Genomic DNA, 72,089 nt, shown 5'->3' with positions numbered 1-72,089 from the left:
AAGCGGAGGCCCTGGGATCTGGGATTTATTTATCTTCTATAATTGAAACTTTGTAGCCTTGAGCAGAGCCAAGCATACTGCTTGCTCCGTGGCTGCTTCCATTTTTGTTGGGATTTATTTATCTTGTATAATTGAAACTTTGTAGCCTTGAGTGGAGGCCTAGGCCTGCCAGGGTGTGCGGAAAACTTGGCTTCCTCCATTGCTGAGGGCAACTCAAGCCTCCTGCTCTCTCCAGCTCTATGGCTGCCACCATTTTTGTTGGGATTCATTTATCTTCTATAATTGAAACTTTGTAGCCTTGAGTAGAGGCCTAGGCCAGCCAGGGTGTGTGTAAAGCATAGCTTCCTGCCTTGCCAGGGAAACCCAAGCCTCCCTCCTGCTTGCTCAGTGGCCACAGCCATCTTGGTTGGGTTAATTTGCATACTCGCTCCTGATTGGCTGGTGGGCATGGCTTGTGGTATAGCAGAGTGATGGTTAATTTGCATATTACTCTTTCATTAGATAAGATGTAATTTTTTATTGGTACTTGACATCCAACCCTAGCAGGCTTTCAGTATTATGAAATCTGGAAAGCGACATATTATAAACCTCAGATTTTCTTGAAACTAGAGTTATGAATTCAAATTAGATTCCACCAATGAGAGGCACTTGTTCAAGTTCCTGAAAATGACTTAAAGCACAGATCATCTTCCTGCTGTAATCCTATAAGCTAGAATGGTCACAGAGATATAAGTATTGGGGACTTTCTCCAAAGTCTAAATAGAATCTTGAGGCAGTTGAGGCAGTTGAGTGATCCCAATCACTAGCCATCAACTTCACAAGTGGAAATAGCTGAAGAGGCAGAAACTGTGTCTTCTCCTCTGGGTTAAAACTAAGGTATTAGTACATAGTTGAAATTACTAATCCATTGGCAGTCACTATACTTTTATTCTTCCAGATACTCTAATAATTATCAAGCATGTAATGTCTTGCGTAAAACTTTTTTTTTTAAATAAAGTCTCCTGAGTCCTGGACCATTATCCTGAATGATAACACAAATAGGAAAAATCAAAATTCTCCCAAATAGGCCTTTGAAAGACTGTATAGAAATGTAGAATCTTCCATTATCTTCGTCTCAGTACTATACTACCCTCCTTACATTATGTGCTTAAATAATACTTTTTTTTTTCTGCAAATATTGAGAGGGAAATGAGAGAGGGAAAATATTCTGAGCATGAACTCTGCACATATATCAGTGAAGAAGACTTTGAAACCTCAGTGGAAAATGTAGATTGTGGGAAGTGAAGACTTTAAATTTAAAGTAGAGAGCACTTCCATTCTGCAGAGATAAATAATTTAATTAATCACTTAACCTCTTATTTTTTGTTTTTAAAAATTATGAAATTGGACAGCACATGGTTATTTTGTTTACCCTGAATCCAATTTTATGAATAATTATTGTTCCTTGATTTGACAACTTTTAAAGCCCATGTGGATAAGGTATGCCAAAAGCCCTGATTTCAATGCCTTGGTAAAGCATACTTAATTCGGCCTGAGCATTCAAGAAGCTTCATTATCTTGGCCACCAGTATGGTTCAAATATCCTTCTAATCAGAGTCCTTCCTTGGATTATAATCTATGATATATTTTCCCTGGTATTAAAAGCTGAAAAGCTTACTAAAGTTTGGAGTTCCCAGGGCTGCCCTATACCCATGTGGAGAGATGAATGTCTGTGAATTAAACCATGCCAAGATGAACAATGCCAAGAGTAGGATAAAAGGAGGCTTTCTAAAAATATTGTTTGAATCCTTGGATACAGATGTTCTAGGAGGGCATTTACTACTATGCTGTATCCTTTACAATAGCACAGATATGTTTTTAGCTTAAGTTTAAACTAGCACTTGTAATATTGAAACTCAGTGGATCCTAATATAGATCCAATCATTGGGTGAAAACTCTGAAACCATTTTAAATAAATAGTTTAGGGTATAAACTCAGTGCTCTGCTTGTTAATATATGTGTGTTTGAGTTTTTGCAAAGTTATATAAATGTTTCTCTAGGAAAATTTATTTTTATTTAACTAGGAATTTAATCTGTTTTCCCATAGAAAATATACTTAGACTTGGAAAGTTTGTTTTGCTAATAGGGAAATTATGAGCAGATTCCAAAGAACCACACAGAATGTGTATAGCATGTTTATTTGTAGTGAGAGGAGCTTGTGAGCAAAAAGTGGAACTTCAGGTAGACGGGACGTGATATGTGGCAAAACTTTTGACAGAAGCTGGTCTGTTAAAAATGGCAGTTTAGGGAGAGAGGAATTCATCATAAAGCTGTTAATAGTAGATGGCACCAGATGTTAGACCTTGGTCCTTGAGTTTGGCTAGGAAAAAATTCAGAGCCAAGATTTAAATGCAAGTGAAAGTTTATTTAGAAAGTCACAGAGGTAAAGAAGCCATAAAAGAAGTGAGCCAGCTGGGCTGCATGGACTCAGGAAACAATAGGCAAAAGAAGGGCCCTTGGAGCTTAGGAAAAAGGAAGGCAAAGAGACCAGCCCTGGGGGAAGAAATGATGGCAAAGTGCTGTGTGCTCCAGAAAGAGCATGCCTGGGGGAAAAAAGGGGTGGGGAAAGCACAGGTGTGATCTAGAGAGAGTGAGCACTCACTGGCTCTTTTGTCTTGAAGGTCTCAGGTGAGGCTCTCAATAGAATATTTACCAGCTTTCCAGGTGTGTTCTTTTAGAGTCATGGTCTATACTGATTGTTCGGTGTCAGGGTAGGGGGTCATTAGTTATTATAGCTGATCCTAATGTCACCAATAGCATCACTTTGTCCAGTTTTGTTGCTTTTCATGACCTGGAGCTGAAATGCAACAGAGGCCTAGATGTTATCTCTCATTTGACCAAAACTCTGTCTCTGTGGTCAACAGACCCAAGGCTTTGTTCTTAAGATTATTTGATGCAGGTCAGAACTGTGCAAGGTCTTATATAAGAGTCATATAAGACTGTCCTCTGCCCGCCCCGCCTTGGTCCTCCCTTAATGGGGTCTACTGCATGGCTGGCGGCATGCCAGAGGAAGAAAGGCCAGAGGAGCATCTGAACCGCATGTCCAAGGATATTAAAGGTCAGGAGGTTAAACCACATGACTAGTGATATGCTAAGAGAGAAAGGTCACCCCTAGGAGGGAGGTCCCACCCTGCAATTGTCTGTTGCTAAGCACCCAAGGTTCTTTGCCATGGGTGACCTTCTGTATCTGGTCTATCATCCTACTCTGTGCATGTCTAATTGTCTACCATATCACAGCCATTCAAAGTGAGTAATGTAGATAGTAACAAGAGTAAAACCTCATCCTATATAACAAAGAGGTAATATGCTAATTAGACCAAACAGCAGACCGACTGTCCAGACGACCTTCCAAACGAAGCCGGGGCTGCGAGAGCTGAGCCCCTTGCAGGAATTTTGTGCATCAGGCCTATAGGTATAAAATAAAAATAAGACAAGTGAAACTTTCAATACTAGAAATAAGTTTGAAAGTCATTTTTAATCCTTTCTGAAACAAAGTAGCTTTTAACTTAAATGGAGCAGCTTATAACTTAAATAAATAAATAATGAATTTTATTAAATTATATATATATTATATATCTCATGATGTGTGTGTGTGTATGTGTGCATACTTATGTGTTTATTTACTTTTTCCATGATATTCTAAGTTTTTCCACCTCTGTTTTCAAGTAAAATTTTTTAAATAGGCCTATTTCTTAACTAAATAAATTTGAAGAATGACTTGAACTTTAATCTTTCTGGTTCAATTATACATTACTGGAAACAGGCTAAATAACTGTTCTCATTTATTTTTAAAAATCCATTAATTGGTACAGTAAAAAGCATGTTATATTGACTCAGCATGTTTCTGTATTCAGAATGTTAACTTTTGCTAAAGTTTGGATAACTCTCTTTTGAATCTATTTAATTATCCTAGATTACTTTTCTCTTAGGAGTTACAGAACAACAGAAAAAGAAGTAAAACACTTTTTTCTTTTATTCCTACTGAGTTCTATTTAATCTTTTTTTTTCTTTTTTCTTAGCTAACTTTTTAATAGTGAAACTCAAGTCTAAAATTAGTATGAAATATTGCACTCTATGTTTTCTTAAATAATATCAATTACACTTTCACCTTCTCTATGAAACCTTCTCTGATCATCTCAGTTGAAAGTAATTCTCTCTTGCCTGGAGGTTTTCTAGTTTATTTTGCTAAATATGTTGTTTGAAACTTATAATTAAACATACTTTTATAAAATTGATTTTTAGAGAAAGAGAAAGAGAAATATCTTATTCCACATATTTATGCATTAATTGGTTGCTTCCTGTAAGTGCCCTGACTGGAGATCAAACCCACAACCTTGGCATATTGGGACTATGTTCTAACCAACTAAACTACCCAACTAGAGCCTAATTAAATGTCCTTTTAAAATGACTCTTATATATACTGGTAGTGTCTGCTCTTAGGAATTAGATATAAATCTTTCTTGGTTTCTTTTTTCCCCTATATTACCCAACTAGAGGCCCGGTGCATGAAAATTCATGCACTGGAGGGGGAGTCCCTCAGCCCGACCTGCCCCCTCTCACAGTCTGGGAGCCCTCAGGAGCAGGAGGTGACCTGCCAATTAGGGGAAGACGACACCCCATCACACCTCTGCTGCTGCCACTGCTGGCAGCGCAAGCATCAGCTGGCCCTTGTTACCTGCACCTAGGACTGGCCCTGGGTGGCTAGGCAGCTGACATCTAAGGCTTGCCTGTGCCTTGGGCCAGCCCTGGGAGGCTGGGGGGCTGAGGAGACTGGGGGACTCTGGAGGCAGGCGTGCAGAGCAGCCAGGCCTGCCTGGGGGTGGGTCCGGCCTTGCCACACACCTGCTGCCCCAGCAGGGCTGAGGGGACTGAGTGCCGCCATCTTGTGGCTGTGGGCGCCACAATCTTTGAGGGTGTAGCAGTTAATTAGCATAGTCCCTCCTTATTGGCTGTGGGCACTGCCATCCTTGAGGGTAGGTCAGTCAATTAGCAGATTCCCTCCTTATTGGCTGTGGATGCCACCATCTTTGAGAGTGGTGGAGTCAATTAGCATAGTCCCTCCTTATTGGCTGTGGGCACCACCATTTTTGTGACAGTGTGAGAATCAATTAGCATATTCCCTCTTTATTAGATAGGATTATTTCTATTCAACATGAGCTCATAAATACTCATTGATAATGGACCACAATTCACCACATCTAACAATATAAGAAATGAAAATGCATATATTCCTAAAGAAGAAGTAAATAAATACTATGTAGATCTCACCTTCACACTATTCTAAATGCATGCTATCTATGGCCAAATTGGCTAACAGAAATCCATTTTCCTTCTCCAGATTTTCTGCAAGTGGACCATACACTCTACATTTCAGGATCTTCAAGGACACTCTTCCTTTTCTAGGATATAGTAAAGAAGATAAATTTGTAAGAGAAAGGTAAATATTATTCATAATGCTATGTCTTAAACTGAAAAGTACTGGGAATGATTTTTCATAGAGACTAATGTTTAAATTTTAACAGCTTTAAATGATAGTTTTATTCTGTTTTAGTGGCATTATTAACTAAAGGATTTCTTCTGTCTGATTTGAGAGAAGGGGCAATATGCAGAATATATTTCCTTTAGAAAAAAATGCTATATGTGTTTCCAACAATTAGCTTGCATCAAAAATTTTTATGCACAAGGGTTTGGTGAGTTTGGGACTGGCTATACTAAATTCTTCCCAGAGTTTTATAATTCAGGATATGGGGAACTGGGCAAAGGGATGGATTAATCTTAAAGTAGATTGTTTTAAAAATAGTAATACCAGCATAAAAACTATATAATGTTTCAGAAGAGAGAAACAACTAATAAGGAAATTCTCCATTTTGACATTCAAGCCTTGGCATAATTCTTTTACAGAGCACAAGTCTTTTATGGAGTATGGGGTACATTTTAGTCGAATATTCTGGAGGGGAAAACATGACAAGTTAATTTGAATATATACATAAAATAATAAAAGCATAATATGCTAATTAGACTGGACAGCTGAATGACCCTCCAGATGTCATTCCGAATGTCATTCCAGACAAAGCCATAGTTGTAGGGGCTGAGGCAGAGGCAAGTTAGGGGTGATCAGGCAGGCAGATAGGGGAAATAAGGCAGGCAGAAGGGTTAGGGGTGATCAGGCAGGCAGATAGAATGGTTAGGGGTGATCAGGCAGGCAGGCAGGTGAGCAGTTAGGAGCCAGCGGTCCTGGATTGCGAGAGGGATGTCTGACTGGATTGGGCCTAAACTGGCAGTCAGACATCCCTCAAGGGGTCCTGGATTGGAGAGGGTGCAGGCAGGGTTGAGGGACCGCCCCCCCTGCACAAACTTTGTGCACCGGGCCTCTAGTGTGTGTATATATATATATATATATATATATATATATATATATATGTGTGTGTGTGTGTGTGTATACATGTATATATATATATACTAGTAGCCCGGTGCACGAAATTCATGCACATTGAAAGGGAATTAATTAGATGAAATATTTTAATATTGCTATTTGCCCTTTCTCTATAATAAAAGTGTGAGAGATAAAAGGAAATGAGTACAATGTATATGAAAATAATACATAAATTTATTAATAAGTAAACAATAACAAACTGATATAACAATAACAAACTCGTAATATAAAAACAACATTGATGCAAATAATTATTGATAAAGTGATTAAACTTATTCTAATATCTTCCTGTATACCACATTAAGAGTAAAAACACTTTCAGAGTGCTTGACTAATTTCCCTTGAGATAAAGTATTTACAGCTTTAACTTTAACGTAACATGCTCTTTGAACTCAAGAGAAAGCAACAGCCGTAACTGGTTTGGCTCAGTGGATAGAGCATCGCCCTGTGGACTGAAAGATTCCAGATTCGATTTTGGTCAAGGGCATGTACCTTGGTTGCGGGCACATCCCCCTTAGGAGGTGTGCAGGAGGCAGCTGATCGATATTTCTCTCTCATCGATGTTCCTAACTATCTATCCCTCTCCCTTCTTCTCTGTTAAAAAAATCAATAAAATATTTTTTAAAAATGCTTTTAAAAAAAGCGAGAGAGAAAGCAACATATAACTGACCATGTCCAAAAATGGGTTCAGGTAGGAATATCCCTACTCTGTCTAGAGTTTGTCCTTGTGATTTATTAATAGTCATCACAAATGCTGGCATAACAGGAAAATATCTTCGAATTAATTTAAATGGGTGGCCAGTGTCAGATGGGGACAAATCAATTCTTGGAATCAGAACAATCTCTCCCTCTGCAGATCCTGTTAATATTTCAGCTTTGATAATGTTAGGTTGCAATCTTTTGATAATAAATCTGGTACCATTACAAAGACCCCATTTACTGTTAAGATTTCTCAATAGCATGATGATTGCACCCACTTTCAATTTTAATTTATGACACGGCATTCCAGGAGTAATACTATTAAGAAATTCAATAGGAAAATTTTCCTTTTCAGCATCATCTGTTGAGTCAATGGAATCACCACTCAAATAGGCGTGAAAATCTCCATCAAGTATATCCAAAATTTCTTCATTTAATTTTTGAACGTGCTCATTTTTTGAACAAAGAATTGCATGTTTAGATATATTTTTAATATTATCTATAGATATACTATTTCCAAAGATGGCTTAAATAATAGATCCATTAAAAATCATTTCATGGGGAATTTCAATAATATCCATTCCTAAATGAAAATTGCTATCAAGTTTGCCATCTCCAAGTTTTACTAACCATTCACTATAAGCAGAATCCTCTGATCTCATATTTGTTTTAAGAGACAACTGTCTGAAACATCCCCAAACACTACAGTACTTTAAAACTTATTTGTACTATGGCCAATCGTATAGCATGGCAACACAAAAATCCCCTCTGAAAAGAACTTTCCCACCAAATGCAACATTCAAATTAGTGCCAGCGAGAGCTTTATATGTATGGCACGTGTGCGAGTCAAAGTTTATTTTTATATTTCCAGTGCGTCATATGTACCAGTTGGTCGGACGGATGGACAAATGTCGGTCACTTAGCCTTTTATCTATACAGATTATAAGTCATGATTTTAACTTTTTAAAAAATTATCCTTTAATATCTCCAAAGCACAATGAGTAAGAATCTGAAGGTTTATGTGGCTTCTATTTGGTTTCTAGGACAAAGTTCTTTCCTTTACCCACCACTCACTTCTCTCCTTTTACTCTTGAATGTTAATTCCAACATAATTTTTGTAACACCTCTTGAAAAGGATCCCACCAAGTTTTTGATAGTCCACATGATAAAACTTACAGAAAAATACAGCATGAGACTTTCATTCTCTCACTAAGTTCTTCATATAACTGTAATTCCTCAGCCTCTAAAGAATGAAAAAGGAGAATAAAAGTGCCTTCTCTCATTCCAAGGCCTTTCTCAGTCAGGCAACCACAAAAAGAAAGAATGAGCCTACAATTCATGCCATGTAATCTCTATCAGGCATAATTCAAATCAAATCCCATCATGCAAAGTCTGGGATAATTAAAATGTATAAGAGAACAGTGGTGACCTGGGGGAGAACTTATGAAACCTTGTCTCCTGCTTTTGCTGACTATTCTTTTCATTATGCTAGACTCCAGGTCCCCAATAGGTGCTAACCGACGCCACCTGGATCCGTGATCGGGGACCTGGGCAGCCTGCTGCAGGCATTAACCCACGCTGCCTGCCCTGGTCCATGATCCCTGATAGGGGCTTTGAGTCAGCTGCCACTGGCGATGGCTGACTTGAAGCCCTTATCCCAGACCTGGTCAGGCAGCTGCGGGCGCTAACCCACACCGCCTGCCCTGGTCCGAGATCGGTGATGGACCTGGGCAGGCAGCTGCCCTGGTCCGTGATCCCTGATCGTGGACCTGGGCAGGCGGCTGCAGGCCTTAACCCTGCCCTGGTCGGAGATCGGTGATGGCGGACCTGGCCAGCCGGCTGCGAGCATTAACCCACGCTGCCTGCCCTGGTCCATGATCGGTGATGGACCTGGGCAGGCAGCTGCCCTGGTCCGTGATCCCTGATCGTGGACCTGGGCAGGCCGCTGCAGGCCTTAACCCACACCACCTGCCCTGGTCCGCGATTGGTGATGGCGGACCGGGGCAGCCGGCTGCGGGCTTCAACCCACGCCGCCTGCCCTGGTCTGCGATCGGTCATGGTGGACCTGTGCAGGCGGCTGCCCCGTCCGCGATCGGTCATGGCGGACCGGGGCAGCCAGCTGCGGGCTTCAACCCACGCCGCTTGCCCGGGTCTGCGATTGGTGATGGCGGACCTGTGCAGGCGGCTGCCCCGGTCTGCGATCGGTCATGGCGGACCTGTGCAGGCGGCTGCCCCGGTCTGCGATTGGTGATGGCAGACCTGGTCAGCCGGCTGCCAGCGCTAACCGCCTGCCCCAGTCCACCATCATGGCTTGGATCTCACTGGCATGGGTGCTCCCCTCTCCCCCCGCCATCTTTGCTGGTTTAACGTATATTTGCTTCTGATTGGCTGGTGGGCGTGGCTGGTGGGCGTGGCTTATGGGTGTAGCGGAGGTGCGGTCAATTTGCATATTACTGTTTTATTAGATAAGATATATATATATATATATATATATATATATATATATATATAAATTGAAAACATGCTTCACTGATAATCCAAAAATTTGGACTTTAAGAAGGAAAGAAGTACAGAGACAGAAACTATCTTTTGGAATTATTAATGCTTTCTAGAAAGAGCTTGATCACTTTATAATGTTTCCCTCAGGTCTGATTCCATGCAATTCCTTTGACTTTTTAAAGACTCCTCCTGAAATGTCAGTCACAGTCATTTCCTCTTTATCATCTATTTTTAACATTCACTCTTATTTAAACATGTCAGTTTCTCTTCTCAAAACCCAAAGTCTTTGGAGGAGTTCATAGTCCATGACAATATAAAATGGAGTGAATGCCAGATAAGCCCCTCCTGGGTAAGTCACTTATTTTCACGTGTTTATTGTCTTGTGTGCTTTATTATGTCAAATTAATGTCTATGAAATGTTTCACACTGATGCCCCTCAATAAATATTTAGTCTGGTCATTCCTGGCACCAATATTAATTAAAGGTGCTTTGTAAGAACTGTTTACAAAATGTTTTGAAATGTCCAGATGATAGTTGTATAAAATGCATCACATTGATTAATATTTATTAGCTGTTTAAAATTTATATAGTACTATCACGTTGAAACTTCGACACTTTGACAAGAATATGATTTTAGCACTAGAATAAAATGGGAGGAAAGAAAAAGTATCTTATTTGTTAAGTCAGCCCAGGCCCAATGATAAATTCTATGCAACTAGGTAAACATGGCTTAAAAAAATGACTTGAAATTTGTAATTAATAGTAGCACTCCTGTCTCTTGTCCCCTTTATTTTTCTAGCTAAGTTTTACTCCCTACTTCCCCTAAATATTTATTTCACACTTACACTCAATGGCACCTATTCACTTTGTTCTGAATCCTATGACAACTCAGGTACCTCTTTCTGGGTCCATCCCTCTGACATTCACGTTCCCCCTCTACTCTCCTTCTGCGTATGTGCTATTGTCTTTTTCACAAATAATTTTTGGGTGGAAGATTTATTTCAACTTAAACACATGATGGTTTGAGGAATGAGGGTCTGTTCCATTTGGGAATTTTACACATGAGCAGGAATTTCATATTTAAGAATTATTTTCTATAGATTTTATAAAAGACAATTGGAAGAAAAGTAATATACTCCAAGAATAGGCAAGATATGGTCTAACTTAGTAATTATATTTTATATAAATAATCTTACCACAAATAATGAGCTACATGAAATTTGCTTTTCTTTTTCATATGCCCTTAGTAAGTTTTTAAACATTTTATGGAATAGCACATTATTTTCCTGGGATCAGCACAGCAATTTTGGGTACTTCTCAGAATAGGAATTTTTATTTGTGTGTGTGTGTGTGTGTTTGTGTGTGTGTGTGTGTGTGTGTACACATTTAGTTTTATTGTAACAAAGCAACTTGTACACTTTTAACATTTAAAACTGAGCATCATATTTCCTTTCCAGTGAAACAAAAAGAAAATTTAAAAATAAACAGAAACAAAATTACAATAGAGAAATGTCAATTCTGAATAAGATCCTACAGGTTCTGCTGATTCTCTCATCGACTGGCAGGCTCAAGTCATCATTAGGAGAGAATTTTATTTTAAAAGTGTCATCTTAGACTGCAAGGATGTCCATTAAACATCACAATTAGACATGCCAAAGGAGAAGCCATGTTGTCAAAATGCCCACTTAACCCACCCAAACATCTCAAACCCACCCTTTGGTGACCTTCTATAAATCCCCCCCCCCTTTTTTCTTAAAAGTTTTTTTTCTTTTCTTTTTTTAAACAAGAGAAAGTAGATAGGTACATGTTGGTAAATGCTAACTGTCCATATTCACATAGAGACACAGTGTAATCTCTGAGCCCAACATACAGAGAAAGGAGGGAAAAAGCTAGAATTCTATGCACTACTACACTGGGGCCTAGCAACCTCCAGCTCCCAGCAGAGCTAAGGGAGCAGAAGGTTTTTCTTTGTTCCCACAGAGCACGGTGGTGTTGATTCCATTAAGTTTTTCTTGAAACAGGAAGGGATAAAAATGAATTTGGAACAGAAAGGGGCAAATATTCTTTTCCCACTGTATTCTGCTCAAGGTACATCCCCCCAAATAAGGTGAGAACCATGGTGTAAAGGAGAAAAAAGAGACCTCAAAAACAGGGCGACTGAGCACAAGATGAGGGGGGGGGGAGAAAAAAAAATAAAAGACTGCAAATTGCTCCCAGGAACTGGAGAAAATTAAAAAAGGTTGGAATCCATCAGTGTTCATTAGTCATCTTCTCCTTCACCCTCCTCTCCTTCTTGCCCCTCATCATCATCTTCTTCACCTTCATCCTCCATCCCCTCTTCATCAATATTTTCCAACCCTTCTTTTTCTTCATCATCATCATCTTCTTCTCCTTCCCCTTCTTCATCATCCATGTCAGGAACCAAGTAGTACTGTAATGGATTTGGCCAAATGTCATCTTTGATGACTTCTAACTTATCTGCACCTGCATCAGAATGGTCAGTAAACCAGGTAAAGAAGCTTTCTGGTTCCTCCTGCTGGCTGAATTCTGTGTTTGACTTGGACGTTTCATCAAATCCTTTCCAGATTTCCATTTGATTTCAGTGGACTTTGAAGATGGATCACCACTCTCATTCAGATGAAACTTTGGAGAGAACTTTATTTTCAAAGTCAGAATTTTAATCAAAATAAAAATCTATTGTGTAACCTGATTTAATATCTTCGAATTCTGTCATTTCAACTCTTGTCAAATAATGCCGTGCCTCTTCATCCTCTTCCCCAAGCAGTGAAGACACTTGTGGATGGTTGGTAAATGTCATTACCCAAAAATTTGGGATTTTGGAGATCAATTCTGACCTCTTCTGAAAAAAGGGTTGGCGGAGTTTGTTATATTTCTGTTCTACTTTCAAAAACTCCTCACTGGCTTGTTCATTAAGTCTGTCTCTTTCATTTTGTACTTCATCAATATGTTCAATCGCTTTTTGCTGTTCTTCTTCTCCCTTTGGCACATCCTGAGGGGTCGGCTTCTTCTCCGGCTTCAGGGCTGGAGGCGGTTTCGGTTTTCCAAGTATCTGAACGCTGGGAAGTCACCAGGCCCGAAGGTGCGCTGAGCACTCAGAAAAGTAATTTTTACTTTTTAGAGCACTTTCAGGATCAAATGCCAAAAAGACCTGGATGCTTTTTCAGGAAAAAAAATATATATTTTTAAGTGATCTGAGATCCCCAAATGTTTAGGTACCATATAAAAATAAAAATAAAAATTAAATTGACTCTATTGGCTTTGTTTCCTAATGGACATCGATTACATAAACTATCAAGCATTATAAAGCAATAAACTTAACTATTTTTTTGGTATTCTGTGTGTGTGTGCTTGTCAGAGATATTCTATTCTGACTTGATGATCACCTGTCCACATTCTATAAACTATCATATAATTCAAAGAATATTCTGGTGATTTATCTTATGTCAATAAAACAGCATTCATTTAGTTTATTGAAGATAAATCTGATGATATCTGATATACAAAAGGTTCTGTCATATAAAAAGTCATCCACATTTACACTTATGACTTTAAAGCCAGGACACATAGAGGAAAGTTTCTTTAAAAAGGCTCAGCTTGATAACAATAGCACCTGGCTGCATCTCTCCTCAGAAACTTGGAGAGAAGGAAAAGACATTGCGGGTAACACATTTGCTATTGGTTGAGGAAATAAGCAAACATTTCAGATGGTGTTGTAAACATTATCTTAATAGTTGAATTTGTTTTTTATTTCATGTTCCATTGAAGATCATAATTTGTCTTAATATGCTGAAAAGTTAAATAATTTCTCTCCAAGATATGACCACATATGGTCAATTCAAATTCCATTGCCTTAATGAGATTAGTAATAAATACATTCAAAATATGTTAAAGAAACATCAGCCAAGCATTTTACACTAATTTTAGCAATGATTTTGATAATAACTATCATTGTTCTTAGTTTTGATAAAAACGAGGAGTATGGTATGAATTTATATGAATCTATATTTCAGCATAACTTTGAGATAATTATGATGCAAAAATAGAGTAACTTTAATTTTTGTCTTAACTCTAGTATATATAGGGTGTCCCCCCCAAAATGTATAAACACACTTTGAATAATTATAAAGGCACTAGAAGCCTGGTGCATGAAAATTCACGCACTGGAGTGGGAGTCCCTTAGCCTGGCCTGCCCCTTCGCGCAGTCCGGGAGGTGACCGGGCGATAAGGGTAAGGCGACCCCCCATCACACCTCTGCTGCTGCCACTGCCAGCAGCTCAAGCCTCTGCCGGCCCTGGTTACCTGAGCCTCAGGTGGCCCTGGGTGGCTGGGCAGCTGTCATCTGAGGCTTGCCTGCACCTAGGGCCGGCCCTGGGTGGCTGGGGTCTGAGGGAACTGGGGAACTCCAGAGGCAGGTGCGCAGAGTGGCTGGGCCTGCCTGGGAGCAGGCCCGGCCTTGCCGTGTGCCTGTCACCCTGGCGGGGCTGAAGGGACTGGGTGCCACTATATTGTAGCTGTGGGTGCCGCCATCTTTGAAAGCATGGCAGTCAATTAGCATATTCCCTCCTTATTGGCTGTGGGTGTTGCCATCTTTGAGGGTGGGGCAATCAATTAGCCTATTCCCTCCTTATTGGCTGTGGGCACCCCCGTCTTTGTGATGGCATGAGAGTCAATTAGCATATCTCCTCTTTATTAGATAGGATTGTTTACTAAAACACATTTCATTTGAAAAATTGAGCTATTAGCTGTTAAAATATGTATACGTTTTTGGGGGCACATTCCTCTATAGAAAATGGATTTATCTTTCCTACAGGAGTTGTTGAGAAACATCATTTGAAGACATCCAATCAGCCTTAAACTAACTGAACCAGCCCTAACTGGTTTGGCTCAGTGGATAGAGGGTAGGCCTGTGGACTGAAAGGTCCCAGGTACGATTCTGGTCAAGGGCATGTACCTTGGTTGCAGGGCACATCCCCAGTAGGAGGTGTTCAGGAGGCAGCTGATAGATGTTTCTCTCTCATTGATGTTTCTAACTCTCTATCCCTATCCCTTCCTCTCTGTAAAAAATCAACAAAATATATATTTTTTTAAAAACCTAACTGAACCAAAAGGCTGTGATTCATTAATAGTTAAATTAAAGATGAATTTTAACAAATACTTTAAATAAACTTTTAAAAATGCAATATTTGAACACTAGAAATTTGAATTAATTTTTATTACCAGTTGAGAAAATTAAAAATAATGGAGTAAATATAACATATCCTAAACTTACCATTAATATTAGAGACTATTTTATTATCATCATGAGAAAGCAAAATTAAGAAATCAATTCATATGACAATATGAATGATAACATCTATTCTGTTGTGCATGATAAAATCATTCAAAAAGAAGTCAATGATTCTTAAAAGAGCAATTTGTAGGTTTCTCAGATTGCTTAGTCTAGGGTGCAAGTTTTTTATTTTTATTTGTTTGCATTGCTACAAAGATATGATAGGAATTAAATTGCATCCACACATAACAACATGTAGATGGAGCTGTATTGTGCATGAAAGAACTTTGTATTTTTTTTATGAACAGTTGAAGGTAATCATATTTGCATCCCATAAAGTCCACGTTCCAATCAACCTGTTGCCATATAGTTGGAAATTTACTTCTGCCCTTTTGTCATTATTTGATACCCTGTTCTGTAACAATCTTCTTGAACCTAGTCACTAAAGCAGTCAAAACATCCATAACTTTTAAAGAATTCTAATTGAACAGTGAAAGCACCCTGAGCCCTCTACCAAATTATCAAGAGCTTATCAGCCACACTGTCAATAACAGCATTGTGTTCTCTTTACCAGTTTCTGCACTTCAGAATGAAAGACACTTCTTTGTGCTGAAGTGAATTAGGGATTATATTTTGTAAGAACCACTATGGGTGATGGACGCCTAAGTGATCTCCTGCTGCTGGCCTTGGACCGTGAAGCAGCCAAGAATACTAATAGCAACAAACCAAGAGCAGTTTTTGCTAGCTTAAGATCATGCCAGTCTCTATTGAGGTAAACAGGGATTTGATGGATGCAATGATCTGTCTGCTCTCACAAGCAGCACATAAAACTTATTTTAAATTGCTTATCCTCTTAGATTTCATCTGAAATGCAGGACAGACTGTGACAGAACTGATGATAATATTGGAATACGACTTTGAGGCACACAATTAAACTAGCACACTGCCTTTTTTATCACTGTGTCTTTTTGCTTTCTGTCAGTTACCATCCCTGCAGAATTTAATGAAAGCAAAATAAAAATTTAAAAGAAAAAAATGAAATGAAAAAAGTGATGCTCAGGGGAAGACCTACTGCTTCAAATCAGGGATGAAGGGAGAATATAGCAGTGTGGGTTGTAGAAGCAGCATTTAGAGCCCTCTCATAACTGCTGATTTTCACACCAAATTCTATCAGTATGTGTGTGTCTCAGATGTGCAGTACACTGCAGCAAGAGACTCTCCTAGAGAGAAAAACTGTTTTCAGATTCTCTGTTCTGTGGAATCTTCCTCTCCAGGATTCACAAAATGAACTCTTGTTTTCCAGACTCAGCATTATTTTCTCTTGTGTTTTGCTACTGAGTAATAGTTACGTACAGTTTGGCCTTAAAATGGCACCCCTGGAGTGAATCACTGTAACAGTAACTAATGTGAAAAGTTGATTTACAGATTTCCCTGTGTCAAACGCTCATTTCATGGCATTATCACAAAGCATTTCTTCAAGCATCAGAAAAATAGAGGACTGACATTTCTAGACTAACATGCTGAAATTCTTGTAAGGAAGGGTAAGAATCAGGCAATAAAACAGTGAGTACTGGGTGAGGCAAAAGGAGTTTTACAGTTGTGAGTATTGGAAACACAGTTTAATATTGTACTATTATTTACTAACTAGGGGCCCGGTGCACGAAATTCGTGCACTGGGGGGTTGGGGGTCCCTCAGCCCAACCTGCCCCCTCTCACATACTGGGAGCCCTCAGGGGATGTCCTACTGATGGCTTAGGCCCACATCCCACAAGGAGCGGGCCTAAGTCGCAGTCTGGCCTCCCTCTGTGGGAGGCAACGGGGCTGATCAGGGGAAGGCACCAGCCCCATCACTCCGCTGCTGCAGCCACTGTCAGTCACCGCAGCCACCAAGGTGTTTTCATCAACACGGACTCCAGTCCCTTCACCAAGAAAAAATTACAACTTTCTTTAGGCATTTTCAAGATATGTCTTTCATAGGATATGGATTTCTTTATTTATTTTTTATCCTCACCTGAGGGTATGTTTCCATTGACTTTTAGAGAATGTGGAAGAGAAAGGGAAAGACAGAGAGAAACACTTTGATTGGTTGCCTCCTGCATGAGCCCTGATCTGAGCCCTGGCCAGGGAGGAGCCTACAACCTAGGTACATGCCTTGGATCAGAATCAAACCCAGACCCTGCTATCTGCAGGCTGAGGCATTATCCACTGAGTCAAACCGGCTAGGGCAGGATATGACATTTCTTGGCCTTCCAGCAGCGGACCTTCATTTTTTTCTCCAGATGTGTGGTGGAAAAACCCTAGATCACCTTTTTGGATTCTTATTACCCAAGTTATAAAGAATGGCATACAGGAAGCTTAGCCAATGTGCAGTCAGAAAAGGTGTTTCCTCTATAGTTCACACCAATGGAGGGCTGGGCCCTGCCCAGGCCTAAAGCCTCTGGCCCAAGCTTTTGGCCTGGGAAGGCCTCTCCAGCTCCCTCTGATCACCGGCTCAGCCCCTGCCCAGGCCTGCCCAGATTGAAAGCCTCTTGGACAGGGGCGGACCCCAGCTCCCTACAATCAATCACAGGGGGTCCGCTCCTGCCCGGCCAAAAGCAGACCCCCAGCTCCCTGCCCAGGTGATCAATCGCAGGGGGTCCGCTGGTGTACCAGGCCAAAGCAACCCCCAGCTCTCTGGGATCAATTGCAGGGGGTCTGCTCCGGCACCAGGCCACAGTGGACACCCAGCTCCCTGCCCAGGTGATCAATCGCAGGGGGTCCACTGGTGTACCAGGCCGAAGAAACCCCCAGCTCCCTGCAATAGATGGCAGGGGCTCCGCTCGTGCACCAGGCCAAAAGCCTGGTGCCAGAGCAGACACCCAGCTCCCTGCTTTCGATGGCAGGGGGTCCGCTCACCACGCCCACCATCCAATCAGAGTGAGGAGCTGGGTGTCCACCATGCCCACCATCCATCGAAAGCCGGGAGCTGGGTGTCTGCTCCGGCTCCCTGCAATCCGTCGCAGGGGGTCAGCTCAGGGCGCCTATGTATGCAAATTAACTGCCATCTTGGTTTGATTTATTTGCATACTCGCTCTGATTGGCTGGTTGGCGTGGCTTGGCTGGCTCTGATTGACTGGTTGGCGTGATTCGGGCATAGCGAAGGTGCGGTCGATTTGCATATTACTGTTTTATTAGGTAGGAATATTGTATTATTTTCCATACAAATGACTATAAATCTACTTTTGTTCTAGCCTGTATTTATAACCAATGCTTTCATACCTGTTTGATTAGCCAATCTGGTACCAGAAGGATGGCATCATATCCACTTGAAAAATGCCAAATATAAAGCGTATAGCTTATCAGGGACAAAGCATGGGGTATCTATATATATAAAAGCCCAGTGACTCTTATGACAGAATGACCGGTCACTATGACGCACCAGCCACAGGGGCCACCACCAGCACCACTGCTGAGCCCGATGGCCCTGGGGCCAGTTGTGTGGAAGCCACCAAGGCGCCAGTAAAGAAAGCGAAGGTGGCCAGCGTGAGCCTGCAGCTTGAAATGAAGGCTCTGTGGGATGAATTCAATCAGCTGGGCACTGAGATGATCACCGCCAAGGCTGGAAGATCAGGGTGCCCCTCTTCCCACTGTGACCCTCCCTACATGGTGCCAGTCTCAGGCAGCAGCCGATCCACACAAACGAGACTGAGAAGTGGGGTGGGGGGCATGGACTGGCCACCTGCGGGTCCAGGTCCTTCACTCTCCGAGTCCCGGCTCTCGCAATAGTTGCCTGGCGCGCTGGGCCTGAGGATACTGCTCTCAGGTACTGCTTGGGAGGCCAGGAAGGCAGTGGAGAGAAACCCTGTGGACCTGTCACCCAACCAAGCAGCCCAGGACCCAGCACCACAAGAAACAGACCGGCTCAGAGCACACCGAGCTTGGGGGGAAGGCAGCCACCTGTGAGGGGCCTTGCCACCAGCCGGCTCCCGGTGGATCCCACCTTAAAGGAAACTCGGTCTTTGGTTCCTTAGTTCAGTCTATGCCGGCTAAAGAGGAGCAGCTGGGCACATTTTAGGGGAGAATTAAGACTTAAAGCAGTGTGTTCTGTTCCATGGAGATTGCTACCCAGTTGTCTTAGGCCTAAATTCCAGGTGATTGTGGGGCCTGGCTCTACCACTGGGGCCCACATCTTCCAATTGGCCTGTATTTGTTGTAAGGGCCCAAAGAGAAGAAGGGGAACAAGATTTTTAATGCAATGGATTTGACCAACAGACAAATTCGAGTGCTGGGCTGTGTCTAATATACAGAGACACCAGCTCTGAGTTGCCTGTCCAAAGGGAGCTCAGGGCCTGTTTGCAGAGCCATCTGGTGGTTTCTGTTTCCTTGATGAGGCTGTCCTCCCTGGGAAGCCTGGGGCCCATGCTCAGCTCCAGCTCAGTGGGTCTTCTCCAGGCCCCTCCCCCCCAGCTGGCCCTGCCCCCAATTGGCCCCCCCCCACCCAAATCAGGGGTGGGGCTGGACTACCTCCCGCGTCTTCTCCCCTTCACTTCCCCTCCGCTGGCCCACCTCCCACATCCTCTCCCCCATGCCGGCCTGCCCCATAGGTCTCCATCGGGGCAGGCCGGCCGGACCCCACCCGTGCACGAATTCATGCATTGCGTCTCTTAGTAATGGTTATATTAGTCAGATTTGTCTCAGTGATATCCAAAGCATGCATTAAAAAAACACAGTTTTTCGTGTACAGGCGTATCTTGTACTGTGCTTCATTTTATTGTGTTTCACAGATGTGGGATTTTTTTCAAATTGAAGGCAAGACCTTCCATCAGCAAAAGAATACGACTCACTTTATTGCATCATTCACTTTATCGAGGTCGATTGTAACAGCACCAGGGCTATCTTTGAAGTATGCTTGTATGTCCCTTTATAAGAGCAGTCCTACAGAAATTCTTTTAGCAGCCCCTCAAACCTATGTTTCCCTCCTTCTTTATAATCCATCGCCTACTCAATAATGTTTATCATATATATATATATATATATATATATATATATATATATATATATATTGATTTCAGAGAGGAAGGGAGAGGGGAAAGAGAGATAGATACATCAAGAGAATCATTGATTGGCTGCTTCCTGCTTGCACCCTGCTGGGGATCAAGCCTGCAACCAGGCATATGCCCTGACAAGGAATTGAACCGTGACCTCCTGGTTCATAGGTCCATCCTCAACCACTGAGCTAGGCCAGCAGGGCAATAGTGTTTATCTTCACTGCTCTCAAACACAATGCTGTCTTTTATGCTCTCTCCAAATTCGAAGTTATCTTCCTCTCAGGCTATATCTGTATCTTCATTTCCAATCTACCCAGTGGAAAGAAACCTCCTTTCCATTATTCTTCCATTGGTAATGAACTGGTGAACCATTTAAACTAAGATATTAATAAAAGATAATTCTCAATGTGTTGCTCCTTCAGGAACAAAAATCCGATCTGAAATTAATAAAAGGAGAAAATGAAAGCACAATGTATTAAGGCAGTATATTATTTTATGCTCCTCAAATGTCACCACATCCTAAAGGAAATGTGTTCTCTCATTTGGAATAGCTCTCCCAAGAGTACTCTCTTAAAATGAGTCTATAGAAACAACATGCATCCCAAGGTGCTGAGGACAATTCCCCTGGGATCCTACACTGTACTCCCTTATGGACTGATTAAGGCATTGCATCTTTGCTTCTGGTAGAAGGTGGCACATTATATCAGTACTAGAGGCCCGGTGCACGAAATTCGTGCACTGGGGGAGGTCCCTCAGCCCAACCTGCACAGTCTCCAATCTGGGACCCCTCGGGGGATGTCTGACTGCCTCTTTAGGCCCGACAGGGATCAGGCCTAAAGAGGCAGTCAGACATCCCTTTCACAATCCGGGACTGCTGGCTCCCAACTGCTCGCCTGCCTGCCTGATTGCCCCTAACCACTTCTTCAGCCTGATCACCCCCTAACCCAGTGATGGGCAACCTTTAGAGCTTAGTGTGTCAAACTTCGCCAAAAAACTGAGCATAACTCGGGTAGCGTGTCACTTTGAGGAAAAAACTAACTCCAAGACTCTAGTCGCAAATGTTTCATCCTCAGGAGCAGCAAATGTTTCATCCTCGACATGCTGCCGCATGTCATCAGAAATGGCTACGTGTGTCAGTGCTGACACACGTGTCATAGGTTCGCCATCACTGCCCTAACCACTCCCCTGCCAGCCTGATCAACGCCTAACTGCTCCCCTGCCAGCCAGATCATCTCCAACTGTTTCCCCTGACAGCCCGGTCACCCCCAAATGCCCTCCCCTGCATATTCTCTCTTTATTAGATAGGGTTTTTTCTTTAACATATTGGACTGCTCTAACTGGTTTGGCTCAGTGGATGGAGTGTCGGCCTGCAGACTCAGGGTCCCGGGTTCGATTCTGGTCAAGGGCATGTACCTTGGTTGGGGGCACATACTGCAGGAGGCAGCTGATCTGATCGATGTTTCTCTCTCATAGATGTTTCTAGTCTCTATCCTTTTCCCTTCCTCTCTGTAAAAAATCAATAAAATTTATTTTAAAAAGACATATTGGACAGTGTACCTGCTGTGGTCTTGACAAAACAGTAAAAATGTAAACCCAGACTAAAAGAATCATAAAATAAACTCCTTCAACAGGAATTTCATGAGACTTGGAAAGGTGATATCCTGTGGTTGTTTCTTCCTTTTTTTCTTCTCTTTCTTTTTCTTGATGTTTCATCTTTTGTCCTTTCTTACTTTTCTCCTTCTATTCCTTTTCTATCCTCTCTTTCTCTAAACTTTTCCTTTGGAAGACTCATCAGTACTTGACTCGCTCCCTGGCGGGCGTGGGTGCCTCCCAGGCAGATACCTAGGGCTGCCTCTGGGAGGGGTTGGTGGGGTGGGGTTGAGGGCACCTCCCATCCAGACACCCCGGGCTGCCTCTGGGAGGGGATGGCACTGTGGGGTCCTGGGCGCCTCCTATCCAGACACCCTGTGCTGCCTCTGGGAGGGGATGGCAGTGTGGGATCATGGGCGCCTCCCATCCAGACACCCCGGGTTGCCTCCAGGAGGGGATGGCAGTGTGGGGTCCTGGGTGCCTCCTATCCAGACACCCCAGGCTGCCTCTGGGAGGGGATGGCAGCGTGGGGTCCTAGGCGCCTCCTATCAGGACACCCCAGGCTGCCTATGGGAGGCTTTGGAGGCGTGGGGTCTGGAAGCCTCCCATCCGGACACCCTGGCTGGCCTCCCAGAGGGGTTGGCGGCTTGGGGGCGTGGACGCCTCCCATCCGAACACCCCGGGCGGTCTCCGGGCGGCGATGGCGGCGTGGGGGCGCGGACGCCTCCCATCCGGACACCCCGGGCGGTCTCCGGGCGGCGATGGCGGCGTGGACGCCTCCCATCCGGACACCCCGGGCGGCCTCCCGGAGGGGTTGGTGGCGTGGGGGCGCGGACGCCTCCCATCCGGACACCCCGGGCGGCCCCCGGGCGGCGATGGCGGCTTGGGGGCGTGGAAGCCTCCCATCCGGACACCCCGGGCGGTCTCCGGGCGGCGATGGCGGCTTGGGGGCGCGGACGCCTCCCATCCGGACACCCCGGGCGGCCTCCGGGCGGCGATGGCGGCTTGGGGGCGCGGACGCCTCCCATCGGGACACCCCGGGCGGTCTCCTGGAGGGGTTGGCTGCGTGGGGGCGCGGACGCCTCCCATCCGGACACCCCGGGCGGCCTCCGGGCGGCGATGGCGGCTTGGGGGCGCGGATGCCTCCCATCCGGACACCCCGGGCGGCCTCCGGGCGGCGATGGCGGCTTGGGGGCGCGGACGCCTCCCAGCCGGACACCCCGGGCGGCCTCCCGGAGGGGTTAGCGGCTTGGGGGCGCGGACGCCTCCCATCCGGACACCCCGGGTGGTCTCCGGGCGGCGATGGCGGCGTGGGGGCGCGGACGCCTCCCAGCCGGACACCCCGGGCGGCCTCCCGGAGGGGTTGGCGGCTTGGGGGCACGGACGCCTCCCATCCGGACACCCCGGGCGGTCTCCGGGCGGCGATGGCGGCGTGGGGGCGCGGACGCCTCCCAGCCGGACACCCCGGGCGGTCTCCGGGCGGCGATGGCGGCTTGGGGGCTTGGACGCCTCCCATCCGGACACCCCGGGCGGCCTCGCGGAGGGGTTGGCGGCTTGGGGGCTTGGACGCCTCCCATCCGGACACCCCGGGCGGCCTCCGGGCGGCGATGGCGGCTTGGGGGCGCGGACGCCTCCCGGAGGGGTTGGCGGCCTCCCATCCGGACACCCCGGGCGGCCTCCAGGCGGCGATGGCGGCTTGGGGTCGGGAAGCCTCCCATCCGGACACCCCGAGCTGCTCGGCTCTCAGCGGCAGTCCTCCCTGGAACTGGGGAACTCCGGCGGGATGAGCGTACTGGTCGCCGCCATCTTGTGGCTATGGAGGCCGCCATTTTTGTCGCGGAGGTACAGTTAATTTGCATACTACTCTATTATTAGATAGGATGAGAATTTGCCTACAAGAGTGAATAGTATTAATTCAAATAACTGCTTTTGTTTAGTTATATATTCTTTTTACTTATATGACCTTTAAATCCCCTTTGGGTTTTATATCTAGCAACTGCTATCTTTATGTGATAGCACTAAGAGATACCATTGACCTGGACTGCAGACTTATGGATGGACCTCTTAAGTCAGGCTTATTTCTCAATTAACCTTGATTTACTAGCCTAATGCTAAGTGATAATGGAGAAGAGCTGCCTACAAATTCTCTAAATCACTTTGTATACCACACAAGAGATACTCTGTAAACAAATATCACTGATACAGAGGATCATCAATACAAAAATCAGTTTAGTGCTTGCCATGAAAATGTTGTTTACCCTCACTTAAGCCACTGCTGAAAATGATACCAAAAGTTATAACCATGAGCATATACCATATATTTACATAATGCTTTAAAATTTTCAAAGAGGTTATGCATTTATTATCTTATTTGATTCTCACGACTACATGGAATTTTTGAGAATTTGTTTGGAGATTCTAGGAGGGGAGTGCAGCTACTCTTATACCCTTGATGGAAGACCGTGTCCACTCCTCTGGGGGGAAGCTTGTCCTCATTGACCGCAGGGTACAGCTTTGGGAGGGACGCACATAGATCGGTGAAGGAGGAGGGGGACATCTGCTTAGCTAGCCAGATCAGCCAAATCAACCCGGGTGATCAATGAGGTGATAGATGTCGCAGCCAGATTGCCCTCACATCCTACATTGAATTTGTGGATTTAAAGACAATATATAAAGGTTAATGGGTTATACAATAGCATTAAGTTTTGTAGAGCTGGTAAATTAGAGAATATTCTTAGCCTTATCATGTATATTTGGATTATATTTTAGCATTTTATTGCATTTGTTATAATATCTCTTTTACTACATGAAGAGAGATATAAATATATAAAGTTAATACGTAATAAACAAAGCAAAACTAGGATAGAACCCAGATTTTCTAATTCCTTATGCAAGTGCTCAATAGGCTTCCCTTTGCACTTCACACCATGATATTCTGACTCTTATTTAAAACGAACAACCTCCAGCATCATTTCAGTAACCAAAGCTGCCAATATTGCCATTCTTTTATATACATGCCAAAAGGTATCAGTGACTGTGGATTTGGACATGTGTCCTCTTGAATTATCATAAAGTATTCATGGAGCTCTCACAGTGCTTGATGACACTGTTTTAGGTCCTACTGAGAAAATTACACTGTTCCCTGCTAGGAAGATTTTATAAAGGTCAATGACCATCTGATAATAATTATTTCTAGTCTTTATTAATATATAGTCTGTATGGGGAAAGGAGACTGTTAAAGTTAAAATAAGGAACATATAACAAAGAAAACAATATTTAAATAATTAATTATATTTCTCAAATTAGATTATTCCTTAATTATAATTTGTACTATAGGAATAGTTCTAACAACTTATTTTTTCACCGTAACCTAATATTGCTTTCTAAAGCTAATCTGCCAGAGTTAAAAATAACTTTCCAACCATGATAACATATTATTTGTACAGATTTAATAATTTCCCCAAAAAGTTATATCGATGCTTTTTATGTTTAATATAAATGTTAATGCTGGAAGTCCAGTATTTTTGTAACAATTTTATAGATAGATTCACAGAGAATTAAATGTACATTTTCCAAAAAATAAAAAAAGGTTTTTGGAGATTGCACACTATTTGAATATGCCTAGTGCTGACTTGAGATAATTATCCCACTACTACAAACATGTAATTAAGAATATATAAAACCAAATGTCAGGTAAGTCCAGTCACAAAATTAGAAAAATTGTACACATTACTCATTGCTATTTTCTCTTCATTGCTAAAGAAACATCCATGGGATAATAATTATGCTTTGGGGCATATCTGCCAAGAAGTACATTTGGAAATTTACTTCATGATGGGTTCTATTAAAGAAATAGAAATACTGAAGAGACAGGACTTCATTATGGGTTAGTCTAATTTTGCTGGATACTTTGCATGTTTTTAGAAGTTCATGAAACTCAAGGATATGTTTTTACTCCAACACAGACTTCATATCAATTGTCAGTTGTTGTTTTTTCCTAACAGGCATTATGTAGAAGTTTTATTGTAAATTCTTATTATAAAAACTAAAAGTAGGAAAAGAACCCTTTTCCTGTTCCCTATCAACTAAGAAAAGTCACATGATCTATGCTCAGCCAATCATTTAGAGATAATTGATGGCAGAGTGGCAATGTGATGGATGATGAGAATTTAGGAACAATGAATCCAGTGACATGGAAACAAATATCAAATATCTGGTAGTGATACTGCCAGTGACATACTAAGGAGCACATTCTTGTGGCAGAATTTGATTGTTTTTTGCTCCTTGGTCCCTGATAGAATCTGTTATCACTAACTAATTATTAATTCTGGCAAATTAATTATTTGTCCAATAATGTTAACTTCAATTGTTTGTATTTAGCAATTGAGATTGCTGACAAATTCAGGACTAGATTTTAAAAATATCTAATATGTGCATAGGTGCACATATGTTTTTTCATGCTTTGATATTTTAATGTCTACAGCACACACAAATTGTGAAAAATGTGCTTAGATTCATCCATTCTTCAATTGTAAATATGTCTTTAATGTGTCCTTTTCAATGCTGTTTTGGTTGAAAAGAACAGAAAACTAACTGAGTAGGCCATTTGTGAATAGATCCATAAAACAAAGGTAGAAAGAGAGACACATATTCCACTGAAATAAAATGATTGCCCTAACTGGTTTGGCTCAGTGGATAGAGTGTTGGCCTGCAGACTGAGGGGTCCCAGGTTTGATTTTGGTCAAGGGCATGCACCTTGGTTGTGGGCACATCCCCATTTGGGGGTGTGCAGGAGGCAGCTGATGGATGTTTCTCTCTCATCGATGTTTCTAACTCTCTATCCCTCTCCCTTCCTTTCTGTAAAAAATATCAATAAAATAAAATAAAAATGATAAAATGTAAGAATGGAGGTAGATGTGGTTATTTTTGGAAAAGAAAAGCAGATTGGTATTGGTGTTGATGCTGCTATAGCCCTTAATCTCCCAGGAAATGTTTGATTGATAAGACAGAGCATTAGAGCTCTGGGACTTTGCTTCTCTGCTTTGAATGCTAGAGATATGAAATGTGAAAAATATCAAAAGATGCCGGTTTTTACAGGAAAAATGGAAAGTGTGACCTTGCTATTGTAGGTGGTAACCTGACAAGCTTGATTATCTCCCTCTTTCTCTTGAATCATCAATTTCACTTTCTCTTCTGAGTCATTTCTATCAGGACTAAAACATGCTATACTATACCCATTTAAAAAAAAACACACTTTTTTTCCCAGATGTCTCTCTATCCATTAGTTTCTTTATTTCTCTTTATCAAAAGTTGTCCAAATAGTTCTCTCTCTTTACTGCCTGCACTTTCTCAATTCCTACTGTCGTGTTTGGATTTCTTCCAAGCCTTTGCCCTAATTCTTATCAAATCACAAATGACTGCATTGTGGTCAAATCCTGAGTCTTCATCTCTGTCAGCACTTCAACAACTTGTCATGGTGGTCACTCCTACAGTCATGAATCATCTTTTCACTTTGACTTTATGAGCTTATATACATCATAAGCCATTCCTATTTAGTCTCCTTTTTGAATAGTCCTTATTTACCTAAACTCTAAATGTTAAGTTATACTGGGACTTCAGTTTTAGACTTTTTTCCACTACATTTACTCCACAAGTAATCTTATTTGGTCCCATTGCTTTATATGGAATCTCTATAGACTACTTCCCAAATATATGTCTATACAAATGATCTTGCTTCTTTAACTATAGACTTAACTATCCACCTGCCCATTCAAAATCTCCCTGTGGATACCTACTTGGTAAATCAAACTTAACTGAGTTTGGACTACCCCAAATTTCTTACTCCTAAAATCTTGCCCATTTTGATCAAGGCAATTCACTCATATAATTGTATGAACTAACAATGGAACTGTTCACGATTTTTATTTTTCACACTCAAAATTCAATCTATTAGCAAAATCATGTCACTGAAACTCAAAATGCATGTCAAACTCAAGCTACTCTCAATATCTCCAGATGAGTTCCAAGAACCATTGTTTTTACTGAGCTACATAAATAACTTATTAACTGATCTCTCTGGTTCCAATTGTACCTCTTTGCAAACTATTTTCTACACGGTAGTCAAAATGCTCTTTTGTAAGCATACTCCTGTTACAATCATTTGTCTGGTAAAATAGATGTTCTGATGGTTACCCCTAGAAGAAGAAGAAGAAGAAGAAGAAGAAGAAGAAGAAGAAGAAGAAGAAGAAGAAGAAGAAGACCAGAACCCATCATACGGAGTCTTATAGACCCAGGACTCATACCCACTCCCCATCTCACTATTTTTAGGATATGATTTTGCTACAATTTTGAAATTATTTGATCTACTGAAATATAATTCCAAAATCATTGAATATTTAAATTGTTATAGTGTTTTGTTATTACACTTTGATGTAGTGAACATCTGGAAATATATCTTCATGAGAATCTCTATATATTTATACTATAAATTCTAAGAAGACCCTAGCCAGTTTGGCTCAAAGGGTCTTAGGTTCGGTTCCAGTCAAGGGCACGTACCTTGGTTATAGGCTCCTTCCCAGCCCGGGCCCTGGTTGGGGCGTGTGCAGGAGGCAACCAATCAATGTGTTTCTCTCACATCAATGTTTCTCTCTGTCTTCCCCTCTCTCTTCCACTCTTTCTTAAAAAATCAATGGAAAAATATCCTCAGGTGAGGATTAACAAAAAGAAAATAAAAAATAAAAAATAAAATCTTGGAAGGGGAATTATTAGTCAAAGGATTTATAAACACTTTTTAAAGGCTATTGACAAATATTATCAAATGCCCACTAATAAATTCATATCAATTTCTTATCCTACCAAAGAATATAAAAATGCAAGTTTGATCCATCCCTGGACAACACCATGTACTATCTATTAAAATAAATGAAAAACAAGATGACATAACTTTTTAATATGAGATGACAAAGTCATTTTTCCCATTTTACCTTATTAATGAGACTGCACATTTTTATAGGTCTGGGGATCTTAATGTATTTTGTGATTTTTTTCTTTATCACTACTCATTTTATTCCAAGGAGTTGAGAATCTTTACCTTATCTTTCTATACTTTGTTTAGTAAATATTGGTGCACATACTCTTTCCCAGTTTACCTTTTGAATTGTGTTTATGATGCTGATATTTATGTGATCAAATATACATATATATATCATTGTTTATTTTACTCATTTAATACTTAATAATTAGTAGTCTTTTTAAATTTTGAGATTTTTGTGTGTTTTGCTTTAACTTTTCACAAATGTAACCTTTTATCCATTTAAGAACTATTTGGGAGTATATTCTAAAGTAAGTCCCATTATTTTTCTCCAAATGGTTAACCATCTGCTAGAAAACAAGTTATTGAATAATCCTTCATTTCCCCTGTTGTTGTTTTTTTGTGGGTTTTTTTTTTGTATCTTCAGATATCAATTTTATTCTCCCAAATTCTTTGTTCATACTTATTACTATACTATATAGACTGAAATACTTTTGCTTTATAAGCAGACAGGGGTTTTGTCTATCTTGCTAATCATTTATCTTAGAACTAAGCAAGTACCCAATAAGTGTTTTTAAAGTATGAATGAGGTTAGAATTACTGTCATGCAAAACATGGGAAGTGGAAGAGATGTTTGGAATGGATGTGCTCCAATTCAGGATCTCTGGCCACCAAGCCAGGGCCTCCTAAATGTTCTACAATGCTCAGGAAACAGAAAAGAAATATTCATTTCCAGTTCCCTTGAGTTTATGCTTGGAAAAGAAAATTTTCTCCAAGAACAAGATCTTACACTCTTCATCAACTGCTAGTCAACTATACAGTTTGGGAAATATAGGAACAAAGTTAATCTGTTGCTTCCTTAAAAATAGCAGAAAGCATTTGCTTCCATCAAGATGGTGGCATGGGTAAACATGGTACTCACATCTTCCTATAACCACATCAAAATAACAATTAAGCTATAGAACAACCATCATTGAGAACCACCGGAAATCTAGCTGAACAGAAGACCTATAACTAAGGGTGTACAGAAGCCGCCTGTTAAAAGGGGTGGAGATGTGAAACAGGCAGGTCCCATCCCCATGTGACAGTTAAAAAATCAGAGGAATATCTCAGCTGAGGTGATCCCCTCTGAGGAGTGAGGAGACCCAGCCCATAACAGCATCTCAAGCCCAGGGTTCCAGTGCCAGGAAGAGCAGTCCCCATAACTTCTGGCTGTAAAAACCAACAGAGATTGTAGCTGAGTGATATGGTGGGCTGCTAGAGTCTCAGATGTTCTTCTTAAAGTACCCATGCACATACTTACCAGACTCATTCACTTTGAGCTACAGCACTGGGGTGGCAGCTCAAAAGATGCCAGGGACATATAGGAGGAAATGAATTGTCTGGCATCAGAGCAAAATTTGGAGGTGCAGCTTTCTCCAAGACACAAATGTTAAGCCCTCCCTCTTTAGGTGCAGGTAGGTGCCATATCTGAGTCTTCATTGCCCCGCCCTGATGACTTCCTAACACCCTGACTCACCCAACTTTAAGGCCCATCCATGCCACTTCCAGTGGTGTTTCCATACAAATGGATCATGCAACAGACTTTCCTAAAACTTCTCAAAGGTACACAAATACCAAACAAGCAGCATCTGGCCTCAGTTTACCCTGTACTTCTTGCTAAGGAGTCTTAAGCTTGACACCAATGGCAGTCAGCCTTGGTTTGAAGCTTGGCCTCTCTTTGGCAACTCCACACCAGCATAAGTGGCAACCATTTAAATATCACTTTTTAGCTCATTTCAGCTGACCCCACATGGGACATAGGCAGTGGCTGACCTTAGCCTGCAACTCCTCTGAGGCCCCAGAGCCAGCGTACCCAGTGAACAGCTTCAGACCACATGGGAGCATCATTCAACCTCTTCCATGAGTGACACATTCAAGAGGTGGACTTGGCTGGCACCAGAGCTCCAACTGAAGCAAGCCTTGCTCTGTGGAGCCATGGCCAGTCCTCACAGCCAATTGGTGTGGGAGGTCAACCCCACCCTTTGATGTGCCAACAACAATCAGGCTCAACTACCCAGCCCATATGGGAGGGGGTGCACACCCAGAGTGCCCTGATCTGGTGAATAGGGAGGCTGTGCACTGGGAAGCACAGAACACCTACTACAGAAGGCTGAGATAGCGAGACTGCAAAACACAGCAGCTCTATTTAATATGCAGAAACAAACACTGTAGGTGGCCAAAATGAGAAGACAAACATATCTATACTAATGAAAGGGTAATATGCAAATTGGTCAGGACGCCCTCACAGTTACGACTGAACAGCAGGCTGCGTGGGTAACAAGGCTGGCAGGGGGGTTAGTGAGGGACAGCCAAATGACTGAACAGCAGGCTGTGTGGGGCGAAACAGGCTGGCGGGGGGGGGGGGCAGGCAGTGAGGGACGACCAAACGACTGAGCATCAGGCTGCATGGGGCGACCAGGCTGGTAGGCAGGGCAGTAAGGGGCAACCAGGCTGGCAGGGGGGGCAGTGAGGGGCAACCAGGCTGGCAAGGGGGCAGTTTGGGGCAACCAGGCTAGCAGGGGGGGCAGTTGGAGGTGACCAGGCATGCAGTGGGGGGCAGTTAGGTGTGATCAGGCTGGCAGGAGGAGTAGTAAGGAGTCAGCAGTCCCAGATAGTGAGAGAGATGTCCGACTGCTGGTTTAGGCCTGATCCCCAGGATGAAAAATATATTTCATAAAAATGAAACAAAAATGCTGGGGTAGCCATACTTATACCCGATAAAATAGACTTTAAAACAAAGCAATAACAAGAAACAAAGAAGGACTCAGTAATTCCACTTCTGGGTATTTATCCAAAGAAATCCAAAACACTAAAATGAAAAGACATATGCATCCATATATTCATTGGCATATTATTGACAATAGCCAAGGTATGTGGTCATCAATAGACAAACGGATAAAGAGTGGTACCTATATAAAATGGAATATTACTTGGCCATAAAAAATGAAATCTTACCATTGTGACAACACAGATAGATCTAGAAGTTATATATACTGAGCCAAGGTAAGATATCTTAACATACTAGACTTGGGACATGGGGGGTCCCACACAGTTGGGACAACTAGGGCCAGGACACCGAACTTTCATTGTCACCACCTCCTGGAGCACTGCCTCCAGGGCCATTCCCAGGTACACTGACCTCTGTGGGCTACCACCATAACATTGTCAGCAGTGAAGACAGTTCCATCATTGATGTGGAAGAATAAATTGGCACATTGCCCAAGATTCTTGAATAGCTATCTAATCTAATAATAGACAAATATGCAAATTGACCGCACCTTCGCTACACCTAAGCCACGCCCACCAGCCAAGCCACGCCCACCAACCAATCAGGACGAGTATGCAAATTACCCCAACAAAGATGGCGGCTAATTTGCATATCAAGACAGTGTCGAAAGAAGCCAAGAGCTGCAAAAGGGAGTAAAGCTTCGAAGAAGCAAGCAAGCCAGGGGGGCAGGGGAGGAGAAGGGAGGAGCGAAGTCAGGGCTGTGGGCGAAGGGAAACAAGGGCGGGCTGGAGGAGAAGGCGGGGCCGGCGGCAAGGGCAGAGCGGAGGCGGGGCCGTGGGCGAAGGGAAACAAGGGCGGGCTGGAGGAGAAGGCGGGGCCGGCGGCAAGGGCGGAGCGGAGGCGGGGCCGTGGGCGAAGGGGAACGAAGGCAGGCTGGAGGAGAAGGCGAGGCAGGCGGCAAGGGAGGAACAGAGGCGGGGTAGAATGCAGCAGGAAATCCTATTGCAGGATTTTTCCTGCAACGGGAAAGCTAGTTTTAAATAACTTCTTACATCAATCTATTTTAACTTCTTACATCAATCTATTTGTGTCTGCTTGGGACTAAAGGGGTATTTCTTAGCAAAGTGTCTCCAAATGCAAATATCAGCCACTCCTCACATGATCATGTTTTTATTTTTTATAGTTTCCACTTGGATAAGCAAAGTGACTACCTTTCCCAGTCCCCATGTTTGTAGATAAGATCTGGCCAGTGATTTATTCCCAGTAGAGTATTGGTGATGATTTATTCCCAATAGAGTATTGGTGAAAATGATTTGTGCCACATGCATGCCACATTGTATAATATCTCATCACTTCTCGTGTGTTTTCCCTACTCACACTACTGGACATGTAAATCTGACGGAAAGGGAAGTTGTATGAGGAAAAGAACCTGAATTCTGAAGTCGCTACCTAGCGTAATGATGCTTAAGATGCACCTGGTCAGGGACATTTGCAATGGCTTTGTATGAACTAGACATAAAATTCTTGGGTTACACTAACATATTTGGGATTTAATTATTCCAATAAGACAATCCTAACACAGTATATACTTAGCAATGAGCAATCAGTCCACCCTGTGTCTTGAGACAGATATTATAAACTTTCTCCCTTAAATATTAGATAGTGTAAAGAAATGGACCACTTCTTTTTGAACAGATATTTGCCTTACCTCTCACTCTCTCATCCACCTCTAATAATATCTCTTCCATTTTAATATATAGGGAATTAAAAAGGCTTGTCTCAGTATTGGCTTTATTTGTATAATGAGAAGCTACCAATTCAGGGCCTATTTTTATAAGGAGCATGTAGAATATGTTTTATACCTTTACAACAGTTTCTTAGATAATCAAATCAGAAAATTTAATATGCAATATTTTAATATATGCTTACATTGCTTTTTAAGGCTTTTTTCCCCTAAACACATTATGCAAAACTGAAATTGTGTCCTGCTTTATAAGACACTACAAACTAATGAAGAGACAAGTTAGCATAACTAAACTTTAGTAAAAAACATACTCTGTCCTAGCTGGTTTGGCTCAGTGGATAGAACATCAGCCTGCGGACCAAAGGGTCCCGGGTTTGATTCCAAGGGCACATGTCCCGGGTTGTGGGCACGATCCCCAGTAAGGGGGGGGGGGGTGCAGGAGGCAGCCAATCAATGATTCTCTCTCCTCATTGATGTTTCTATCTTCTCTCTCCCTCTCCCTTCCTCTCTGAAATCAATAAAAATATATTTTAAAAAAACATACTCAATATATGAGATGTCCTAATAAAGTCACATATTATATTACATTTTAATAGAATCAAGAAAACTTAAAGAAAGTGAATTAAATCACATGATAAAACAATAAAGTTTTGACATTTTAGTTTTTGAAGCATGGTATTTAGCATTTCAACATGAGAGTCATGGTATTTATAAATGCTGGAGATTACAAAAATTCTTTTTTACTCCTTTCAGATCCACTGGTTTGCTGTAAGAGTACATAACTCTTAAGATAAGATATCAGTAATGTCATAGAGATGGTAGAGTTTATGAATAAAAATTGATAAGCAAATATCACATTTCATGTTTCTAAAAAATATAAAATATAAAGTAAAGATAAAATGAGGCAGAACAGAATAAAATCTAAGAGGAAGTAAATTCTTTAAAATTATGAGTTCCTCAAGTTACTAAAGGCTTGCCAATTTTGAAAACTTACCTAGATGGTGTCAAAAACTACACTTTCCTTCATTGGGGCCATAGTATAATTAGAAAAAATGTCACAGTCAACTTTAAATAATTTGATAGACAATTCATATGTACATTAGTAACATGTTACACAGAAAAAAACTTCAAATATCATCATCTTCCAATATCTGTCATCTGTTATCAACATCAATAACAATGCAATAAGCCCAGCTGGTGTGGCTCAGTGGTTGAGCATTGACCTATGAACCAGGAGGTAATGGTTGTGATTCTCAGTCAGGGATATGCCTGAGAGCTGGATCCCCAGTAAGGGATATGCAGGAAGCAGTCAATTAATGATTCTCTTTCATCATTGATGTTTCTATCTCCCTCTTCCTTCCTCTCTGAAATCAATAAAATATATATTAAAAAATAACAACACAATTAAAAAGAGAAGACAAAACAAAATAAAAAAGAGAAGAGTGTGGTGAAGGTCTGGGATGGGGACAAGTGCAGGACGGAGGGAGGGTCAATGGGGAATAAAAGGAGGACATCTGTAATGCTTTCAACAATAAAGATAAATTGAAAAGAATAAAAAGAGAAGAAATTAGGTGGAGATAAAAATGAAAATCATTCCACAAAACTAAAAAGCAACATAAGAAAATGTTAGAGAAAAATAAGTTATATATTATTTACTTTTGAAAATGCACTACATTACAATTGAGTGATAATTGTATCTTCTACCAGGAGAGGCAATACTAATTTGTTAGAGAAATAAGAGATGGAGATGTAAGAGACCAAAAAACTCTTTTGCAATTTGTAATCCAGAGGTACAGAGGGATGAAGTTAGAGTAGTACCAATGAGACTGAAAAAAGAAAAGGCATATTTTTAATGTATCTCTTATTTTCCTCAATAAGGAAGACTTCGACATTACAAATGACATGGTTTTATTGGAAGAAAATTAATAAAATGGTAGTAAAGGCTGATGAAATAAGAAATTCTGAGAGATGTGTGGTGCTAAAGATATAAGCTATAATGACTTCACAAATGTTAATTTAATGTAGTTTCAGCAATTTTTAAACCATCAAAATACATATATAATAGAATTACACACTTTGGTAAGCAAGTGCATTTTCTCTACATTGATAGGAGACACTATAAAATTAAAGAACACTTTTAAATAAATGCTATGTAAGTTTCCCTTGATTTTTACATCCAGGTGAAAAGCAAAAATGGTAGATTGTAAATTGAGCCTCCAAGATATAAAAAAATCATTAGAATGATTCTGCCAATTATTATGACTTCTTGTGTCTCAGTTCATGAAATTATATGTAGAAACAATGTTAAATAGCATATTCAACATTTAATTGTCAATGTCAAATGGTTAATTTATATAACAAAACACCTGTCCCACATGGCAGTGACCTACCACAAACTGATACAGGAGCAAGATAGCATTCTGCAATTTGAGGTTTGAAAAACTATTAAAATAGGTGCTGACAATTTAATTTTTGCTTTCAGTACTTATTGCTGTCTCCCTATTCATTTACTAAAAAATCAGAAAATAGCTTTATCACGGTGGCCCTTTTTAAGACAATAATAAATTTAATTATGACAGCCCTGGTGTATGTGGCTCAGTTGGCTGGAGCATCTTCCTGTGATCATGGGTCTGATTCCCAGTCAGGGCACATACCCAGGTTGTGGTTTGAGTCCTGTTTGGAGCACATACAAGAGGTAACCAATCATGTTTCTCTCTCACTTCTCTCTCTCTCTTTCCCTCCCTCGCCCTCTTCCTGCCTATCTCAGAAATCAGTAAGCATGTCCTTGGGTGAGGGGTTTTTAAAAATTAATTGTGTCAATTTATGTGTCATAATAAACTTTCAACTTTGTACAGTGATTTCTTTCATCACCACCCAAATTATGGTGTCTTCTTGTTTTGATCCTATTTCAGCAGTTATGTGCCTTGCAGACATTACTTTTTATTTTATTTCATGAGGTAATAGTTTCCTATACCATTACCTGTGGCACAAACTTCAAAAAATATATTATCACAAAGAGGATTTAACAAAAATCATTGTGCAATGTTCTGTGGGGTTTCATCTACCCAGTAAGTGAATTTGTTATATACTATGTAAAATCTGGCTATAAATGCAGTTTTATCTTTTAAGAAATTTTCTGAGTGACATCAGTCTGGTCTATCCTCATTTATGCCAATTTTCCTTTCTAACCTTTCTGCACACAGCTGCAGAGTATAGGCAACATAGAAATGAGACATATTTAGAAAGAATACTTCATATTTCTCAGAAAGTTTTCCAACTCATCTATAAATAATCTTTGCAATTTAGATATCATAGGCCTTGTGTAAGAGTAAATGTTATAACTAGGTAAAACTCAGAAATAACACTTCCCGTCACTTACCTCCTCAATCTATCTACAGTTTTGGTGATCTAAATTTGTTTACCTATTGCAAAGGACTATGAAAAAGAGGCTAGAGGTTATCTTATGATCAGCTTTAATACAATAAAGAAGAAGAAAACCTTTACTAAATTAATTTTCCAACTTTACAAGATTTTAGTTTTCTAAATAGCTATCATAATTGATGTAAGTACAATATTGGATGTACATAGGAAAAAAATTAAAACTCAAGCAGGTTTAGACAATGTAGGAAGCCATTATCAAGAAGTTGCATCTGAATTCAGTAAAGAAAGCCATTTCAGATAGAGAAGAAAAAGATAAATAGATATTTTAAGAGAACTCAGTGGGGGTAGAAGGTTATGCTGCAAATATAGATAAATATATCACGTTAAGCAGTTTGAACTTCCCTGTAAAAACAAGTTAAATATAATTACACAAATAGTCAAATTTCACTGAGCATTTACTATTTACCAACTGCTAGACTTACTAAATTTTTAAAATAACCTATAAACTGGGTATTATATTATTCCCCATTCATTAAAAGGAAAACTGAGAGGGTAGACAGACAAATTCATTTACCTCTGGTGGCAAACCCTAATTTGCACCCATGCAATCAGAATTCACAGCCTATAGTCTATACTGCAATACTCTACCATTCTAAGAAATCATATTTTTATATTATGATGTGAAAGTATAAATAGGCCAAAGACACTGCTTCCTTATAATTACTTAGCAATGTTTAATTATATAAATCTTACTTTAGTTCAAAACCTAATGAACAGGATGAAGGTATCTTGAAATTACTGAAAATATCTTATTAAATAGTATCTCATACTATATTTCATACAATCAAATATTCTTTCAATAAACATTATTTAAACTTTCTTGCTTACATTCCATAGCATTTTTCTATTAGCTTTTATGATCCAATTTCTTTATAAGTGTTTTAGCTATCATTGTTAGACATGTAGGTTTTTATGTATCCAAAACATTCCATAGTATATCACAATTGAATGTCTAAAATAAAATAACAAAAATTTACCTATGCTCTGGCCTTAATGGTGCTTGAGTCCATAACCTAAAACAAGTAGAATAGGCTTCGGAATCTGACTCAGCTGAATTCAAATCTCAGACCTACTACTTATTGAGTCTGACTATGACTGTGACTTGGGTAGATTATTAACTTCATTTGATGTCAAGCTTTCTTATTTCTAAACTGTAAATACTAATATTTCACTCATATATTCCTGGTGAGGAATATAAAATGTAGTATTAAATTGCATAATATACATTGTAAGATATAAGAGTTTTAAGAATTGGTGCACCAATGTTATTCTTACTGTTCTTGTTGCTGTTATCATTAAGTGTTGACTAGCCGAGCTTTCTTCCAAAGTCACTCATCCCAGCTACCTTAGTCATTGATATTCACTTATTGCCAGATTTTCTATGTTAATGTGAAAAGTCTTTTTTTTTTTTTTTTAAGTAACCTCTATTTAAGTTCTTCTACCAGTGACTATTAACTGGTACAGTCAAATGACCATGGGATGTATGTCATTTCCAGACACCCTTCAGGGGTGATGCTCTTGTGGAATAGCTTTGTATCTAGTTTCCTTAGCATAATGATGAACTTGAAGCAAAATAATCTTGACACTTAAGTCAGAGAGTTTTCTTTCAGCTATTCTAGTATAAGAATAATATATTTAAGAAGCTGAATGCTGTCAGTTGAATCTAATTGGCTGAAATTTTTTTTTTTTAGGTGTAAGGAGGGGCTAAGACTGATATATTCTAGTAGATATGATGCTATACTGGATTTTATCTTGGATACTTATTAGTTTTCAGATCGTTTTCAAATATTTCTCAGTTTTGAATTTTCCCAGAGATCAGATCAGATGTTGCTGGCAAATAGAGTCGAAAAGAGGAAAGACAAACATTGTCTGCTTTGCTTCTCTATCAAAATTTTGAGTCCTATAATTTCCCTAAGAATTTGGGTTTTAAATGAACATCTGGAATTAACAAGTGGAACAAAAACATGTAGGTTTAATTATTAATCTTTCCTTTCCAAATGTAAATCTTATCAAAAACCTTTTTCACTTATTATCATTGCTAGTCTTGCTTACAAGTATTTTTATTGAAGGTTTGAATCCTGAATAAATTTGCATATAATTCATATATGAAAGTATTAAAGTCTTTTTAGTTTATTTTAGTTTTCCCAATATTTAATACAAAAGGTATCTGTGTATGCATATGTATATATGTCTATAGGCATGTGTATATACACACATATAACTTTATGTGTATTTACACAAAATATACTTTTTTAATTGGTTATTTTTATTTCCCTTTTATCTTATCCAAAATTCTGCTTATTTTTTGGTTTCAACATAGTCTCACTCATGTACCTTCTATCATGTTTCTAGTTCATTATACTTATTATTGCAACTATCTTAAAGCTACAAAGTAGGTTCTTAAAACTGGCCTCATAGGAACAGGGACTTCTTCCAAAAGTCAGTCATTAGTTTGTATTTAAAATATCTCACTTGAAATCACTGAAATTCCAATTCTTAATTTGGTTTAAGTGGATTCAGTTATAATATATAGCATTATTCATAAGTAAAATGGAATATTCTAAATGCTATATTCAAAGCACGAGTGTCTCTTCAGATCAATGGCACCTCCCAAAAGTGAAGTGCTAAATTTCAAATATAATTCAACCAATGCAATAATGCATAGAGGTTATGTTTCCTGTGTTAGGCTAGCAAGATGGACAACAGGAACCTAAAGGATAACATTCATTGCTTTAGCAAAATCAAAGGTCTGACTCTCAATACTGCAGATACATAAACTTGATTCTGTCAGCACATACAGAGTATGTCCATCTCTCAGGACCAGATATGGATCAAGCTCATGCAACTGATGATAAAAGTAGAAGCTCAATCGTTCTGTGGATAAAATGCGATGGGTTTTTAATCCTCCTTTTGGCTATCACTCATTGGTTTTTACTTTTAATCAAATAATCTCTTTAATCTTACTACAAATGCAATTTCTTTCACAGCATAGTCTTCTAGCAGCTATAAAATGGTGAATAAAATCAGAGCATCCCCAACTTTATTTCCCACCCTTTCAGAATGTTTTCAGCATTTAAGAGCAGAATTTCTCAACCACTTTTTTTTTCCATATGCCCAAATCTCTCCTGACAGAAAGGAAAGGAGATTAACCCTCTAAACAAAAAATAAAAAGATAAGCAAACTATTCCTTTAAATTTTCCCAAACCCTAAAAGCTTAATGATTCCCTAAATCTTCAGTGGATTTACCTTCCCCATTGAATACATGACATCTGCTTTATTGTGTTATTGAACAAAATATTTTGTAAAAAACTGCCTTGCAGTTTTTTATAGTCCTGAACTTGATCCCAAAAGGTCTTTTCAGAAAGGTCACTACCAATTACTCTATAAGAGCCAAAACATCAGATGCTTAATAATAGAAAAGTTCTCACATGATCCATGATTTCCAACCTCCATTTTCCATTATGTCTGCAAAGAGATTGACTGGAAAATGCTCATATAGGACTATAACAACTGACACCAGCTTTTCCAAGGTCAGAGAACATCTGTGATAAAATTTGAGCCAAAGGGAAATAGGAATCCCTCATGCTCTGATGCCAATTCAGAGAGACTAAAAGTTACCAGTGAATTAAACGCCACCTATTTCACCAAAAAATGCATACTCGTGTCCATTTAAAAAAGGCTGATGTTGAATCACAATTTAAAGACTATCCTTGGAAACTCCTATATGTGAGACCATATATCTCAGCTATCCAAGGAAACTCCCATATTTACCTATGATCCTGGCATAGGTATTAATTTTGTTCAGCTTTCCCAAAATTGTCCCAGTTTGAAAAAGTGTTTCTTGCAAAGTCAATTCCATGTCAGCTTCTGCAGATCTTATACAACTTTCACCTCTGCACATTCAGCTCCAGTCTAACTGGCCTTCTATATTCTCATCTAAGCCATGTTCATTCTCATCAGATGGTCTTTGTATATATGCATTAATAGAGTGATGTTTACTCCCTACTTTCATCTGTAATTACTATGAATTCTTTATATCTCAAGTCAATAATCATTTAGGAAGTTTTCCTTGACTTCAATGAATAAATACCATATCCACCCATTATCCACCAATATCAATAAATTAATACTTATATCCACCTATTATCCACCCCATTGTCCAATGCACACAGTCATATATTTGCATTTCTTTCATATAGTTATGATGCCTACACATAGTTCTGTCATCTCCACTAGACTGAAAACTACATGGAAGCAAAAGTTGGCAAGGTTTTGAAGACTGTAAGTCCACAGAAACTAGCATCATGCACAGAAAAAAATAATTCTTTAGTATTTGTTGAATAAACCAAAACTATTTATTTTAAAAAGTAATGCATTTAAGAACTTTTATACAATCAATTATAAATTAGCTTTTATTTATTTATTTATTTATTTATTTATTTATTTTTATTCTACTCCTGAAATACCCATCCAGTTCCAAGAAAAATGAAAGAAACAAAAAAACGCATAATAGGATTAATAATGGAGGGCCTACCACTCTGACTGTGTCTAGAAAACCTTGCCTTAGTCTTACTTACATGTGTTATTCTATCTCTGAGTAAAAAAAAAAAAAAAAAGAGAGAGAGAGAAAATATTGAATTTGAAGGATGTGTGACAGAGGAAGCATTTGTTATGTTGTGCCAGCCAGTTCCATTTACTTTGAAACCTCAGCAGCAAGGCTTGTAGAAGGGAAGGTTGTACTGATCTTTGAGAACTGACATCATTTTTAAAATGTCCACAGACTTATCCTATCTCTTCTTCAATTTACACCTCTGTATTTATACTTAAGATTAAAGTAATCTAGCAATAGCAATTTGCACGTCACAAAAAATTACCTTCTATTCCCCATAACTTTTATAAAAATAGAATGTAAGTTTTTATAAGAAGTTAGCATCATGACTTTTTATCAAAAAGAATCATTTTAGGTAAGTTCATCCTGCGGTTCCCACTGTGGGAGCCATTTTCAAGGATGCAGCCTTGAGAAAGCAACACGGTGTTGAGACCCCCTGGCAAAGGCACATGATGGACCCTTTAAAGCCTCCGTGTAAACTTGAAGACTCTGGCGGCCCAGGAGCCAGACTCAGAGATATGAAACTGAGGTATAAAGAGATGAAGTGATTTGTTCTGAATAAGGCTGCTGCTGAAAGTCAGAGGGGATAAAAAGTGGCAGCCGAATAGGCAGACGTGTCCTGTGCCTTGTCTCGGAGCAGATAGAAGAAACAATTAAATTGAACAACATCCACCCAGAATTGGTGAAGTAGGCACACTTGGTGAGACAACTCACAGCCAGAAAGGGCAGATGATGCCTGGAGAACAGTAGGATCGGGGATCTGGGCTGGAGAGAGACATGCAACCACCAGGATGAGAAGGTCAGAAGGAAGCTGCACGGCACCAAGTCCACATCCCTTGGGGACAGGCATAATATCCAATTGTGGAAAGGACGTCAAAGGGCTGCTGGCAGCTGGGGGATCTAGATCTAAGTCCACAGCTGCAAGAGGCTGTACCCAGAGGGGCGTTCTGAAGAGCTGCCCAAGCTGCATAGTGCCTGGGGAGAGAAATTTGCAGTCCTGTGGTTCTTTCACCTGTTTTATCTTTGCTTTTATTCACTAAATCCAGTTCATAGGACCTTTCAATTGCAAACACTCACCCAAGGCTGCTGTGCAGGTGGAGGTACAGATTTGTGGAGTCTGGGGAGAGGCTGTGGAGGGGAGTGGGAGAGGAAAGATGACCAGGAATCCAGCACTGAGACATTCCTTACCCTTCAAACCTAAGCAGCCATTTTGCTCCTGAAGAACCAGCCCTCCCAACAGCCTCAAGGAAGTTAATATAGCCACATCCAGCCTATACCTTGAGCTTTACAAAGGACACAAAGACTCTGAATAACCCCCAAAGAGCCCTCAGGGACTACGTTGAAGAGGGGCTGTTCAGTCCCCGAAAACAATACAGCACCACCCCTACCTAAAGCCCTGTCAGAAACAGATGCTTGAGTGATTAAGATTGACAGCAGGCAGACAGGCAAAGGGGGCATAAGGGTCCCATATGCTTGCAGCCAAGGCTGTGGAGATAGATACAAAGAGAGGAGCAGTGGATCACTTAGAACTTCAACATGGTGCTGACTACCTAAGAGGAAACTGAAAAATGGCAGACAGAACAGAAGAGTGGTGTCTTAAACGAGCCCCCTGGGAGCATTAAAACTCAGCTAAAGCACATGACACTTCACTTTTTTATTTTTTATCTTTTATTTAAAACATGTTTTCCTTTCTTTGTTTGTGTTGTTTTTTAATATTTATTTGTTTTGTATTATTTTTTCTTCATTCTATTTTTATTTTATTTTATCTTATTTTTCCATCATTTTCTTCATCACTTCTCCCTCTTTCATCCTGTTTTCTCTTGACCCCACTTTACTTTTTCTCTCTCCTTTCTTTTTACCTCTTGTTAAAAATTGATTTTCTTTATCTGCTTTACTGATGTGTTATTATTGTAGTCTCTGTTGGCTTACCTATATATCTCATTTCCTCTCTCTTTCTCTAAGTCTTTCTCTTTCTTCCCTAGTCATTTTTTAATGCTTGTTTTTTCTCTCCTGTCTTGCTCTCTTCTTCTCCTAATTGTGTAGTTTCACTCACTAAACTCAAACCTACCTGCTCTCTCCTCTATTCTTTTCCAAAAATAGATGAATAGATAAATTTAAAAAAAAAATTGTTTTATCTATTTATTTATTTATTTATTTATTTATTTATTTATTTATTTTTCTCTTTTTCTTTTCTTCTTATCCACTCATTCTCCTTATACCTACTCTATACTGAACCGTGGTCCATCCTTTATTCAATTCCTTAACCTTACTTTCTCTATATAACCTCTGCCTCTACAAATTCTGTCCACCCCTTTTTCTGGGTGTTTGTTGTTTGCATTTTTTGGTTTATTTGTTTTGAGGCGTTTTCTCCCCATATATTTTTTTTCTTCTTTTTCTTTTCTTTCTTACCTTATTTTATTTTCTCAATATCATTTTTACTCTCTTTTCTCTCTCCTAATTCTCTTTTCTCTGGAGGTCACTTATATTGGGGTTATCAGTGTCGTGAGTACATTCATGTTTTGTTCCCTTTGTGTCGTGTCTTGTTGAGTTGTATTTTGTGCTGTTCAGTCAACATGGTAGAGAGCAAGCCACATAACCGGACACCTTGAGAGGAGTCTCCATCCACGGAAGGGTTAATAACACTCAAGACCCAACTACACCAAGAGAATCTAAATATCCTAAGTAAGGAGCATCCCTAGAATACCCAGCCCAGAAGACCTGAGAGATTGCACTACTTGGTCCAACAAAACATCTACTATATAAGAAAAACTAAAAAAAAAAAAAATCTGGGTGGCATAGTAGTTTGATCTAATACATATAAACAATCACAAAGGGACAACAAAAATGTGGAGACAAAGAAACAACCCCCATATATAATAATAAAAACATAATATGCTAATTAGTCCGGACATCCTTCCAGATGTCCTTCCATCTTTCTGGACGAAGCCAGGGCTGCAAGAGAGCCTGGGACCTGGATTCCTGCCAGCGGCTAGATGGAAACCCGGGTCTCTGGTGCCAGAGGGAAGTCAGTGCCTGCAACCTGGGAAGAAAGCCCTACTCTTGCACCACTTTTGTGCATTGGGCCTCTAGTATGAAAAAAAAAAGGAGGAATCACCAGAAAAGAAAATAAGTTAAATGGAGGCAAGCAATTTGTCAGAGAAAGAATTCAGAGCAATGGTTATAAGGAGGCTGAAATGGATGGAAGACAAATTCAACAACATGTGTAAGGATCAAGAGGAAATGAAGAAGAATCAAGAAGAAATGAAGAATGACATAGCTGCTATAAAGAACACAATGGAAACTTTCGACAGTAGACTAGAAGAAGCTGAGGACCACATCAGTGAGTTAGAAGAGGTAGGAATAAACACCAAAGCAGAGCAGCAACTGGAAAGAAAACTTAAAAAGCAGGAGGAGAGCCTAAGGGAGCTTTGGGATAACATAAAATGGAACAACATCAGCATAATAGGGGTGCCAGAAGGAGAGGAAGCTGAGCAAGAAACATAAAACCTGTTTGAAGAAATAATGACAGAAAACTTCCGTGATGTTGGGAAGAAAAAAGTCACACAAGTCTAAGAAGCACACAGAGTCCCAAAAAAGATAAACCCAAAAAGACTGAAACCAAGATACATCATAATTAAATTGGCAAACATCACCACAAAGTAAGAATTTTAAAGTCTGCCAGAAAGAGACAGAAAGTTACCTATAAGGGATCTCCTATTAAACTATCAACTGATTTCTCAACAGAACCACATCAGGCCAGAAGGGAATGGAATGAAATACACAAAGTGATGGAAAATAAGGGACTGAATCCAAGAATACTGTACCCAGCAAGGATATCATTCAAAAATAAAGTGAAATCAGGAGTTTCACAGACAAAAAGAAAAGGCTAAGGGAGTTTTTACCACCAAGCCAGCAATGCAAGAAATGCTAATGAGACTCCTGTAAAAAGAAAAAATAGAAAGGGAAGAAGGAAGACAGGCATAAAGAATAAAAATAGCAGCATAAAGAATAAAAATAGCAACAAACAAGTACCTCTCAATAATAATCTTAAATGTAAATGGATTAAATGCTCCAACCAAAAGACGGAGGGTAGTTGAATGGATAAGAAAACATGACCCATATATTTGCTGTCTACAAGAGAACCACCTCAGAACAAAGGATTCACACCATCTAATAGTGAGGGTATGGAAAATTTTTTTTCCAAGCAAATGGAAATGAAAAAACAAACAAACAAAAATCTGGGGTAGCAATACTTATATTTGACAAAATAGACCATAAAAAGAGATAAGGATGGCCACTTCATAATAATAAATGAATCAACAAGAGGATATAAATCTGGTAAACATATATGCACCCAATACAGGAGCATCCAAACACATAAAAAAACCTTCTGTGAGGTATCAAGGGAGAGATTGACAGCAATACAATCATAGTAGGGGACTTTAATACTCCATTAACACCACTGGATAAGTCCTCTAAACAAAATATCAGCACAGAAACAGCAATCCTAAATGACTCACTAGGTCATATGAAACTAATTGACATCTTCAGAATATTTCACCCCAAAGCTACAGAATATACATTCTTCTCAAGTGCACAAGGGACATTTTGAAAGATAGACCACATATTAGGAAACAGTCAAAGTCCCTTAAATTCAAGAAGATAGAAATAATATCAAGTATCTTCTCAGATCACAATGGCATAAAATTAGAAATCAACTACAGTAAAGACAAGAAAAATCAAGCACTTGGAGGCTAAATAGCTTGCTATTTAACAATGCTATTAAACAATGATTGGTTCACCAAAGAGATCAAAGAAGAAAAGAAGAAATAAACAGCATCCTGGAAACAAATGACAATAAAAACACAACAATCCAAAATCTATGGGACACAGTGAAAGCAGTCCTGATAGGGAAGTTCATAGCTCTACAGGCATATCTCAAAAAACAAGACAAAATGGTAATAAATTATCTCTACAATTTAAAGAATTAGAAAGAGAGCAACATGAAAAGCTCAGAGTGAGCAAAAGGAAGGAGATGATAAAGATCATAGCAGAAATAAATGACATGGAGACCAAAAAATATATATATACAAAAGATCAAGGAAACCAAGAGCTGGTTCTTTGAAAGGATAAAAAAGATTGATGAACCTCTAGCCAGCTTCACCAAGAAACAAAGAGAGAGGACCCAAATAAGCAAATCAGAAATGAAAGAGGTGAAGTAAATACTGACTCCATAGACATACAAAGGATTGTAACAAAAATACTACCAAGTGGGGAGGTACATGAGTGTGCACAATCTTCATGATATTGGCTAAGAGTCCAAAATCAGAAGAGTGCTAACAAAGTTTGTTCCAGTTATTCTCCTTTAAGATTTTATCACTGATCAATACCCCAAATGAATACTCATTCTTTCATCAGCTATATTAACAGATTTACTCAAGTAACCATTAGTCACATAGGCCTTCCATTGCCCTGCATATTTTTACTCTATTGTATTTATTTCAGTTACTCTTTCAAAGAACTGTTGCAGTCCACTTATTTTCAAATTCTTGAGTGAAATCTAACTATAGTCCCAAGTAACACTACTTATATTCATATTCTTAATATTCTTCATACAACAACATAAGCTTGATTAGTCCATATTTATGTAATGTGCAGGGTCTCTTTAAATCCAGTCATATTAGAAGAAAATCCATTTCTTAAATGATTAATTTGAACAAATTGTGTCTCTTTTTTATCCACAGCACAGGTTTGTGAATTATAGCAAAAGGACCAAGTGTATCTTGATTAACTTGAGCTAGCAACAATTATAAATATATCACTATAATTAAATGAAATTTATTGAACACATTGTCTTTTTGTTAGGCATCATAGAGGAAAATTCTCAAAACTTTTATTAGAAAGCTGTGTATGAAGAACCCTGTATGTTGGAAGTCTACATTAGGAAATCAAAAGATAAAGCAAAATATAAAAATCCAACACACTAATTGTAACTTCATACTCAACACACCTAATAACATTATTTCTTTAAGTGACATAAGAATTATTAATATTGCAGTAAAACTCATATATAAAATTTCAAAGCTTGCTCTGTCAAAGCAAATTCCCCATATTCCCTATCAAGTTTAGTCCTGTTGAAATACTAACTGTTAAACTCTATTTCTACTTTGACTGGAACCACAACCATGACTCTCACTGTTTACACTTGCTTAAATATAGTTAGTTGAAGTTGAAATCTCTTCCCATGGTCGATAGCAATTTCAATTATACTATCCAACTGCCTCCTAAATCCAAAACCCAGCATCAGATTAACCCTATATTTTTTAAGACCAAAAACAAGGTAACTAAGTAGAGGCAGAGAGAAGTTAGCTATCTTCATGTTGCTTCTAGCTTTTCAGAGGATATAAAAACTAAAACTTTCTGAATGGCATTCTAGAAAGGAGAATTTAAATTATAGTCCATATATCAGATCATGTAAAAGAAGCATTCTTCTTGAAGTTTTAAGCCAAGTAATCAAATAGAACTTTTCCACGTGTTCTATAACTAGATTCTTGCATGGTTCATGGAATATCAGTGGCAGCATCACATGGAGCTCCTTAGAAATGCAGAATCTCAGATTCTATAGACACAATCTGAATTAGATCTGCTTTTATTGAATTCTCCAGGCAATTCGATATGTACCATGAAGTCTGAGAAGCATTAGTCTAGACTGTCTTCACCAAAAATATAAATTATGTTGCATGTGAGTTGCTTACTAGTAGAACTGTTTAATGCATTTATTTCATGGATTTATGAGTTATGTTTGCATATTCTTACCTAGTTACAAGAACTAAATTAGGGTCAATAAGATAATTCAAATGTTTGAAATAAACAAACCTCAAGATTCATTCAAGCTAAGCATTAAATTGTTCAATTTTAAACACAAATGTATTTCAAAGGAATTTAATCTATATATTTTAAATAATTAATACAAACATTTTATAGCACAATTTTGATGTCTATAAAGTTTCAAGAGGTGTGTGGGGGGAGGGGGTTATATGTCTTTGTTAATACCATAACTTCAGAATGTTATGCATAAATCCTGAAATTTAAAACTAAAGTTTTAAAATTCGTTTAATTAAGAAAACTATAATTTACAATTCCAGTCCAAATTAATATTATTTAAAATATTTTGAGAGAGAACCAAGATGGCAGCAAAACACCTATACTAGCTGTCTCCCACAACTACATCAAAATTACAACTGAAAAACAGAATGACCATCATTAAGAACCACCTGAAAGCTGGTTGCATGCAAGACCTACAACTAGAGAAGTAAAGAAGAAAGCACATTGAGACTGGTAGAAGGGGCAGAGGCACGGTACAGGCTGTTCCAGCATCCACATATGCTGTGTGTGTTTTTTTAATCCGGAGAGAGATCATCTCTGCAGAGACCACCTTGGAGGAGCAAACGGTACAAGCTCCACACCAGACTCCCAGCCCAAGGTTCCAGAGCTGGGAAGAGAAGTCCCCATAATTACGGACTGTAAAAACCAGCGGGGATTGTGACTGAGAGACACCAAGGCTGCTGGAGACACAGCTGTTCTTTTTAAAGAGCAGGCACACAAATGTACTCAGAATCCATACCTCTGAACTCCAGCAACAGGCAGCTCTGAGGGACCCAGACAGGTATGAGGAAGAAATGGATTGTCTGTCATTGGGGCAGGAATGCAGGGGCTACTTTCTCCAAGACAGGGGTGCTCACGAGGGTCATTGTGCCTATACTGGGACCTCTCCTGTTGCAGGGATGACTGACAGCCATATCTGAGTCTCAATATGCCTGGAACACACTGTTAGCTCCACCTTGGGGATTCCCTGAGACCCCACTCCATCCAATTTGCAACCCCACCCACACTGTTTGCAGCAGCTTTTCCATATGAATGACCTATCCTGGCTCAGGCTTCAGACTTTGCTAAAATCTCTCAAACAAGCTATAGCTGGTGACAGCATGCCCCAAAACTATCAATATATAAGGCCCATGACCCAGCAATAGCACCAGCCTGCCTTGCTTCACAGCTGAACCTCGCTTCCTGCACAGCAGCTCTCCTACCGTAGTCACAGCTAGTCGTCATAACCAATTGACTTGGAGGTCAACTCCTCCCATAGATGCCAACATCAATCAAAGCTCAACTATAAGACTGTGCACACAGCCCACACAGGGGCACCTATATTGCCCAGCTCAGGTGACTGGGGAGGCTGAGCCACTGGGCCCCACAGGACACCTACTACACAAGGCCACTCTACCAATTCCAGGAGACATAGAAGCTCTAGCTACTAGATAGAAACAAACACAGGGAAGCAGCAAAAATGTGGAGACAAAGAAACATGTCACAAAAGAAAGAAATGGAAGCGAGCAAACTACTGGATACAGAGTACAAAACCATGGTTATAAGGATCTTCATGAGATTTTCAAGGATCTTAATGAGAAGGTCAAAAACATGAAAAAGGACCAGTCAGAAATTAAGCATACACTAACTGAAATAAAGACCAATTTACAGGGATTCAACAGTAGAGTAAAGGATTCTGAGAATCAAATCAATGATTTGGAATATGAGGAAGCAAAAAACACCTAAGCAGAAGAGCAAAAAGAAAAAAGAATCCCAAAACATGAAGATAGTGTAGGGCACCTCTGGGACAATTTCAAGTGTACCCATATTTGCATGATGTAAGTGCCAGAAAGAGAAAAGAGAGCGAAATATATTTAAAACCTATTTGAGGAAATAATGACAGAAAACTTCCCCTAACTGGTGAAAGAAATAGACTTACAAGTCCAGGAAGCACAAAGTGTCCCAAACAAGAGGAATCCAAAGAGGCCCACACCAAGACACATCAAAATTAAAATACCGAGGGTTAAAGACAAAGAGAGAATCTTCAAAGTAGCAAGAGTAAAGCAGTTATCTACAAGGGACTACCCATATGACTGTCAGCTAATTTCTCAACAGAAACTTTGCAGACCAGAAGAGAGTGGCAAGAAATATTCAAAGTAATAAATAGTAAGGACCTACAACCAAGATTACTCTACCCAGCAAAGCTTTCATTTAGAATTGAGGGTCAGATAAAGACCTTTACAAACAAGAAAAAGCTAAAGGAGTTCACAACCAAACCAGTATTATATGAAATTTTTGAAGGGTATTATAGAAGAAGAAGAAGGAGAAGGAGGAGGAGAAGGAGGAGGAGGAAGAGGAGGAGGAGGAGAAGAAAGAGGAAGAGAAGAAGAAGAATAGATAAAAATATGAACAATAAAACAGCAACAAATACATATCTATCAACAATTGAATCTAAAAATCAAAATAAACAAGAAATCTAACAAAATAAATGAGTGAATAAAACAGAATCAGAGGCATGGAAGCATGGAACAGACTGACAAATCTCAGAGGGAAGGAGGAGGGAGTGCGGGAAGAGATTACCCAAAGATCTTACCTGTGGACACAGACAATATGGTGGTGAAGTCCTGGCATGGGATGGGAACTGGGTGGAGAGGAGCAATGGGGTAAAAAGTGGGATATCTGTAATACTCTCAACAATAAAGATTTTTTAAACATCTTAGAATAAAAAATCTATATATTATTGCACCAAACTTCCAAGATAAAGAAAAATCCATTTAAAGCAATCAATTTGCTATTTTTAACACTATGCAGAATATAGTTATTGCTTTGATTATGCAATTTTAAGTAAAATGTTAAAACTAGTGACACATGTGGGCGAATGCTTAATTTTTTCCCTTATATTACCTCTTAAGCAATTTTCAAATATTAAGGCTAAAAATGGGATTGTCTTCATTGGTAAGCTGTTTAGTTGTAGGCGTAAGATTGATAATAATATCCTAAAAAAGAATCTCCAAAAAAGTGAAATAACTGTCAAATACTTGAGCAAGAAGTGGAGAAGAGAAAGGAAGAGACAATTAGTGGGTTGCACAAAGTCTGAGAGGAGGCATTAATTATATAACCAGATCTATCATATTTCCCATAAGTGTGTAATAGGGTTGCATTACCCTCCTTTATAAATGAGACAAGAGTTGGCTAGGCATGCTACTCATTTGTCTCTCTTTCACTAACATATTTGTCTTCTTTCTCCCTAACTCTAATTAATGATCAATATGATGTAGCTATGGGGATATTGACTTGGTTTTCCTATGGTCTCAGAGAATTAGCCTTACTGATATTTTGGTCATATATAATTCTTAAAATAATATTGCTAGAGATGATAATTTATCACATCATTTCAAATACATACGTCTATTAAAACAGATTTGCTGTTTCTCTAAATTACCATATACATTCTCCTAAGTTATTGAAACTTGATTATATAATAATGCATTTTCTTATTAAGTTCATCACTAAATAACCAGATAATTCTATTCTATATCTATGCTCAAAGTTAAACAGATGTAAATTGGGGTATATTACATCAACTGTTTTTACTTCAAGCACAGTCAAATTTCAGGTCTGTAATTGACATATATTTTATTTCAATAATCCTTTATTTTATCTTCCTCCCATCCTTCCTATTTTCCTTCTTTTTTTGTTTGTTTGTTGTTTTATTGTTTTGTTTTGTTTTGTTTTGCTTTTCAAAATGTGTAGCAGAGCCATAAACTTAGGATCAGAATCAAATCAAGGAGTTATCAAGAACTAAAACCTGGGAATAAAAACTGTCCCTTTTCTTTGTTATATCCCTTCAGCATCTAGTTTATGAATGGTGGGGCCTTAATATGCTGACTTAAATTTATTTTCAGAAAAAAAGCTATGCATACAAATACTGACAATAAGCAAGCTAGAGTTTCATTTTCCTTCAGATTCATTCTTTATAGTAGTCCATACACTTACAGCCTGAATTTCTAATGTTAGGCAATATGAAAAAAAATGCCCTAATGAGATTGCCCTGTCAACATATGTATAGCCTAATCTATCCCTGGGATCTCTCAAAAAGCTAGATCAAGGTCATGCACAAACAGAAGTCAAAATTGGTCTGTAAGAAACCAAATCTTTGGATAGAGCTACAATTTCTTAAGGTGAATTCTTACCTTATACCAAGCTGAAGCCTGGGACCATAAGAGTGCATTAAGCTTGCATAACAACACAGGTAGTAAGACTACTGGCCTTAACAAAGTATACCCTCTAGGGCAGGGGTAGTAAACCTTTTTTCTGCCAAGGGCATTTGAATATTTATAGCATCATTCACGAGGATACAAAATTATCAACTTAAAATTTAGCCTGCTATATTTGGTCAAACATTTAATTAACTCACCCCAATGCCTTGGCAGGGCCAGACCAAATGATTTTCTGGGCCTTATACAGCCTGCCGGCTGGACGTTTTCCACCTTTGCTCTAGGGGAAAGACAGCTTTTGAAGTAGACTATTTTAAGTAATACAGTTTCTTACTATTCAGTTAATATTTCCCAGGTGCAATAGTAGGATCTTTTATGCCCTTATTCTAATCCAAAACCACTAGGTGTTGACCAATTTCATTTCCCTGAAATCTACTCAACTCCTGAGACTATGAGATCAGAAGCTAAACTTTTCATAATCTTAACATAACTGATATACACAATGATTTTATGTTGTAGCCCCAAAGAGAACTTAGGACCCTGCCTAATGAACTTGAATACTGGCAACCTGCTTGGTAAAATGTGGACAAATTAACACACTGTCTGGATCTGACCTCTTGACCCATTCCATTAAATTAAGTTAGTTATTTCCTACTGAATACAACTCTGAAATTAGATATAAGCCCTGATATCTTTCACTCAGCCATTGATAAAGAAACAAAACTAGTGGTCTATATAATTAAACTTAACCATTACTGTTTGGAAACTTCAGTGTATTAGATTTTGAAGAAAAATGATATTACAAAGAAGATTGGCTGAGATCTGATATATTTCTATTCAGATCAAACTACATACCTAATTGAAGACAAACATTACCAAAACATTATTTAATTAATTTTGGAGGAGAAAAAATATTTTAAGAGGTAGCAGAGGGTAGATATGACTGTTTGTTAGAAGAACAATTTAAATCACTGGTTGGGTGGACAACAGGGGTTGAAAGGTTCCTTACTATTTGCTACATACTGTATTGAAACTTTGATGCTTATACTATCATCATACATGTCATATTTTAAAAAACTAAAGCATTAGCATTTTAAGTGGTTAAAATCAACTCAGAGATAGAAATAATATTATTTAAAGATAAATAAATTAAAGACCTACTAATTTTTTTTTTCCTGGGCTACATTAAGTCACTAGTCTCAAACAATTTTGTAAAGCAATAGGATATCGGGCACTGATTACATATTACATATAAATGAGTGCAACAATTCTTCAAAAAAAAGGAATGAGGAAGAAATGAAGCTCGAGGCATCATTTCATCTCAAGAAAAAGCAATATTATTTCCTTCCTCTTCTAAAAAGCACAGAAAAGACTGCAGTGAGAGGGTCTGAAGAGGCTAAGGAGGTGCTTTGATATGCATTATCTGACTACAAAGGCAAAGGGATTAAGTTGCCAGTGATGGAAACAAGAAGAAACTATTAAAATACTAAAAAAAAAAAAAAAAAAAAAAAAAACAATAAAAAGAGTGACCAAAAACTTCAAAGCAAAAAGTCTAAATATTGAAAAAATACAATATTTATTTTAAGTTAAAAGAGATAAAAATAGATTTATTATATGCAATGACCAGGAGACCCAAAGTTTCAGAGCAGTCCTACTTGGGTGCTGGCTTGGGAGTCAGACTACCTGGGTTTTCATCCAAATTCTATATCATATTAGCTAAGGAAACTTGAACAAGATATAATACCAGTGATGGTATATATATATATATATATATATATATACATATACATATATATATATATATATATATACACATATACACACACACACACACACACACACACACACACACACACACATTCCTCTGCACACACATTCCTCTGCATACCTCATGAAACAATTTTTAAAAGGTTGAGTTTGCAAAACCAAAAAGAAAAAAAAATTCATGCAAGCAAAATAAAAAATTACTGAGTCATAGTCATATTCATATTTGTGACTTCGCATAAACACTTCATCTATCTACCACATTGTCCTTTTTAGGAATTAATATGTGAAAATAAAGCACAAGAAGTTGGGAGAAGGCCTTGGTTTTAAGATTCACTGCTCCAATTTAGCATTTCAAAGTAAGGCCTATTTAATAACCCTCCAATTACCAAAACACAAAACTCATAATGACCGATAAAAAATTAACATAGTTTGTGTGAGAACATCACACAACACATCAGACCTCTCTAGGAGCATCACCTGCAGAGCTGTTAATGAGCAGGCATCTGAGAACATGCTTGACCTTGTTTCTCTAGATAGAGGGGAAAGAACACAGAGGGCGGAAAGAATATTAACCAAGGGGAAAGAACATAAAGAGGGCAGAAGCAATGTTAACCAAGGCAGATGTGATTTAGAAAAGTTATATATAAATTCAGCTTTCCAACAAAGAATAGATTATTGCAATGACCATATAAAGAGAGCCATATTTGGCATTCAAATAACTAAAGAAGCCCTAGGAACTCTATCTCATGGCAGAAGTACATAGAGACAATAGCAACTATTCAGGTATATATGGGTGTCCAGTTCCTTGGACTATTATGTATTATACTAGAGGCCTGGTGCACAAAATTTATGCACTGGGGTGGGGTATCCCTCAGCCCAGCCTGCACCCTCTCATAATCCAGGATCCCTCAGAGGATGTCTGACTGCCGGTTTAGGCCCAATCCCACTAGGCCAGCCTGGCCTGTGGGGATCGGGCCTAAATCGACAGTCAGACATCCCCCAAAGGATGTAGCAGTGCACCAAGCAGCAGGCATCCAGGGAGGAGCCCAAACTGGGGCCAGGTGCCACGCCACTTGCTCTCCTCCCAGCCCACTGCTCCTGCTGCCGCTGCTCGGTAGTTCTGCCACAGAGTCGGGAAAGGCTCCCGCTGCTGCAGCAGTGCTTGCCAGCCGTGAGCACGGCTTCTGGCTGAGCAGTCCTCCCCCTGTGGGAGTACACTGACCACCAGGGGGAAGCTCCTGTGTTGAGTGTCTGCCCCTGGTGGTCAGTGCACATCACAGAGACTGGTTGACAGGTCATTTTAGTCATTCCAGTTGTTCTGTTGGAACAGTCACTTAGGCTTTTATATATATAGACTAGAGGCCTGGTGCACGCATTCGTGCACCAATGGCGTCCCTCTGCCTTGCTTGCGGGATCGGGCTGAAACTGGCTCTCTGACATCCCCTGAGGGGTCCTGGATTGTGAGAGGGTGCAGGCCAGGCCCAGGGACCCCACTGGTGCATGATCAGGGCTAGGGAGGGATGTTGGAGGTTGGCCAGCCAGGGAGGAACTGCGGGAGGACTCCAGGGCATGTCTGGCCTGCCTCACTTAGTCCCAATCAGCCAGACCCCAGCAGCAAGCTAACCTACCTGTTAGAGCATCTGCCCCCTGGTGGTCAGTGCACATTATAGAGAGTGGTTGAGAAGCCTTAGCATAAGATTAGCATATTACACTTTGATTGGTTGAATGGCAGACCAGATGACCAGACACTTAGCATATTAGGCTTTTATTATATAGGATAGCTGCAGGTAAGGCATTTTAATGGTTGAGAGCTGCAAATGTATAATACTATGATCCCATTAGCTTGCAAAGAACACAGATTTCAGTGTGTTACTAATATAGTGAATGCTGTCACAAATTCTGATGACTTAAACAGTATTTTTGTTTTACTATTTATGGAAAAATTTGATACACTGATATTTAAACTTAAAGAGTCTACATTTTGGAAGTTATAAGAGGAAAAGTGAACAAGTAAATACTCTAACATAAAAGATGAAAAATTCAAAAGACCAGCATATTGTCCACAAATACATATACTAAAAATAAAGCAACTTTTATGTAATTATGTGCTAATGGACAGACCCAATTCTCAGAATATTTATATTTAATGAAAGAGCCAATCTTGGAACATTAAATGTTAAAACATCTTCTCTTAGCTATTCCTTCCCTGATATAAATAACCATCATCTCAGGTCAGATCACTGTGATTTTGAACAAACAATGGATTTTCCTCTTTATATTCACTGAATACCAGTGATGGTGTACAAGAAAATATATGCCATCTGTTTCTGTTAATTAAGCTCTTTTGCGTGTAAGCTATTTCAAGAATTGAAGAGAAATCACAATTCAGGGTCTCTAGTTATTATTGATCCATGGTTAAATTATTTCTATTGCTCTCATAAATATCATTAACTTGCAAGAGCTTTTTTTAACTTAATAAATGGTTAATATATACAATAGATTCTCTCTTGATAGTGAAACTCAAATGAGGACACAGAGAATTTTTCCAAAATTATATATGATTTTCAGCAAGCTTGGACCTAAATACTATTATCCCAATACATAAATGGGCAAATCATTAATTGATATTATTATTGAAAACTTACTGAGTTATGGTTATTAGGATTCTAAGTTCTATGGAATCCTAAGTTTCTTACATTTGCTTGATGAAAAACTAAGCATTCTTGGATATTTATATTAAATGAAGAGCCACTCACTCTTGAGTATCTCTTTCATTTATCAGGAGGTACAATAGGGTTCTTATGGAAACACTATGAATTTTGAACAAACATTTAAATTCAGAACAAACACTCATGTGCTTCCTTCTCTGTGTCCCAGCCTAGTCTGATTGGGCTCTAGATAGGCACAACAAAGTTGAGCCACAGATTAATATGAAATGTGATCATTGAGAAATTTACCCCACAATATATTAACTGGATGCCTTCTGCAGATGGAGCTCTATATTAGTCAAAGTTGTTTGATCTGAGTATTCTTTTGTTAATGTTTGCATGGCAGGAATTAATGCCAGGTAGTGGGTTGTGTTGGGGCCATATATAACATCAAATGTCTGAAAAACTAAAAACCCTAGAATTTCAGTTGAATTTTGAGTAGAGTAGAGCAGAAGTTAATGAAATAAAATAAAATGTCTAGGTTGCAGCTTGGTCCCCAGAAGGGGGCTTGCAGAAAGCAGCCAATGGATGATTTGTTTTAAAAGAGTCAGTGTTTCTTAGTGGTTAAATCTTGGGTCAGACAGCCTAGATTCACCAGCTGACACTGCCACATATACTAGTAAACCAAATAATTCACTTAATCTTTATAAGCATCTCTTTCTTTCATAGAAGCATAATAAAGCCACTGTTTATAATAAAGTTAGGAAATAAATTAGATGCTATATGTGGAACACTTCCCACTGTGGTAGGCAAATGATACATATTTAATAAATATAGCCACTGTGATTGGTTCCAGGTGATGGGGCTTGGAGGATGAGAAGAATTAGCACAGAGAGAAGAGCAAAGAGAGAGGATTCCAGCAATGGACAGAGAATGATGAAAGTCTTAGAATAAAGATATTCTTTACACAGTCTTCATCACCCTGTATGATCTACTTCAGTGATGGGCAACCTTTTGAGCTTGGTGTGGCAAACTTCGCCAAAAAACTGAGCATAACTCGGGTAGTGTGTCACTTTGAGGAAAAAACTAACTCCAAGACTCTAGTCGCAAATGTTTCATCCTCAGGAGCAGCAAATGTTTCATCATCAGAAATGGCTACGCGTGTCAGTGCTGACACGCGTGTCATAGGTTCGCCATCACTGATCTAGTTGCTGCCTATCTCTCTAAACTCCTTTCAAGCCATTTCAACATTCATTGTAATGTAGCCACACTGGCATTCATTTCATTGAACATGCTCAAATTCTCCCCATCTTCAGAATGTCATCTTTTACCTGTCTAAATTCTACTCATTCTTCAGATTTTATTATTTATTTATTTATTTGTTTGTTTGTTTATTATCTATCTATCTATCTATCTATCTATCTATCTATCTATCTATCTATCTAATTTATTTCAGAGAGAGGAAGGGAGAGGGAGAGAGAGTTAGAAATATCAGTGATGAAAGAAAATTATCAATCAGCTGCCTCCTGCAAGCTTCCTCCTGGGGTCCTAGCCCACAACCTGGACATGTGCCCTGACTGGGCATGCCCTGACCTCCTAGTTCATGGGTCAACACTCAACCACTGAACGACATGGGCTGAATTATACTTTGGGTTTTAATTTAATGTCCTTTCTTCAGGAAAGCCTTCACTGAGACATGCATGAGCCCCAATTACAGTAGCTCCTACTCACTTAAAATCTTACTGAATTTTGAAAAACAAAAGTCATGATTAATAATTTATCTCAGTAACTTTACAAACATTTCAATCCTCCCACTGAACTTTGAATCCCATGGAAATAAGAACCATATCTGACTTGCCCCCAGCCCTGACCCTGACCCTGACCCTGAACCTGATCCTGATGCAAGGCCCAGCTGTACCCACCCACCATGGTCCAGCTCAGTCCTGCCCAGAGTGGCAGCCAGGGTGTACCCTCGCTGGCCCTGCGGGCATTGCTGTGGGCACGAGACATGGGCGCCCCTCCAAAGCACATACTCACTGAAAGGTTACAGACTGGCTGTCCTGGCAAAGCTTTCAACTGCACACGTTTTTTATACTTTCTTTTTTTAAAATATTTTTTTACCAAAAAAAAATATTTTATACTAGCAATATATAAATGGATTTCTATAATCACTCGATGTTATACAGTATAAATATGCTATAGTTTGTTTATTACAAACAGATATTCAGCAGTTATGGCCGTCGCGTGTAACTTCTAGGTACTGTAGTTTCTGGGTATTGGGGGAGGCAGGGGTAGGGGTGCGGTGCATTTCCATCCTGGTAAACCCTTCATAGTACTCAGTTCTGTATTGCTCAGTAAACATTACTCTAACTTAAAAAAAAAAAAAAAGGGAGGTCCAGGCTACCCGGCTGGAGGTGCTGCAGTGGGTAGGCGGAGTCTCCCTCTGCGGGGTGATCAATTTGGGCCCCCCTCCCCCCCCTCCCTCTCCCACCCCTCCTCCCCCGCCATCCATCACCCCACAGAGGGAGGCCCAGGCCACCCGCCAGCGATGCTGTGGCGGGTGTGCGGGGCCGGCCAGTGATCGCCCCACAGAGGGAGGCCCAGGGCAGCCAAGCGATCGCACCCCACACCTGTCCCTGTCGCCTGCAGAAGGAGGATACCGGTGGCAGAGGAGGGGGGCACAGTGCTGCACAGATGGCAAGCAGTGGCAGTGGGGAGGAGGCGCCAGCTGCCAGCAGCCAAGGAAAGGAAAAGTCCCAATAGGCCCTGATCTCAGGCCAGGCCTAGGAACCCTACCCGAGAGGTCCCAGATTGCGAGAGGGTGCAGGCTGGGCTGAGGGACCGCCCCCCCCCCCCAATGCAAGAATTTTTGTGCACTGGGCCTCTAGTTTCAATATAAATAACTGATAAAAGGACAGTGCACTTTGAAAACAACAACAAAGAAGGAAAGCAGTATTTAGATTGCAAGATGCTCATGTGAAGATACGCTCAAAAAATTTTAAAGGTGTTTCTGTAATGACATCTAGATTCAAGTTGTAAATTTCAATATAAAGATGATGCTTCAGGTTGTTCCTACTGCCAGATTAATAGGTAATGCCCTGCTGTATATCTGTAAACAAGTATCTTATCAAATCTTTCCATTCAAGAAAATATCCTGCTATTTTTTGGAAGGTAGAGTCAATAAATTCAGATTAACTATATCTAAACCACATGACACTGTGCTGAAATTATGAATATTAAGATAATCTTATTTTTTTCTAAACACCAAGTCTTCCTTATGGACTAGTTTAAAGTTGAAATCTCACCTATGAAGAGATTGGGACTTCTCTAACTCAGATGACCTAGATAGCATATTTATACCGTATCAAAAAAAAAAAAAAGATGAATGCAATAGTTTTAAAACAAAAAGCTATGTAAACTGTTGTTTATTTCCTCTTTGGTTACACATGTTCATGGTTTCAGTTTATGGTCTCTTATTTCCTTATTGGTTCACATTAGCTAATCATCTATCAAATCTTTACCAATTCCATCATTTATCAGACACAAGATTGACATTACAGAGACAGAGAGGAAAAGCTAACAGCATCTGTCCTTTAATATGTTCCCAGGCTTATGACAAAGATAATAAATCATCTATTTTATTAAAATATGGTGCTTATGAGAAAGCTATATAAGCTACTATACATGTATAGCCAGTATATCTTGAGAAACAGAGGAACAGTTTAAAGGTGTTTCAAGACCTAATCCATGCCTTGTTTTTTTTTATTTTCCTATCCTCACATACCATTTTTCTTTTCCTTTTTTCCTTTTATGGCATAGAAAGATAGTAAACAGCAATTAAACACTTTTGAATAACTGACAACCAAATCATGTTTATAATCATATGTCCTATCAAGAACACAAAAACAAAATTAATAAGATTTTCAATCTGAGAAATATTTGTAAAAATTAAAAGCATGTTTTTAATTACTTTTATTTGCTCTACTACTTTTTTATTATTTTTTAATTTTTTATTGATTTTTTACAGAGAGGAAGGGAGAGGGATAGAGAGTTAGAAACATCGATAAGGGAGTAACACCCATCAGCTGCCTCCTGCACACCCCCTACTGGGGATATGCCCGCAACCAAGGTACATGCCGGTGACTGGAATTGAACCTGGGACCCTTCATTCCGCAGGCCGACGCTCTATCCACTGAGCCAAACCGGTCAGGGCTGCTCTACGACTTTTGAAAAACAAACAAACCAACAAACAAAACAATGACTCAAGAAGGATCAGTTAATATCTTAATTCTCAGAACTTTGAAATAGATAATAAACAGTTGCATGAATGCTATTTTATTTAAAGATAGTAATGTATATCAATGTTATTCTACTGGCAGCTATTTCCTTTGCACTTACTTTAAAAAAAAATATTTTTATTGATTTCAGAGAGGAAGAGAGAGAGATAGAAACATCAATGATGAGAGAGAATCATTGATTGGCTGCCTCCTGGACACCCCCTATTAGGGATTGAACCCGAAACCCAGACATGTGTCTGACTGAGAATTTAACCATGGCCTCCTGGTTGATAGGTCAATGCTCAACCACTGAGCCACTCCTGGTGGGCTGCACTTACTTTTTAGCACTATGTTTTTTTTAAGTAACTGTTTTCCACTTTAAATTAATCAAACTGAGTCTCAAATCATTTAGAATAAGGAAAGACTGATCACTAGACAGGACAGCTGAACAAAAACATTACCTTCCCCAAATGCTACAATCTGCCATAAGGCACAAAGGGGAAAGTTAGCATAGCCTAAGGCCCCTCATTCAGAAAGTATCCTTTGTACGGATAAATTTAAACAGGGGATCCTTCATTTCGTTGATATTCCTGGGAATTCTCATCCTCCTCCTTCATTCTACCTACAGCAGATCCCACTGGTCACCTAATATATTCCTCTCACCAAACCCATACCTCATCCAAATCTAAACTTCCTCAAACTACTACTAAAGAAATAAGGATGAAGTCCTCTGTGGTTGAAATTATGCTGCTGAAGGATGACTCTAGGCACCTCATCCACCTCAGTCTTTCCATTCATGACCTATTTTCATGCTTCCCTCTTTGCCATCTTGAGTTTGTCAGTAAATATGATTGGGAGAGATGGAACAAAGTGAGGGACATTGGTCAAGCCATTGCTCAATCCTCTGTTTCCCAAAATGTAGGACATTGAGAGGTAAGGTTGATGAGTCCCATTTCAAAAACCTGATTGTAAAGTACCAAAGATTTAATTAATTTTAATTTATTATTGGTTGGTTCAGAATGCCCATGCCTACTTTGGGATATTTTAGGATAATGGGTACTCTGACCATGGGGAATCAAGCAAAGTGATAATTCTGACAGTTAAGGTGAAACATACCTTCCCCCCCTCCCTGTTTCATATTTCCTAACTTCTCTAAGAATAAAGTTATACCTTATTTAAATTTAGTGGGATCCCCAGGGATAAATGAAACTTGAGCTTCAGTATTGATAAAGCCATGAAATATTCCCATTTGGTACATTAGAGCAGAGGTTAAAATTAATTCAGAACCTATGTTGTAGAGGCATAAAATTTAATTGGGATTTTTATCTATTCGTTGTAGAAATTGTTTTAGTAAATTTTAGATCTCCGGTAAAGTTTGAATTTACAATTTAGCAAATCGTAGACCTCTATTTCCATTTTGTTCTTTGTTTTTTGACTGGCTACTGGATATACTTCAAGGGAGTCCTCTATATCTTGCTTATATTTATAAGTTTCTTCCTTATGCCCAGAGAGAATATCTTCCCATTGTTTCGCCCCCCATTCTGGAAGAAACATTAGAGTTGGGGGCCTCTCCAATGGCAACATTAGCTTTATTGGGTTTAAGAACCCTCTTTAAGGGCCCTTGACTGAAACTGAGTTTGAATAATGAGCCATAAAGATATCTTGGGTGTTTTCCCCTATATTGTAAGCATAATGATTTTTTTTTTTTTGAAACAGGCAAAGCGATTATTAAAACCATGGTGAGTCATCTGTTTCAGGGGTATGGCTCTCAGCTTACTACAGAGTGACTACTCTTTCACCACATGAGCAACCACCGATGGGCCTGCACATTTCCCTTAAGCACTCAATAGGATGGGGGTAAGTGCCAGACGGAGACACACAGTGGTCACAGGGCAAGAGTCATTCCTTTCAACCTGATGTCAGTTATGGCTTATTTTAGAATCAAGACACATGGTTCACTGAGACACACAAATAGCTCCCGGCCAAGACAGATGAACTACAGTCATTTTAAGGAAGTCCCCGGTTCCAGACCACTGTCCCTAAATGCCAATTATCAAAACAGCCAACTTAGGTCAGTTCAATCTGTAGGAGGGACTTTGGAGGGCTGAGCAAATGAAGCCCAAAGCATCACAGCGCCAAGCACCAGCTAGCCAGCAGGCAGCAGCTCACAGTGCATGCCTGCCAGCAGGCAACACAGCCAGTTAGCAAGCAAAGGCCTCCGAAGACACCTTCCCGGTGGCCATCGCCCGGTTTTCCTCCTCACGGGGCCAGTTGATTTATTCACCCCACAGAGGTGGGAGGGGTCCCTCCACACACACACCTAAAGTTTGTTTACAATATGAAGACTTGATTAAGAGATGTTTGGTGGTTTTTCCATGGACACCGCTCTATCAAATGTGTTATTCCGGTGGCACCAATATAGACGGAGGTGCTCATGGTGACATCACACAAAATCATCTGCCTTCTTGTTCTGCCCAAAGAGAATTTCTTCACATTGTTTCTCCCCCGATTCTGGGGGGAAATCCACTAGGGGCCATTGACCCAAATAAACCTCTTCATGTGGTTGCGTCTAATTTTGGAGGAACCAAATTCAGAGTTCCCCCCTGAAGAAAAAATGTTTATATGTGGGGTATCCTATATCCTCCCCGATCCCCATTGGCCACATAAGTACCTGCTGCAAGGGAACCTCTATTGTCTCTGAAATCTTGAAATAAAGGGTTACCCAAATAAACGGCACCAAGTGTCAGGTTGAGCGGTGGCACGGCGCGGGCCCCAGAAACATGCCCGGCGGAGCACCACTGTACCTGGCCAGGCCCGAGGGGCCGTGACTAAGCCGGGCTTGGCGGTGGCTGATCGTGGCCCCGCTGGTGTGGCTCTGAGTCCCGCAGGGGCTGCAGCTGCTGGGAGGCCGCCTGGATTTGACCAGGGAGTGGTCTGGGCTGGGGTGCCTTCCTTCTGCCATCTGCCCGGGGGGTTCCAGCCACCACCTGGCGGGGCGGCTGGCGTCCTCGAAGGCTTTTCCGAATAGGATCTGCCCGCCGTCAGACACGTCGGGGAGGACGGCCGGCCGCCCCGGGCAGCGGGGAAGCCGCAGGGCTCGCTGGCGCCAGGCCTCCCCAGTCTGGGGTTTCCAGCACCCGGGGCTCCTCGAGGACGTGGCCCGGCTTCCTATTCACACAGGACGGATACCGCCTGTGTCCAAACACGGGATCGCCACCAGGTAGGAGGGCTCCCTGCTGGGCTGGGCTTGGCGGTCAGCACCTGGGGCGAGGCGGCCCCTTCTCACGGCTCCCTCCCGGGCAGCCCGCTGGAAGCCCGTCTCCGCGCCCTGAGCTCCTGGAGGCGCCGGCCCTCTCGGGGGTGTTGGAGTGGGTGCTGTGGGGCCCAAAGTGCCCCATCTGGTGGGCTCGGCACGTCCCACTCTACCACCCGGCCAGGCAGTGGGTCTGCCGCCTGGGCTGTGCGCGGACACCTCGCCCTTGAGGATGGCCTAGGCCAGGCGCTGGGCGGGGAGGACTGGCCGCGTCTTCATGGAGCGCACACTGCTTGGGGGGCCCTTGGGCAGGCAGAGCATGGCGGCATCCCCGCTGGCCGCATCCCCGCTGGCGGCCTCACTGGTGGTTTTTTTTTTGTTTTTTTTTTAATATATTTTATTGATTTTCTACAGAGAGGAAGAGAGAGGGATAGAGAGTTAGAAACATCGATGAGAGAGAAACATCGATCAGCTGCCTCTTGCACACCCCCCACTGGGGATGTGCCCGCAACCAAGGTACATGCCCTTGACCAGAATCGAACCTGGAACCTTTCAGTCCACAGGCCGATGCTCTATCCACTGAGCCAAACCGGTTTCGGCCCTGCTGGGGGTTTTATGGGAATGCTGCGGGCAGGATGGCCCTCCAGGGAGCGCTCCACCCCGGGGGTGATGCACTGCACCTCGAGGTCTAGGGAGACCAGGCCCCCGCCAGCCGGGCAGGTTGCCCAGGTCCTCGGCCTCCAGGGCGATGCCGAGGACAGGGTTCACACTGAACTTCATCCCCCACATGTGGGTGTGCTGGTGCTCCAAGGCGGTGCTGGCGTCTGTCTTCACCAGGACTGGTCAACGCAAACCAGGCCCAGGACGGCCCTGAGAGGCTCGTCCCCGCTGGGCCCACGTCACTGCACACCTGAGGACTGTTCTCTGGATTGGCTTCAGGCACGATGCTCCTTCCTCCGCCGGCGCCTAGTTGGTGGCATGTAATTGGGGGGGCGGGGGGAGGAATCATTTCACAATATATGCAAATCATTATGCTGTACACCTGAAACTAATGTAGTGTTACATGTAAACTAAACCTCAAAAAACATTTCTTGCAAAAAAATAAAAAGTTTAGAGGGTATGAAACGGTTTATTAATCACATTAAGAAGTTTTCATTTGAACACAGAGTAAGTTCTCAAGCAGGTCAAAAAGCGGTAGCTTGAGAGAGCAGAGACCAGTTCGGCTTTTATTGTGATTAAGGGGTGGGCGTGGTGTGAGGGTTTGCGTGAGTGGGCTGGGGTTTGTATCGTTTGAAACTCTTGCTCTTGCCATAGGAGGGAACACCTAGTTTTTGTTATCGTTTTAGCAGTTATGGGGCAAGAGTACAAAGAAAAATGGTAGTTCATGAAAACTGTCAGTAATTAAATGTCAAAAATGAGGCTGGCGTCATTAAAATGCTAGCCCCCTACATCAGGGCCTTTGCAAGTACTTCTTTGTATGACGTGAATATTCTTTCTACTCATCAACAATTGGCAAGGTATTGCTGATTTCTTTTGTTATTATAGAATTGTGGCTTAAGATGATAAGAGACTGCCATAAGCACTTTACACTCCAAATTCAGAGTCACCAGAGGTTGATATTATTGAGAAGTGCAAGTAAGAGAATGGACTGATTTCTATGGAATGAAAATAAAGCTGTGGTTGACATTTTGTAGAGATGCCTCTTATGGAAAGTGAACTTTTCCCACTTTGAAGAGATGGAAGGGGACTCTGTGAGAGACCTTTCTAAAAGCGGTAAAGTCTTCAAGAAGAGAAAACACTTTTCGCTCTTTGTGCATATGCTTAGAAGGAGGACACTGTCATAGGTACTTATACTAACTGAACAGAGGAGAATTGGAAGGAGAATAAAAGGGGCAGAGAAAGAGAAAGCGAGCGTGCGAGAGAAAGAATATTAATGTGTGTGTGTGGGTTGCAAGACAGAGTAGGAACCAAGAAGTTCTCCTCTAAGTGTATAAAGAAGTATTCTGCAGGGGCCCACTAGACCTACAAAGATAGGTAGTATTGTAGGATACATGATTGCCTTTACACCTACAGATTTGGGGAATAAAGAGGCAAGAGGGACATAGGCATTAGAGGAAAACCGTATAAAGGTCATCAGCTAAAGGCCAACTAACAGGTGAGGTCAAGCCTCAGACGTAAAAATGCCTAGGGGAGGTGCACGCGAATGCATACCCTATCGTCATGACAGGTTGGAGCTCCCAGTCAAGGAATAGAATAGCTATATCCAAGCACGGAAAAGACTGTACTCCTGCCCAGGGAAAGAAGGGACTATTGAACATTTTCCTTTCCTTCTCATGCCTCAACACATGAGAGGATCTAGCACGTAAAAACGTGGGGAAAGTAGTATATAAAGAACAGACACTAATTTCCTCACCTGAACTTCATCTTTCCCTGCTCTATGCTGGAATTGGAAAAGGAGAGGAAGAAAATTTACTGTTGAGTTTGAAACTGAAACTTCAGTTTGCAGCAAAGTCTTTAAAAAGTGGGAAAGTGACATCAGTCTAGAAACTAAGAAAGACCAGAGAATGTTTTAAATCTGATCTTTCAGTGAACTTTTAGGAAGAAATTTTATTAGCATGGTACCATTTAAGGATAATTTTTTTAAAGAATAAAATTTTTAAAAATTTATGCCAGATACATTCACATAACAGAATTTTTCTCAGTCTTCAACTCCCAGGGGTTAAGTTACTGGGGAACCTGTGATCATCATATTTAACTGTTTTGTCTCCTCAATCATGAACAGTGGAGTTGGGAAATTACAGTAGACAAATGGAATCTGAAGCTCACAGGCCTTCTCTTTTTCACATGCATGTGTGTGTGCTAACACACAGTTATATGAATATGTTTATTATAGATGTTCACCTATGGGGGGTGTATAGTAAGAAAAGTAGGAGTCTACAGACTGAACATTGAGAAACATCAATGTTTATTAAAGAATTGCTTATACAGAAATGAGAGGAAACAGAATTAAAAAGTTGATACCAGAATAACATGGAGTCAAAAAATAAATAAATAAAAGGAAGGGGGATTAGCATAACCAATGGACACAGACACTGGGGCAGTGGAGGCTTGCCTGGGGAGGAAATGGCTGGGGGAGGGTCAATTGGGGGAAAAGGAGCCATACGTAAAACTTTAGGCAATAAAAAAAATAAAGAAATAAAGGAAGGGGGAATAATAAAGAGTACCAAATCCTGCAAAAAATTTCCCTAAGCTATATACTCAGATGTTCAATTTCAGGTAGCACTTTGGAGAGACCTAAATGTCTTAGCAAGAGGTATTTTTGTAACATCAGAGCAGTGTCCTTTGAATAAAGAATGGGGAATAGAGAAAAGTTGTTAAATAACCAACCATGAGGAAGTATGGAAGTCCTTATGTGTGGTAAAACAAACTGTTTAAAAAACATCAACAGAAAATTAAACAAATGAAAAACATTTTATCTACCTAATTTTTAAAATTATCCGAGCTAGAAAATGTGTGTCTGTTGCATAACTGCTATAAATATATAGTTTATATCTGGTTTGCAATTTTAATATTATCTGATGATGTCAACTCTGAAAGCTCTAGTGGATTGCTATCTAAGTAACACTTCAGATTTGAGAACTTGGTAGCTGTGCAAACTATTGAAAACATTTATTTTGTCTGTATCTCAGTTTATGAATTGAGTCAGTTTTAACTCAACTTCTAGATGTTACATATTTTATATTCATACTAGAGGCCCGGTGCACGAAATCCGTGCACTGGGGGGGTGAGGGGATGTGCCCCTCAGCCCAATCTGCACCCTCTTCAATCTGGGACCCCTCAGGGGATGTCCAACTTCCAGCAGTTGGACATCCCTCTCACAATCCGGAACCACTGGCTCCTAACCACTCACCTGCCTGCCTGCCTGATTGTCCCTAACCCCACTGCCTGCCTGCCTGCTCACCCCTACCTTGATCTCCTGCCAGCCTGATTGCCCCTACCTTGCACTCCCCTATCAGCCTGATCACCCCAAACTGCCTGTGCCTTGGCCCCCCGTCTGGCCTCCCTCTGGAGGCACCACCCCCATAACCCCAATGCTGCTGCCACTGCAGCTGGTTATGGCTGCCTGAGCCTTGGCCTTTGTAGCCACTGCGGCTTTGTCTGGAAAGATGTCCGGAAGACAACCACTCTAATTAGCATATTACCCTTTTATTAGTATAGATTTGGGGACCATTACAACCACGCAGAACTTGAAGAAAACACATGGCCCTGGTCAGTTTGGCTTAATGGAGAGAGCATCGGCCTGTGGACTGAAGAGTCCAGGTTTGATTCTGATCAGGGGCACACATGCCTGGGTTTCGGGCTCAATCCCCAGTAGGGGGCCTGGGGCGGCAGCTGATCAGTGATTCTTTTTTTTTTTTTTAAATATATTTTATTGATTTTTCACAGAGAGGAAGGGAGAGGGATAGAGAGCTAGAAACATCGATGAGAGAGAAACATCGACCAGCTGCTTCCTGCACACCCCCCACCGGGATATGTGCCAGCAACCAATGTACATGCCCTTAACCGGAATCGAACCTGGGACCTTCCAGTCCGCAGACCGACTCTCTATCCACTGAGCCAAACCGGTTTCAGTTGATCAGTGATTCTTATCATTGATGTTTCTATCTCTCTCTCCCTCTCCCTTTCTGAAATTTTAAAAATATATATTTTTTTAAAGAAAACACATCATCTTCACTTTGGGCTTTGTCATCTTACAATATCCTTTGTGCAGTGTTTTAACTTCCCTCAACTTTCCTTTACCCACCTTTAAAGTGCAATCTATTTTGGGGAAGATGATCAGGAAAGTGATTCCAATGGGTAGAAGTTTTTTTTGGAGGGGATGGGTCATGAAGATATTTAAAAATTGAGCATGGTGATGGTTGTACCACTCTGAATTTACTTTAAAAAACCAGTTCATTGTACACTTTAGGTGACATGTACAGTATATGGGTTATATCTCAACAAAGCTGTTCTTTTATTTCTTTTTAAATAAAGACCAGCCTTATAATCAGTTGCAGATGTTTTCAGAGGCCCCTCAAGATTTGCTCACCATGTCCCAAATCACGGCTGTGATTCCCAGTTGCCTCCACTCCTGGTGGATCTGGATGGTGTGGTTTGCAAAGGAGAAGGTGGCAAGAGGCTTATGGAATTTCGGCAACCCCATTCCCCCGGTCTCCTCATAGGGCACCAGGGCCATTCCCACTGGGCCAGCTCTGCTCCCTTTAACCTGTTGGGCAAAAGAATCCTGCGTGCTCTGGCCAGAAAGTGCATTCTTTCTTAGGTGGCCCGGATGCTTTTTTTAAGGTCATTTTATGGATTCAAAAGAATAAACAGAGATGTGGAAAGCTTTTGTCAAAATCCTTTCACATGGTTCTTCCAGTCTCATGGGAAATGAGATGTGGCTCTGAATTCATCCCAAAGTGTGTCTTTGGGCAAAAGCACTCAGAACGGTACAACTCCTGCAGAATGCCCCACACACTTTGCTGTCAGGACTCAGGGGGGCTTGAGGGTGAGCGAGGCGGCAGTGCCAGCACAGGACCTGGGAGAAGGTAGCGCTTTCTACACTGCCCAGGCCACGTGGACTACAGCAGTACCTGCCCAGGTGGGCAGGGTGTTTCTGCTGTTTTGTTTTGGTCTGGCCTCCACCCCGTCAGCCACGGACCTGTGCCTGCACTGCGACTGGATGGTTTGATGGCCCTACTTTTTGGTGGACAGTGGATGCACTCCCAGAGACTGGCAGTTAGACTCTGGTGGCTTCTGAGTCCCTTGCGGGGAGAGCCCGGCCCTAGGTCAAGAACAGACTCAGGCGTCCTCGGCCAGGAGGCCTCCTTGGGCTAGGGGCCGCCACAGTTTGAAGGCTGGCCATGACCCCAATCCTGGCAGGGGTCTCCTCTGGGGTGCTGGCAGGCCTGGTCTAGGGCTGAGGGCGGTTTAGAGGCTGGTCATGCCCCCGATCCTGGTGGGGATCTCCTCTGGGGCGCTGGCAGGCCTGGGTTAGGGTCACTGGCGGTTTGGAGGCCGGTCACGCCCCCGATCCTGTTGGGGGTCTCCTCTGGGGTGCTGGCAGGCCTGGGCTAATGGCCACCCTGGTTTAGAGACCGGTCAAGCCCCCGATCCTGGTGGGGGTCTCCTCTGGGGCGCTGGCAAGCCTGGGCTCTGGCGCCGCAAAGGGAGAGGTTCCTGAACCTGCTTCCCACACACCTAGGCTAGGATCCATCTTGTAGGAGGCGGCTTCAATGCCCGGGGTCGGTGACCAGGTCCTCCTGAGCCTCGCTTTCTGGGCTGCAGTCCCACGTCTCCCAGTGCCCCAGCCACGGATGCGCCCACGCAGTTGCCCCCACCACCAGCCACCTCAGCGCAGGCCACAGCAGCTGAAGCCAGCCTCTTAGAAGCCAGGCCACCACAGCCACCACCCCTAGTAGCTCTCTGCTGCTTGCTCTGTGCCCTGTCCACTGGGGTCGGGGAGTGCTCCCAGCCCAGAGGCCCTCCCTCCCTCCGCAGCCTGGCTTGGGAAGCTGGCCTCATGCTGGGGCTACTATGCCAGCATGCCCACTCGGCTACAATGGGTGCGACACGGGCCCCATGGAGGCCAACCTGGAGAAGGTGGACCCGAACTCTGCATCCAGCTGCTGCAGATGGCCTCCGTGGTCAACTACCACCTGCTCCTTCCATTGGCCCCATTGATCCCTCTCAGCACCAGCCATTTAGGCGAGGGTGGCGATCGCCGGGGACCCCGCCCCGGGAGGCTGCTGGCCGTGCCCGGCCACGCCCCCCCGGGTCATGATGCAGCCATGGACCCCAGGGAGGCTGCTGGCCGTGCCCGGCCACGCCCCCCCGGGTCGCGATGCAGCCCTGGACCCCGGGGAGGCTGTTGGCCCTGCCCGGCCACGCCCCCCCGGGTCGCGATGGGTCCCGGGACCCCCGGGAAGCTGCTGGCCGTGCCCGGCCACGCCCCCCCGGGTCGCGATGCAGCCCTGGACCCGGGGAGGCTGTTGGCCGTGCCCGGCCATGCCCCCCCGGGTCGCGATGGGTCCCGGGACCCCCGGGAGGCTGCTGGCCGTTCCCGGCCACGCCTCCCCGGTCGCGATGGGTCCCGGGACCCCCGGGAGGCTGCTGGCCGTGCCCGGCCACGGCCCCCGGTCTCGATGCAGCCCTGGACCCCGGGGAGGCTGCTGGCCGTGCCCGGCCACGCCCCCCCGGTCGCGATGGGTCCCAGGACCCCCGGGAAGCTGCTGGCCGGGCCCGGCCACGCCCCCCCGGGTCGCGATGCAGCCCTGGACCCCGGGGAGGCTGTTGGCCGTTCCCGGCCACGCCCCCGGGTCGTGATGGGTCCCGGGACCCCCGGGAGGCTGCTGGTCGAGCCTGGCCACGCCCCCCGGGTCGCGATGCAGCCATGGACCCCGGGGAGGCTGCTGGCCGTGCCTGGCCACGCCCCCCCTGGTAGCGATGGGTCCCGGGACCCCCGGGAGGCTGCTGGCCGTGCCTGGCCACGCCCCCATCTCGATCCAGCCGGGGACCCAGGGAGGCTTCTGGCTTTTCCCTACCACGCCCCTCTAGGGTTGCCATCGCTCCCCAGGACCCCGGGAACTAAGAGGATTTGGCGGCCGCCATCTTGGTTTTCTCAACGGCCATATAGGCACCCGGAGTCCCGCCCCCTGCCTCTGGCAGGTCCAATCATGGGCATAGCGGAGGTGCGGTCAATTTGCATGTTACTCTATTATAAAGTAAGATGTCCACATATAATTCCTATTCACACTTAATGTAGGAGAATTATACCATCATATTTATAATGCTGATAACCCACTTGAAAGCTGTATAAGTTTGGGCAGTTAACTTATGCTCTCAGTTTCCTC

General features: G+C 41.3%; 1 pseudogene; it reads right to left on the bottom strand.

Moving 5' to 3' along the window:
• Positions 1–11,862: 11,862 nt before the first annotated feature.
• Positions 11,863–64,977, bottom strand: LOC103296705 (protein SET-like; annotated as a pseudogene).
• Between the last annotated feature and the right edge of the window lie 7,112 nt (positions 64,978–72,089).

Source organism: Eptesicus fuscus, chromosome 3 (assembly GCF_027574615.1).
Source record: "Eptesicus fuscus isolate TK198812 chromosome 3, DD_ASM_mEF_20220401, whole genome shotgun sequence".
In the NCBI taxonomy this organism is placed as follows: domain Eukaryota; kingdom Metazoa; phylum Chordata; class Mammalia; order Chiroptera; family Vespertilionidae; genus Eptesicus; species Eptesicus fuscus.
The sequence above is the reverse complement of the archived record's forward strand: the minus strand, read 5'-3'. Positions and strand labels throughout refer to the sequence as shown.